This window comes from Echiichthys vipera (assembly GCF_963691815.1).
Source record: "Echiichthys vipera genome assembly, chromosome: 13".
Taxonomy (NCBI): domain Eukaryota; kingdom Metazoa; phylum Chordata; class Actinopteri; order Perciformes; family Trachinidae; genus Echiichthys; species Echiichthys vipera.
In genome coordinates this window covers 23,037,112-23,108,199 of record NC_139838.1, presented here as the reverse complement: position 1 = coordinate 23,108,199, position 71,088 = coordinate 23,037,112, and the positions used below count along the sequence as shown (strand labels likewise).

The following is a 71,088-nucleotide window of genomic DNA, read 5'->3' as shown; positions in this document are numbered from 1 at the left end:
ATTTCCTAGAAAACCTCAGCTGTTCGAACAAATAAAGACATAATAAAATAAATAAAAGGCAAAGTCACACAAAAAAAACTGTTACCCACAATGCAACACTGACGGGCAACGTCATATCTCCAGTCCTCTGCTGAAGGAGGATTTGTTGCAGTGTGATACTTCTCCAAACTGGTGACTGACTGCTTTTGTGATCTCAATCTCGGATCTAAGGGCATGGCAGTTGAGTGAGTGTGTGTGTGTGTGTGTGTGTGTGTGTGTGTGTGTGTGTGTGTGTGTGTGTGTGTGTGTGTGTGTGTGTGTGTGTTTTCTAGAGGTGTGTGTGGTATAGAGAGGCTACATCAGACAGATTTAACAAGTGTTCACTGTCTCTCCCCACCCTGCTCTCATCCCCCTGACATGTCGTCGCTGGCGGCAGAAAGAACCTTGCGTCCTCCTCCTTACACACACACACGCACACACACACACACACACACATTATATCCTATCTACCCCCCCTTTCCTTCTCCTTCAACAACATCCCCATTCAAGTGCATCAGCTCCAGGCGTCCTCCCTCCCTCCCTCCCTCCCCCTCCCCATCGTTCACTAGTAGCCTAAGCACATAAAAAATACATCAAACACAGCCGTCCGCCCAAGGCCTCGTCACACGCAAAATCATCTCTCCCTCCATCTCTCTCTCTCTCTCTCTCTCTCTGAAAAAGAAAAATCCAAGTTACAAAAGACAACTACAGAGGACACTGATGGAAGGAGAGATAGACTGAACTCAGAGGACTGAGGGTCGTCTGTGACGCCTCCTGGGGAAAGACAGATTATTGTAATGTTAACACTAACCACCTTCTCCCCCCTTTCACACACACAGGGACTAAAAAAGGAGCATGACTTACCTTGTGCATAATAAGACCTTGTTTGAATTGTACACAGCCTGCAGCGCCTTGACCCACTTCCCTCAGCTCAGCTCCACATCTGCTCCAACACCAGTCTCGGCTGTGACAGTGGCCGACGGCGGCCAGCAGCACCCACGGGCTACACTGTCAGATCCTCGGCGCTTAGATGCACAGAGACTGTAAAGAGAGGCCTGCTGGACCTCCAGCTCACAGCCAGCGCTCTTAAAAAATCATCCAAATCAGCCAAGACGTGCTAAATTGAACCACTAATCCAGCACAGGGTTTTTGCTTTGCACACTAATTATACACTTTTATTTTAGGCATAGATGTGAGCAGACACACACATACAGTGCATACGTCATGACAGAAGCTGCACACACCCCTTGGGTGCTACAGCTCATGTTTCTCTTCAATTATTCCACCCTCTGCCCTCTCTCCTCCTCATAATCTGAATAAGGCCAGATCCGTGTCCTCTAGATATTTAGAAGCCGGGCCTCGGTGCCAAAACATGTAACCTTCCTCCTCTTTCAAGTGAGGAGGGATTCAGGAGTTCGGGGGGGGATTGGCTACACTGCATTGACCTTGTAATTCCCTCTCGGGGTTAGACAAAGTTGTGAAATTCAGTTTGGAGAAGCGAGTGTGGTGCCGATGCAGAGAAAGAGACGAGTGAAGAAGAAGAAGAAAAAAAAGCAGAATTATGCCAAAAGCTGACTTTCCAACTTGCAGAGACATTATTTCTATTGCGTACTAATTAGAATCGATTTCTTGACCCTGCAAACGGACCCTTAGGATCTGGAATCAAGTCTTTGTCTCCATTAATTGCGTCGTAATGGCTCAGAAATAACAACGGCTCCACACCAAATCATATTAGTCCTTCGCCCAAAGCCTCTTAGCTCTTACAATCTCACAGACATCCAGAGATGTTTTGAGACGTTCGACTCTCAGACAAACAAAACTAATCTGAAGCGGAAAAACACTTTGACAAGAAGGTAAAAACCATAATCACTGCTTTAACACTAGGCTTAAGCCGGCCTGCCTGCAGGTACAGCAGCTCGCTGTAGACGGGGCCCACCATGGGGTTCATTCCAGACCCTCCTGGCGTTGGCCCCTAATGATGTGTAATGGGGCCTCCTGCGCCCGTTCCTAACCCCGGGACCTCCTCCTAATCACCGTGGCTACTAATGAGATGGAGAGACATGAAAGGGCTCGTTAGAAGACCCTCCCTTTAATGCCGGCCTATTATTAGCCACTTGCCAAATCATTAGTCTCTAAATTGCGATTATGGGAAGAAAAAGTGAAATGAAGAGTCAGAGGAGCCTCAAAGATTTACAGCAAAGACAGGTGAAGAGGAGCTCTCCTCTGTCAAAACCTCAATGTGACGTTAAGTCTGTGCAGGGAATGAAGATGAGAGGTCTGCAGAAGACTGTCCCACACATGCGAGAGGCTGGATGGACTGACAGTGTATTTGAAGAAACAAAATGGTTTCTTTTTAAATGCAATCTAAAGTCTCAATCCTAAGAAGCATCAAGCGACAGCCCAGAGGAGAGAAGAGGCTTTTTATTTGATGTTTTTTTTCATAAGAGCATTGAAAGAAGTTAACTTATCCGGCATTTTGGATGTTTTTATATAGCCAGTGAAAAAAAAACAACCTAAAATGCTAGATTGGGTAACGGTGAGTCCTTGCACCGTGTCAATGTCACATATTTTAACTCTGAATAAGAACAAAAGCAAAACCCACAACTTTAAAAACTAGTTTCACTTTGATAAAACGTCCGTTTTCCTGAAAATCTTCTTTGCTGCTCTAAGACAGCAGCCCACACAGCAAGTTTCAACAACATCCTCGTTACAATTTCAACGCTAATATGATCTTATGACAGAACTTGTTTTGGGAAACCCTGATAGATAGCCTAGTATATATGATATATATATATACATAGTATTTCATTCACATCTATTAGAAAATAGGAGAATGTTGAAACGATTTCCCAGGACTTTTTCCTCTCGTTTTCCATGACTGGAAGATTTATCGGCTGTTTTTCAGGACGCGTGGGAACCCTGACACACCAACACACAGTTGATTTTCTTCCTCGTTTCATCTTTGCAAGCTTGGGTTAAAAGAGATTATAGATCTGCATTTTTTTTATGGATTCAGTACTTTGGATACTATCAAACGTGGATATATTATTTTAAAACGTATTGAAGTATGAATACTTTTGACAACCTTAATCCAGAGAAGTTGGACATCGTACCTGTTGCACACCTGACACTGATGCAAGTGACGACTAAGACAATAAGAGAAATGTCTTAAAATACGCTTTTATTTACAATGTAAAACAAATACATTTAAATCATCATACGAAAACTCCCTAACCATAAAACCAAAATCAATCCTATTTACATTAAACACTTTAAAAAGTCAGAGTCAAGTAAGGTGTGACAGAAGAATGCTTCTGATAAGGATTTAAAAAAAAATCAGACACAAATGTTCAAAACATGAGATGCCTCAGTGATGTGCTTTAGTTTGCCTTTTAAAAGGGCAATATAAACATACAAACATATGTATTTGTGTTTCATACGCGACACAGGTGACATCTCCCAGCCGATACCATCATTCACCACCTCTTTCACTTCTCAAGTCTCACTGGCCGGTGAAGTACTGGACGTGGTCGGTAAATTCAGCCCCCTTATTGGTTTGCTTCCCAGCCCGCCGATGATTATTATTATTCAGTTAGTGTGCTGTGACCTCAGTGGTCCAGGAAGTTGAAGATGCTCCTCTGGGGACCTTGCGTATGTCCTGCAGGTACGTTCGCCCTGCAGACCCTCTTGGCTGCTGGGGTCACTGCTGCCGCCGGCCCCCTCTTCTTCATCATCTGCGCGGCAATCACACACAGATAAAAGACACAATACATGAGTCTGGGGTTCAATTGTAACAAATTAAAAAAGTAAAAAACAAATAGATACAGTTCATCATGAATCTTGTGAAAAAAATGCAAAGCAACACAAGATTCAAGACCTTTATTTGCCGTTTGTGCTCGCACACATAGGAACTCTTGTGCGGTTGTTCAGAGAGTCAAGTTAAAAAGACACAGAAATCTATAAACACATATACTTCTCTACAGATAAAAAGAAAGTGCCTAAAACAAAATATAAAGGAGGCGCTGTAAATTGCACAGGCCCAGGAGACACTATAATATAATATAATATGATATGATGCAGGTCAGGACATTTCTGTTTGTACTTGTTGGATAAAACGGGAGCGGTGGGCTCTGGCTCCACCTAGTGTTATAAAGCGAGAAGACGTCAGCACCAGTCAACACTCACATGACGATCACACTGAACTATCGCTTGCCAACATCTTTGAAAGATGATTTTGTTTTTGTGCTTATTCTTAGAACAGTGAGATCTTTCTAAAGAAACACAAGCAGACAGGAAAAAGGTCAGGGCAGTGAATCATTATTTTCATTCAAAACAGCTGGAAAATATAAAAGGATCAGCTTTATAGTGAAAATTGTCTATTTGATAAACAATGTAGATATTATGAATATGAACTTAAAACCTACTTTTTGAGACATGCATTTTTTTAAGAATGGTTTAAAGACATTTACATAGTTCACTTATTTAATTGTATTTACGTTTGAGCATTTAATCCTCTAGTTATTATATTACTTTACATTTATCCGTCTTACTTGTCCTGCCTGTTTAAAAATAAATTTGTTTCTAGTTTTTACTCAGTCTAGCTTTTTTATTCCATTATCGTGACTTTTAAATTAATTGTCATGTTTTTTATTCTCGCTTTGTCTTTTTATCTAGTTCTTTATTCTAGTTTTTAGGTCACTATGATTCACTATAACTCTTGTTAAAGCTTTTAAATCTATGTTTTACTTTTTCATCATTTTTGATTTGTATTCTACACCTGTTTGAAATACAAATTCATCTACACAAACAGTTGCGATGCGTGCCGCCATTGTTGTCTGAATCAAAACAGTCGCTTCTCTGCTACGTCACATTTATAAAAACCCCGCCCGGGGGTCCTGATTGGCTCGACCACCTGAAATCACTATTCTATGGAGCGATCCCTGATGGTTTAGTGGAGCTAGGCCGAGTCAAGGCGGAACGAAAATCATTTGGCGATAGTCAGGTTAAGTTAAATACGAGCACAACAATAATCTCACCATCAGTTTCCTGTGTTATAATACTTCATGCTACCTTATTCTTTTAGCTTTTGTACCCATTTATTTCGGTGTGTACACTGGAGCACTGTATATGGAGAGAATGGCAGTAAACTCTATGTCGACCTTTCAGTTCTAAGCCAACACCAAGACTTAGAGTATCAAAGGTATTTCCTATCTTCAGCTCAATGTATCTTGAGTTTTTGTTTCTCAGCGTGGGTGCAAAACGTGACTGAATGGATTTGTTGTTGATTGCTGCTTTGAGCAAATGGGACGTTATCAAGCTCTTTATGTCCTACCCCTGCACGACAGGTTTGTTCTGTGACGTCTCTTTCACTCACCTGTTTCTGGGGGGCGTCTGACGTTGACTTGTCCTTTTCAGGAGACAGAGTTTGAAAGAGGAATCCTCTGCTGTTTCTGGGCGCTAGAGGATTCCCCTCTGAGATGGAAGCCAGCTTCTGGAGGACGGCCCGAGGCTGACTCAGGAGCGACCCTCTCCTCACCTGGAAGACATCAGTTAACCATAACTCTCACATTAACCTCGTACAGATCACAGGGAATATATAAGAGATTACATCACACCTCCAATTCTGGACTGTTATTGGATCTTTTTCAGTGAGGTTTACATTTAGAAGAAGGAAGGTCCCTTTCAAAAGGCACTAACTCACTCGATCAGTGGCTCGTAGAGAGAAATAACCTCTAATTTGGCTGTTAGGAGAAGTACTCCAAAGGGCACATGAAACCAAGTCATTATCATACTGAAAAAAGTCTGAGAACAATGACATGTTCTTGGCATAAGAGCCGGAATAATGGTTTCAAGTCTTCACCAACAAGTGATGAAGTAATGTCATTTTTATAAAAAGTGCAAACTGCAATGACAAAAATGTTACATGAGAAAAACCTTCTGAACTTTAAAGCAAAAAGCACAAGCAGAGTTTTTTTTGTCTTAAACTGGAATCACTATAAAACTGATGTGATAACATGCTAAAATCCCCAAGAACCATTTAAGAAGATTCACAGATTTGAAACAACTAGTGACGTTGACAGTGGTGTACCTGAGAGGGTCTCTGGAAGGGGTTGAGAGCTGGCGTCTTCTTCTCTGGTTGTGGTGCCACGGTGGGCTCTGGTTTGAAAAGTTTGAATGTTAGATCGTAAAATAGTCTGAATAGAACATACAAAAACATTTTTTTAAATGAAATAACCACAACTCATTTATCTCATTGTTATATCTGTCCTGAAATGCTTTAATCTTGATACACAGGACTTTGCAACTCGGTTTGCTGGTACAAAAACTTAGACTTGCCCTTTAAAAAGGCTGATTCAAGCTCAGTGTTGGATGTGATTATGGACATGGACGCAGGCCTTCTGTCCTTCTGTGTGTTTTTGCAAGCTTTCTAAAAAGCTTACGGATGTGGGTGAAATGGAAAATCTGGAGGCCGTGTAGACAACAGTTCAAGGACACCCGACCACAGGACATGACAGAGACTTCTTTTAAATGGCAGAATCAAATGCTTGATGTTAACTTGATTACGCATTCATCAACACTCTGAAGACCTGTCTTGTGACTGTGTCGTCTATTTGGTTTGCTATTTCTTTGACTATTATTGGACACAAACATGTCATGGGGTTTTTTAAGGTCATGGGATTTTTCCTGTGAAGCCTTGTGTCAAACTGACCTTTTCTCTGCAGGGTCTTGGCAGTCAGTTTCTTGGCCAGCTTCATAAACTGACTGTCTTCCTCTCCAATCTTCTCGTCGTCTGCATCCAATTCTTCCCCTTTCTTGGCTTTCTGTTCAGACTGAGAGGAGAGACACAGAGAAAGGAATAAAGACCAAAACGACAACAACAACACCCCCTTGCAGCGGAGTGGGATGACTTGACCACATTTAGCATTTTTTTGTATGTTTACAGGAAAGACTGTATTGAATTTACAAAAAGTAGAGTTTTGAACCCAACACTACACATGTAATTTTATGAATGGCTTCTCACAATTATATCTGTATGTACTAAGTACTTGCAAACACAAATACTTAAACCCTACCTGTTCTCTGAGCCACTGTTCTCTCTCCAGTCTCTCTTTCCTCCTCTGGATCTCAGACGGGTCCATCTCATCACCGTCTTCCTCCTCCTGCTCCTCGCCCTCCGCTCTCGTCCCGTCCATGTTGAAACCATCATCTGAAGGAAGAAAGATACACGTTCAGACATATACTACTTGGGTTAAACAACTGCTGGTTTCTGGTCAACTACACGTCGTCACATCTGTCTATATGGGTTACATTAACTCACGTCTTTTTGGACTCTTTTCCGCGAACAGCATTTTTTCATTATAAATTGTTAATACTGTGAACCTTTGAACCTAGAATCTATTTTCGCACAATGTCACTTTGTGCTTTCCCTTTTCAAATGTTGCAGTTATTTTTATTCTATATTTATGACCAGATTCTGATTCTTCCATCTTAAATCTCATTAAACACCAGTGTATGGTACGAAAGGTATTGATTTCTTCATCCTGTAAACTCACCCATATTTTTCCAACGGAAGCGGCGAGCTCGTCCTGGGCCATCAGAGTGCAGGTCGCCGTCAGCGAGGTAACGTTCCTGGTAGAGCCTTAGACGACGCTTGTCATCATCCATTATTTGTTTCCTGTAGGAACATTTTCATCTCTCAGTTTAAACCCCGACATCTCTGCAAGATATTCCCATTACGATTGGAACAACCTCTTAAACCTGGGATATCTACTCACATGTGGATCTTGTTGACCTGGTCCTGCAGCTCTTCATCAGAGGGAAGGTCCTCAAGAATCTCATCTTCCTCATATTCACTCTCTCCGTCACCGTCCTCATCGTCGCTGCCCAAGTCACTTCCGGACAGCTCAGCCTCCGACTCCAGGTAGTCTGTTAAACGCCTGTGAACAGGATGCAAAGAAACTATGAGCACAATGTGCTGCAGTGTGGATTATCTGAAGAAAAGTACTATAATTCATTTTCCTATAAAGTCAAACACCAAAAAAAGAGCATAGAACGATACTTATTCACGCATATGGTGCCAGTTTTACTGTTTGATTTCATTCTACACTTAAATTTTCTTCTTCTTCTTCTTCGTAACCCGTTGTGATGCGAAGACTCCCTGCATCTCCTCCTCTTCTACGTCATGGTCCTCCTCTTCATCTCCATCCTCCTCCTCGTTTTCCTCTCCACCATCCTCATCATTGTCCTCCTATAAAACCACAATTCAGTCAGTTGCATCATAAAAAGGCATACATCCAGTATGCTATTTGTACTTAAAGTGTAACTTTTGTAGCAAAAATCATAACAGAGGCATGTTTAAACAATCTCACCTGTTCACTGTGACTTTCCACATCCGACAGAAGCCGGAACTCGCAGTTGTCGTCGTCGTCCTCCTCCTCCTCCTCCTCTTCCTCCACCTGCTTCTTTTTACTTTATACAGAGAAAACACTAGTATTTTAGTATGTTACATTGCCTTTAAAATTTCCAATTAATATTCCCTTAATCCTTTGTCAAAAAAGACAGAAATAAGACGGTTTTGTAGAAAAATAAAAATAATCGTTACAGATGATTAAGTGTTATGTGTAAATAACCTTCTGATGAATGATTTCAGGTATGAACTTTACCTGTCTTGTGCTGGAGAAGCCCTGTGCGCAGAACCTATAATTGGCAACAAAGGAGACAAATCTAAACATTGTGTAACTGGAAAGAAAACAGTTGAAAACACGGTCACCTAAAAATCTAATCTTTTCAAGACAATTGAAAACTGCTTCTACTTTTTGTAATGTCTGTCTTGTCAAGAAGTTTAACTACTAAGAAGTTGGTCATTCCAAGCACTTCTTCATCACATCAAATTAGATGTTATTGTGCTATTGACCAAAGTGACGTTTTGTGACAGCATTGGAAACAAATGTAACACACCGCACAGAAGGAGGATAGTAAACACTCCTTTACCTGGACTGGGAAATTTCCCTGAACACAGCCCCAGCAGCTGATCCATGGTGTCATCAGATTCTTCGCCCTGTCCTCTCTCTTTACTTTTGTCCGTTTCCATCCGTTCCTCTCCTGCCTGTGTTGGTGGAAACGCTCCAGAGCACAACCCGAGCATCTCGTCCTCCTGTGTTGCTCCAAGGCCTCCGGCCCTGCTCAAGCTGCTCTCCGCTGTTCCAAAAACCCCCGAGCACAGCCCCAACAGCTCCCCCATGTTGGCATCCATCGCATTTTCATCATGGCTGTCCAGGATCAACTGTCTTTTGTGGGAGCGAGGAGCGCCGGGCCGTGGCCCAACGTTAAGGAAGCCGTCCGCATCTAGTAACTGAGAGTGGGTGTCATCCTCCAGGGAGAAGCGGCCTTGAGAGTCTCCTCCCAGACCAGGGGCAGAAGCTGCTCCACCCAGAGGCCCCGAATCTGCATCAGCATACAAGTCTTGGGAGTCCTCAATAGGGAGGCAGAGAGACGGCTCGGAGAGTTTGCCTGAACTCTGTTGGAGAAAAACATTATATATAAATGCTGATATAATTTCAACTGCACATCTTCAAGCATCATGCGGCTGAATCAGGTCTTTGTAAAAGCGCACAGCTTCCAACCACTTTTGCACAGGCTCTTGTTTGTACTTGAATATACAGTGAGTCTTTGCATTTTTGACATGAATGTCTAAATTAAATTAAATCACGAACGTGTCTCATCAGTTTATCTGCACGTTTGGGAGAATTCGACCACCTGATGATGTTGTTGGCGCTCTGAGTATTAAACAAACTTTTCTCTCACCTTAGAGGCAGAGCCCAGATAGCTGGGCCCAAAGAGGCAGGGAGAAGGGGAGCGGAAAATGGAGGCGTTGGGGATGCTTCTTCCAGCGGAGCGCTGATAACTGACGGGCTGGTAGGACGTTATCATAGATCCTGCAAGCTCGAAGCTGCTGTTGTGGCTGTTGTCCTTCACCAGGGACAGAGAGTCGTCCTCTTCTTGAGACCAGAAGGATGAGAAAGAGTTTTTGTTTAATAGCTAATGATAACTATACAGGTCTGTTGTGAGAGTAAAAAAGTCTGGACAAAGTGACTTTCACTCAACTCACCCATCCTATTGCTGCTGCTGTCCTGTCCAGAAGGACCAGATCGTCGGACACCATCACTACAATTAAGTACAAATTAAGTTTTACTATTTAAATATACAATCAGAGTAAACATACAGTACATACAAATATGAAACTACAAGAATTATAAACAGAGCTGCAACAGTTAGTCGACTTGTAAAAAAATAACTGTCAACTATGATGAGGATTGATTCATCTTTAAAGTTGTTTTTTAAGGCAAAAATGGAAGAAAATGCTGTTTTCAGCCTCTCAAATATGGAGATTTCCTCCTTTTCTCTGATTAATAACATATTAAACTCAAAATATTTGGTCTTTGGACAAAACAAGACATCACCTTGAACTTTGAGAAACTGGAATGGACGTTTTTCACCATTTTCTGACAATTTATAGACCAAACTAATAGATTAGCCAAGTAAATAATCATCATATCATCATCATCAATCATGAAAATAATCACAAGCTGTAGCCCTAAATATGAATGACTTTTTAGTAGCTGACGTGAATATTCAGCTATTTTATGTATTTTACAAGCTGTTATTTTCTAAATGGGAAATTACTAAATAAGTGAGACTTGTTCATATTTTGTCAAGTAATTTATGGCTATTTTATCATTAATTTTTTTAAGGGCACATGCTCTAGTATCACTTACAAAATTATAATATTAAAACGATCAAGATACACTCAACCAGAAACCACACTTACCCGGTTCGAGAGCAGGAGTTCCCGGGGAACAGCATGAGTGTGCCATCTCTGTTTATTAGGTCAGGGTGTGGTGAGGGTCTGTTCAGGGCCACAGGATAAGTACTTCTGATCCTCTGAGCCACACTGCCTTCCTCATCTTCATGCTCCTTCTCCTCCTCCTCACCATCATCACCTCCCAGTAAGTCATCTACATTCTGGTAAAAGGGAAGATCAGGCTTGATGTTAGTATAAAAAAGGATAAAAGGCACAAACTTGTATAAAGCAATTCCTTCCAAAGCAGCAAGACACCTCTTACCTCTTCTTCCTCAGACTCATCGGTCATCTCTTCCTCCTCCTCTTCCTCCTCTCCGCAGTCTTCATTGTCAAGGCGATTCAGCTCAGCCCTGCGTACCCTCTCCTCCTGTCTCCTTTGGGCCATGGCGAGCTGCAGGCGCTGCTTCAGAGTCAGCAGCTTCTCTCCTATGAAAAGAGAGCAGACAGGAGGAGAGGCGTGTCAGGAAACAAACCAAACCTACAAGTCAAGATATGTGCAACTCTCTGGATGGAAAAAGCTTTTTTTCTCCTTTGTTTGCTGATGTTGCTAAAAGAGGTCAACAACCTGCTCTCCTGTCAAAATGAACTAATTTTCCAGTGTACAACACGTGTGTATCCATACCTGGTTTGGTTGCCACAGGCTCCTCAGCTCCCTCTCTCACAGTGACTGTGACTGACTCGCTGTGCAACTCCTCCTGGCCAGACGGGGCGCTGTCTTTGCGGACGATGTTAAGCTGCAAGGTTCGCTCTCCTTGAGGGCATACGGGTGCCTTGACGTGACGAAGGTAGCGCTTCTTCAGGGCCTCCACACCTAGTTGAAAAAGAGAGGTAAATATAAGATGTAATAGTGAAAAGGGTATATTCTGATCTAAGACACATTATTACTCTTAGGCTCTTCTAACTCGGCTAAAAAGAATCCTCTCTCACCAGGGTTGAGCTGTTGAGGCTCAAGCTCAACAAAGGCTCCGGCATCTGGACACAATTTCACGACAGGTGGAGGGTCCAATCCAAGCACCTTCAGTCTGGCCAATTTGTCCTTCTTGGGCTTGGTGAGTTGCGGTGCCGAAGGCTCTGCTACAGCCCCATCAGCGCTCCCACACTGAGCGACTGAAGGCTCCACCAAAGCCCCAGACACAGGGTCTTTTTGCAGGGCGTCAGAGTCAGACGGTGCTGCAGCCTGGCTTTGTTTTAAGGGAGCAGGAGAGGTCTCTTCTCCAGAGTCAGGTCTCACTGCTTCATCTGCTGTGGCTGACTCTTGCAGACTCTCAGAGAGGTAAAGCATCGGTCCAGATTCCTGGTTGGGATCTAGGCTCTCAGTTGCCTCTCTGGTCTGGCTGAGGCTCTCCTGCTGTGGGGACGAGGTGGCAGCAGGATGAGAAATGGGCTGAGTGGACGACAGCTCCAGAGAGGGGGAAGAGTCCTGCTCTGTGGAAGGCTGCAGAGGCTCACTTGATGGGTTGGTGGCAGGTGGTGGTGGAGGAGGAGGAGGAGGAGGAGGAGGAGGAGCTGACTCCAACAACATGGCTGAATACTTTGTAGATCTGAAGAGAATACAATTATTATTGATTTGTAAAATGATTATGGAAGCTTTTGCCCTGAAATGTGCGTGTTATCGGTGATATTTCTCTTTACTTTAACAACGCCATGGCAGGACCGTCTGGCCTGGCTCTCTTCCGAAAGAACTGGTCGATGGTCTTCGGCTCGGGGATGTGGTAGGGCAGGCCAATGGTAGACTCTACAGAGAAAGAAGAACATGTCAAAGATACAGACTTAGTAGAAGGGAATGGAAGACATAACACATTTCAAATTATGATTTTGAGCAATTATCAGAAATCAGTTAACACAATAGATAAAAGACAATAGAAGTGTTTCTTGTAAACTGACCTCTGACCAGCCTCTGAGACTCACTGTGGAGCTGCTTCATTGCCTCTTTGCTGGCACGTGCAGCTTTCCTCTCCTGAAAATGTTACACATGTTGAGAATGAATCCAGGTTTTGGTATAAATTTTACAGCATTTTGAATAATTTCAAGCGTTTTAGGCGCTGCATACCACACGCTGGGGTTTCTCTGGTGCATCTTCATCCTCCTCCTCCTCCTCCAGTAGAGGATCCTGTAGAAATATTTGCCACGGATTATACAAAAATGGTGTTGTGCCACACTTTTCACCATAACGTCATTGACAATTTCTGTTACAAGTACCAATCAGTTGAGCTGTGATAACAACAAAAAGCAAGGGCTTAAATTCCTGCGAGCATACAAAAGGTAACAAACTGTCATCTTTTTAGTACCTTAGGCTTTTTCATCTTTTGCTTGACAGCAGCTCGGATGGCATCTAAAGACTCTTCCTCCTCTTCTTCTTCATCGTTCAGACCGGTGTCAAACAGGTCTGTGTCGCCCAGCAGGCACCCACTGTCATTCAGACCCCGAGGGAAACTTGTGTTCTGGGGAAATGTGTTTGAAGTTGTCTTTAAATTACACAATATAATCAAGAATCAAACATATAATCAATTATTCTTATTCTATAATAATCACTTGATTCAGCTTCTGCTTGGTTTCACATTTAATTCCAGTTTCAAAATGTGGTACTTTGTGTAGATGAGCTACTTTATTTGTTAATTTGGGTTGTTTGAGAGAAAAGGCAAAGCTTCACTGACCTCATTCTTTTCCGAGAACCTCTCCTTCTTCTTCAGTTTTTCTACCGCTTTGCTACGCCTCTCCTTTTTCTCCCGATGCCTCTGGCTCTTCTCTCTCTTCTTCTTTTCCTTCATCGATTTAGCTTCCTTCCTCACATCCGTGTCTACACATTTCTCTTGCTCGGGCTCACTGTCCTCGCTGTCAATGGGAGCACGGCTTATTCTCTTGCTCTTCTTCGCCCCCCTCTCATTCTTCTCGTCTGCCTCTCTGGTCTCCATCTCCTCCCCGCTGGAAGCAGATAAGACCAGTGCTTCGGCCATGTGGACGCTGTTCTCCGCAGCCGCCTCCTCCTCCTCACTGTCACTGTCTCTGATGGCGTTACGATGAGGCTTTCTGTGAACTGTGATGTCTTCATCATCGTCAGAATCTGAAAACAAAGTCACAAATTAGAAAGAGTCAGACATATATATGCACTAAAACCCAGATAATTGTTCATTTTATGTAAAGTTGGTTCTGCTGTTGTGTTGTCTGGTGTGTTGTCAGTACTTAATGACTGATATCGCAGTCTCTCTGCCTTGGTGTTTTGGTTTTTAAAATGCACTCTATCTAATTTTAAGAATCACATTTATTTAAAGACTTATTATCTTTAATCTGTACGCCAGTCAAGTCCTTGAGCCACTTTTTCTTTGGCATGTAGCATTTCTTTTTTCACACCTTCAGAGAATTTGCACAGGCAGATTAATCTTTGGGTGAGTATTATGGATCGTGGGAAGCCACTAAATCAGAAGTTTCACTGTTCCACCTTTAAGAAGTGTGACCCACCAAATACTTAAATTATGTATAATGTAAATGTAACAAGCGTAATGTAATTCTACAGACATTAACATTTACAGCACCCTCATTTACACAGTCAATGTGGCTCCTGCCCCGTCTCTCTCAGGCTGGATTATCATCCATTGTTGTGTTACTTCACCTGGAAGCTCTTCTCTTTTGTCAGTTGTTGCTGTGACCATCTCCTCTGCAGGAGAGCCCATCCCGCTGTCTGAATCACTCCCCGTTGTTGTTTGGGACACAGCCAGGAACCCCTCAGTCTGGGTGCAAAAACACAAATTAGAAATCAACAATCACGAAGTGCATTTTCTAAATTATAGGGGAACTGTTTGACTGCCCTACAAAGCCTTAGTGCATTAACTAAGCAAATATTTAAGGTAAAAAAAAGCATTTAAAGTTGGTTTATTGTCCCAATAAACGAAGATTTGGCACACTGATGATGGATTATGGTTTACAACTAGTTTGCCATTTAATGATTATTATCCAAATCAATCATAAAATCCATACTTTCAGACCAAAATCTGTGCAGAAATCATATTAGTGATTTCGTAGTTACTGCACTTAGGCTTTGTAGGGAACTGTAGCTTGTCTGGGCTGGTGTCTGTTTACTGGGGTAAACACGAGGCTTCACATTCAATAAAACACAGCCTTATTAATAAGGGACAAACTTCCAAATCTAAGTGTCCAGGGTTACTTATTGTTCTCTGTGTACTGTAACCAAACGTCAATGAAATCAAAAGGCTACTTGGTATTAATTGCATCGTCAAAGCAGCTGTTAATAGCTGCCCAACGTCACTGCATAACCTTTTAGGATGAGGATCTAGGATAAATTATTGCATGCGTCGGTATTTGTCAACAAAAAAACAGGATAGTTTCGTTGCAAAGTTGCCTTAAGGCATGGAGGTCGTTTGTTTGACTTTAAGGAGTCAAATGGATGTTAAATAGCATTGGTGGCGCCTTGCAATAAACCAAACAATGAGCACGTACGTTAGCTGGCGACATTGCTTCCCTTTTAACGTTTGTAGTGTTGACTTAAACGTAGCTGATGCTGCATGAACAAACAAAGTAATAAAGTTAAGTACACGGACACACGTGAGAAACCCCCAAGAGCACAGTCTATATAGATAAACGATGTTTGGTGAGGAAAGTAAAATGCCGTACAGGCGACCAGGCCAAGAAGACAACCACCATCCCAGCTAAACCTAACCTAGCGAGCTAACCGGCTAACGCTAACTACATCTACAATTAACTCACTGTTTTTTATTCTAGAAAGCTTTTGGTCATGCCAGTCTTTTCTTAGTAACGTTACACTTGATAACACACGGGGTACATATTTGTCAGTCTCATATTTTGACATTTAATAGATGATATCCGAAATTATTTCCTCACCTGTTGCTGAGCAACGACCAGGCTCATTTTTGTCCGCCGGTTAGTTTTACGCTCTTTTTGTGAAATAAACCAGCGGGGACAACGCTTCGACGATTACCGGCAGCCTCAACAGACGTCGAAAAGCGTGACAAAGTCTATTTTTGACCTTTAAAGCACATTTAGAAAGCGTTTATCCGGGGTTTCTCTTCCTCCCGCCTGTTCCCGACTCACCGAATAGTAATTTTGATCTTTCGCGCGCCGTGACAGCTGGCCCGCAGTTTTTCGTCACGGAGGTGTCAATCTACCCCGTTCTCGCAATCCTATTGGTCGACTGAGGACGTTTGTATCCGCCCAGTTTGACGTCACCGCTCGAATGAGAGCTCATTTTAAACACCGGGAACACTCAGACGGGCGGGGTTAAGGGATTTCTCAAAGGTGTGTGGGGGTAAATGAAAACTTTATCCATCCCGAGGGACATTTTTGTACAGCAGTTGAAATATAAAGTGAAAACTCATGGAATGCAAATAAAACAAACATATGAACAATAAGAATAATCAGCAAGGTGCGTAAAACAAACGTACACAATGCCAGAAATGTAAACAAGGGTATGTGCACAGGCCAACATTTAACTCTTAAAAGAAATAACATGTTGTTTAGTGCATGATAAGAGTGATTTTCTCTCTCTGCTGTGTGGTTGCATTATAAACTATTCCTGTGTTGTCCTATATTAAATTCTTTTGAGAGATTTTTGTCTCTGTCCATGTGCATTCAAATATTAGAATACTGTATTTATATGGGCTCTACATTTACATGTTTGCCCCTCAACCATTTAGCACATTGTGCATGTTCAGGGTTTATCTGCATCTTGCATCAAAGTATATTGAAAGGATTGTTTCATATATATATAAATGGACACTCTAATTATTCTAGGGATGGGCAATAATGCAATAGTATTGGTAATCAAATGTAAGCAAAGCCGTGCTCTATATAGTGTTTAATCTAGGAAAATACATAATTAATTTGTTAACTTACATAAAAATGGTTTCCCTAGGCCTCATCTTAATCTGCAAAACTGTCATAGTATATTATTTACCTCCTAAATGTAGTGGAATAGTAGCAGAAAATAGAAATACCCAAGTACAAGCACTGCAAATTGTACAGTACAGTACTTGCCTACATTAATTGATATATACACATATATACAGTACAGCTTCTTCCCACAGGCTTCTTCCTCCCCTCCACCCCATCCCACTCAAAGAACTGAACTGAATGTGCAATAAACCCCTCACCCTCCACTTACTTTTGCAGCTTTTTATAGTCTACCTATAGGTTTTTAGAGTCTACCTATAAAAAAGGTCCTTGTTAACTTCCTGTCAGCAGATGTCATTCACATTCAGTGCATATCTATCTATCTATCTATCTATCTATCTATCCGTCTATCCATCTATCTATCTATTTATCTATCCGTCTATCTATCTATCTATCTATCTATCTATCTATCTATCTATCTATCTATATGTATGTCTATCTATGTATCTATCTATCTATTTATCTCTATGTCTATCTATCTAACTATCTATCTATCTATCTATCTATCTTTCTGTATGTCTGTCTGTCTGTCTGTCTATCTATCTATCTATCTATCTATCCTTCCCCCAGTCCACCCCCTATTGATCTGCCAGTGCAGTACAGCAAATTACGCATGCGCACAGCGCGCTCTAAGGCTTCTAACTGGCGCATGCGCACTTACAAATCCCCAGAAGCAGCAGCAGCGGCGGCTGTAGCTCGGGTCAGTTCAGTCAGTAGTCCTCCACGCATCTATCTATATTCCCTTTTCTTAAATTAGCCACTTTAAGCTTCGCGATACCGCCCCCAATTTCAGCGTCGGTACGGAGCCGCCAGGCCGGGACAGAGACGGAGAGAGAGGCCTCGGCCATGGAAGCGCTCGGACCCGGTAAGAAAATGTTAAGAAAATAAGAGGAGCGGAGCGAGCAGCAGTGAGCGAGCCCTGTGTGGGGCGCGTGTGCGCATATGCGTCGCATCACTGGGGGCCGCGGCTGCAGCGAGGCCTCGACGCTGTGACGGGAAAACAAACCCGAGGCCCATCCCGTGTGTGTGTGTGAGTGTGCGTGCGCGGGTGTGTGTGTATGCATATCTACGTGTGTGTGGCTGTATTTACGCACGTTTTGTGTTTGTACGAGTAGAGTTGGTGTTTAAAATCGGTATCCACTAATGTCTGCGCGGTTTTATTTATCCGAAGCACGCACCGCTCGTCGTGTCGGGGCTGGCATTGTGTGAGTGGGGATTTAACTAGGACCTTCCTTCCTTCCTTCCGCGTCGTGGTGTGTTTACGTTGTTTTGTTCACGGTGCATTTCTCTTTTAGCCACATTATACCACTTTATTCCTGCAACACGACCACGCCACGCCGTCGAAATGTGACTAAAACATTACACCTGTGTCAAATATTTCCTGCTAAACCATTTAAATTTGGGCCATCGCCATCAGGAACAGTGCGTCTCATCGGGCTGCCCTCTCCTGTCCAACGTGACAGCGACGGGTGGAAAACAAAATAAACGCCAATAAAACACGTTACGGGCGTTAAGTGTGTGTTTTGTGACTCGTAATTTAAGGCTTTTTATGCAAAGCTGTCACTGGTTTAGGCGGCATGCGACTGTAAAGAGCACAGCAAGGGAGGGATGGCGCTTTTATCGATCAGATCTGCAGGCCAGCTCCATATTATTCCCCTATATGATAACAAAGACACTTATTCTTGCAGCGATGCAGTGATCTAATGATGAAAGCGGAGACAAACCAGCCGTCCACCTGTGCACGCACCGATACACTGCAATTTATATTGGCAAAGTGTGTGTTTACCTATTTTTTTTCTACGTAGACAAACTGTTCCTCATTTTGTTTGTGAAAGGCGCCCTTACACACACACACACACACACACACACACACACACACACACACACACACACACACACACACACACACACACACACACACACACACACACACACACACACACACACACACACACACACACAGGAGGAACTGAGTGCAGCTTCCAGATATTTCTGTTGAACCTGCATGCTCACACTCATAGACGCAACGTGGTGACATTAAGGAAAACCTAAATGCATTATTTTAGGAGGAAGTGTGCTTAAATAAACGGCACGGTGCTGTGTTTATTGTACAATCATCCACAGGTGTGAGAGCTGCACGTAATCAGTGCAGCCCATCAAGTTCTTATCTATGATAACAGCAGCTGCTACAGTGCAGAATTCAAGTGGTACTTTCAGGATTTCCAACAGCCAGCCACTTTTTTTCAGGGAGGACTTTTTATTTAATACATGTTTACTTTACAAAGTGGAGTGTTTGCCATTATTTACTCCTTTTATAATAACATGAGCACTTCAATCTTACTGCTGTATCCGCATTTATAATTATACCAGTACGAGTGTCGCACCTTTTTGCACACTTACACTAGGATCCATCTTCATAAGAGTTAGGCTTTTTAGAGCGCCTGACTTATTCAACAATTGTATTAGTGATATATATACTTTGAGAAGATCACAGAGGTTACGTCAGAGTCGGAGATTTGATACAAGAATGACGCTGTGTTGCTTTTTAAAGCTGATAGACAAACCACCGATAATATCTGACACAACATAAATGCCACTTAAGTAATTAGTGTTCACATCACACGTTTTAATTAAAAAAAAAGTCCCTCTGGTTCGGTTGTATGTGAGTTCTTCAAGAACGTGCACTTTCTAGTTATTGTTTTTAGGCTGGGCAATAGGGACGGACCACATGGATCGGTCATTTCATATGTCTAACAATATATATCTGAATATGATCTCTGGCAGTTCAATACATTTATAATCTCAATGAAATAATCTCGTTATAAAGCCTGTTTTTTTCTGCGTGAATGTAACGCGTAACAAGTCTTTTCTAGCTCAGAATATCTCACATTACATTTTCTGAAAATTTCAAGTTAGTTCTTATCAATTTAGACGACGTAATTGGGTATCACGATATCTAGATGTCTGGTTTTATCCATACGATTCCATCGAAAGACAATAAATGATAATATCGACCCATTGCCCTACGGACGCCCCAAAGGTTGTGCGTAGTGATGTGGTGAAGGCGGTGTCTTCACAAGCAGCTTGTCTAATCTGTTTTTATTGTTAAGGTGCAACTGTTAAAGCGGCGTGCACACATGCATACAGATTTTTAACAGGAAAGACCTAAATAGAGGCGGAGAAGACGCCAATTCGCTGTGCGTGGCGTGAATCGGGGCAAAGACGATGTTGTAACCTGAGCGAGAAATTCACAATCATCCAGAAATATGACTCCGCTGCATGAACAAGCAAAGACGGGAGCAGAAAAGGCAAAAGAAAATAAATGACTATAATTCACAGTAAGAATTGGAGAATGTTTGATGATCATCTCAGCATGAGATGTTATTACACAGACTGGGTATGCGGTGTTATTTCAGCAGCTGTCCTGCCAGCCGAGGAAATGCATTCATTTGCCGTTTGTGGCCGATGAGCGCGCTGCAGAGGTGACATTTATGTAAATAACGGATATTGCTTTGCTGATCTGAACTCAGAAGTTAACATCAAAATCAGCGGCTCCCGAAGCAAAAGCAAAGATTTAAACCTCCTTACACTGAGAGATGGATTTTTCCTTCTTGTGAATGGTCTTTCTCAGTACCTCTTCCTCTTCCACAGTCCGGTGTAGTACCTTTTAATCCAGGTGATTTGTAGGTGTGGGCGTCAGCGCGCTAGCTCAGTGCCGTTAGTCCCTGACTCATCTTCAGGTCGAGCCATCATCCTCTTGTTGAGCTTAAGCCCAGCTGTCTCTGCGTGATCACACTACTGTGGTTACCAGGGACACACACTGCATCGCTGGCCTCCATAGTGAACAAGTAGTAACCCCTCTCTCATCAAGTGTGAGTACACCACACACGGATTTTAAACATTAGATCAGTAAAAAGGAAAAATTAGCATAGTTGGAAAGGCAGCCGATAATCTTTGCGCCGTGTTGTCTTGCTCCTTGAAGATGTTGGTGGTCAATTTGGATCCACGCTGAAAGATGCACTTAAGGAGCAGAAAGACTTGTTTGGCTCCGGTGCTGCTGTCATTTCTGTGCCAGGAAAAGCTAATTTAACTTCCTGTGTGACTCAAAGTGGCTGCAGCTCCGTCTCCCTTAAGAGAGGCATAAAATGAGGCAGGAAGCTTGCGTTTGCTTAACGAGATGTTTAAATCGAGGCCTGAATGCCACCTTTTTGACAAGTCTCCGTGGTCTCTTTGTGTCCTACTTTAGATGTTTGTGATACATTATTGTGAAGGAACAAAGGGATTCACATACCTGCTCAGATTAATAATTGCTCATAGCTGAAGCAATGTATTAAAAGGCATACTTTTTTTTTATCCAAATAAGATTGTGACAAAGAAATGAATCATTTAAGAGGTCTTTTAGATGGACATGCTGTTCTGCATATTTGTAGCTTTCTGATTACGTATTACTGGGTGCTTATGTGATGTTCCCTCTTCTTATTTAATATTAGAAGCTGTGGGGGAATTTGTTTTATGTCTACTTGCCCTTTCCATCTTCTCCCCCATGACAGTTTGGGGCACTAAAATATTCTCATGAATATGAATGTAAGCCAAGCTCTTTCCCCCCTTTCTTATTGTAGCAGTAGTTCCAGATACTGAAGTGACCTAACGTTAACCCCAAGCGTTACTCTAGTTCCTTATTTGGATACAACATGCCCATGCTTGTTTGTTTTTTTCTTCTTGATGTTTCGATGTCATTTTGATAGAGCGGAAACAGGGCTGGGTGATCTGGCCAAATCTTCTTACCCCATAGAGATAATTTCATACCTTGATAACGATAAAGCTCTGGCAGTTCAATAAATACACAATCTATACAAATTAACTACACGATGAAGCCTATTTGTGTATATTTTTATTAAGAACTTTAGTGCAATGCATAAACTCAATATATCACATGAGATTTTCAACTTTTTGATCTTTTATCGACTTAACAATTCACATTAAAACAGACTGGAGTTTGCCATATTAGATAAATCTAACTACCCATTGGCTCTCGGTCTGAAGCCTCTGGGGGCAACGTCCGTTTTTTTCCGCGGTTCCATGTCTGATGTAGCCAGGGGACATTCGGGCCAAGACTTCGACACCGGTCATTGTTTACAGTACCATTAGCAACCGGATACAGGTCCAGACAACATGTCCGCTAATCTCTATAAATGGATACCTGCATATGAATACAGATAAAAACCTAAATCGTCTTCGGGCGATAACCGATGGATTCCAACTTTGCATTTTGGCCAGTGCGTTCTGCCTCTTTTTACCTGCATGCAATAAATACCTGCTCAAACGTGATTGGTCAATACTACTTGAAATGAAGAAAACGGAAACCACAAAGTCTCTGAAGTGACAGAATTGATTGAATCCTGATTAAACACTGGCGAGAGATTTGTGCCTATCCCTTCTGCATGCAGATATGTTTGATTGTAAGAACAAGAGCAGCAGATTAATCAATAATAATCCTAAATTGCAGCCATACATTTTGTATCTTTTCCTCTTTTCTCTCAGCTGCATGTAGTTGTATATCTGTTCCTTTGAAGGCCCGAGACGGTGCTGAATGCAGAAGAAAAAGAAACTAATTTAGAGCTGAAACAACTGGTTTATTTATCTACCAGCTGATTAAATTATTAAAATTAATCATTTAAGTTATTAACAAGACAAACGCTTCACAGCTTCAGCTTCTCAATTGTGAGAATTTGTTGCTTTTCTTTGTCTTTTGTGATAGCAAACAGAATATATCTGGGATTTTGGACTGTTGAGTCAGACAAAGACATCAACTTGGGCATAACAACGTTTTAACTGGCATTTTATATACTGAACAATTAATCCACTAATGGAATAGAGACAATGTTTTAGAGATTAATCAATAGTTGCAGCCATAAACTGTATATTTAAAACCCTCATGGTAGGTGCTGTTGGCTGTGGTCAGTAGACGGGTTGTGGAGGAAGGATGAGTTCAGGCATTTCATGTTGAGACACACGCGCATATCTTAAGTGTAGTAGTGTGGCAGCTGAGGAGGCTATATATAGGTGCATCTCTGGTTTTGGTGAAAGTAAGAGGAAGACCTCAAACTCACCGCGCTGCTCACACCCAGAGTAAAACCCTTTCTGCAGAACCTGTACGTGCACCCAGGGACCCATCTACAATGTCATATGATTCAATACACAGGGTATCTGCAGGCCATAAAGTGTCGTAAGAGATTTGCGTAGGTGGTAATGTTAGTTTGTGTTACTGTTACTGCTTAATAAATGATTCTAGGCTGATCATCTCTACTGGCTTTTCATAATTTGGATGGTATTATTTAGACCAGAACTTTAATGATCATATAGTATATCTAATTAATTACCCAGTCTTCAGAAAATTTGGATAATGGATCAGTCATTTAACTTAACTTTAATATATATAAAGACAACAACCTCTAAGCTAGCCAACTACACGTGGATTGTGCAATAAGGCAGGCAGGCTTGGTTCTTTCAGTGAATGGATGTAGACGTATACAAATAATTTGTTATATCTTTTGTGGGGATTTCGTGCAAAAAAAAACAAACCCAAAACAGGTTCCCTCCTGGGCTGGCAACATTTTGCAAGGCACCGTTGTTGCATCTGAGGCTAAGCACCGCCCCAGACGATCGTGATTGGTTTAAACTATTGCAAACAAACTAGAGTTTTTCCCTCCTATAGTAGAATGATAATGGATGGATGGAGTAAGGTCTGGATATGTAAGATTAGTCTGACTCCTATATCTATGTTTTTTTAAAATGTTTTTCAGTATTTATGACATTTTATACGCCAGATATACAACTGAACCTGTCTGATTATAAGATAATCAGCCAAATTGTTGAAACAGGTCTTTAACTTCATTCTTTGAGGTAAAAAAAAGTGTGCAGAACACCGTGAGTACAGCAGTCCTGCAATAGCTTTGTAAAAGGTCAGACTTGAATGAAAGAGACTCAACAATATGATCATTTGTGGTCATAGTTTGCCATTGTGGTGTTACATTCAACTGGATTTTGTTCTGTTTTCTTAGTTCCTTTGTCCACCCCATGTACATCGTACATACAACCGAAGACAGGATGTTCTATAAATACATTTTCCTGCTTGTCAAGTTGTCCGTAGACCCCCAAAGTGGAAACATAATGGAATGCACTTGAATTACTATTGCAATGCACTTCAAAAGCTGTAGTGTGCCTGTGATACATGATGTCAATTCATACACACGGACAGAGCTCTTGATATACCTTTTGTTGCCATCAGTAACCAGGCCACTAGGACAAAATAGAGTGAATCATCAGATGGTTTTTAATCCAAGTCGTGACAAAGAAAAACCAACCAAAAGCTTCTTATTGGCGACTGTATAATAAGCATAGTAACTTACTCAGTAAAAAAGCTGAATGTGAATATAATCAAGCTAATGGTTTGTTCTGTATGATGGAGATGGAAGAGGAGGAGTGGGTCGTTGGGGACAGGGGAGGAGATTTGGGGCCCAGGCTAGATGAGGGCATGTTAGGAAGCGTGTTTTCAGGAAGCGATGGGGAGGGTCCCGATTGTCCGTGCTCTCGCGCTTCACTTGCTAACTGGAGCGTGTGGGTGCATGGAGTTCAGGAGGACCCCCGCAGTCCCTTAGCTGTCAGTTAACAAAAGCCTTAAGCATCCTCCTTCAATACCACCAACACAATTTTTAGAATTGATTGTATATATATTCTGCTCTCAATCTTTAACGTCTTCAACTAAATTCAGAGCCAAGATGCATCTGTTTCCTCTTTGAGCAGACACTCTTGTACAGAGTGATGCCTGGCAGACCAAAACAGTTCAAGTAAGATTTAGACACATAGAGAGCGGACATCACAATGTCACATTCATCTCACACATGGACATGGACAGAAGGAGGCACTTCACTTGTAGCTGGATGCAGCCTGGGCGTTCAAGATGTTGTGCGCCTCCATTGCTTGCAGCTTTTTATGCTGACTCGCGGGCACCACGCCTCTGTTAGATACGCGTGTATACCGTATGGGATGTGTATGTGAGTGAGATGCATGTGTGTGGCGTGTACTCTGTGTAACGGTAATCCCAGATTCTCTGCGTGGCACCCCTCCATATGGCCCTGCTTCTGTCTGTCTGAGAGGAGCTCGGTCTTTGTCTCGGAGTTAGGGGTGGGCGCCCTGTGTGTCTGGGTGGAGCTGGGGGCGTGCTGAAAGATAATTGGAGGTCATTGTTTTGCCGGTCCCTTGTTGACCCATGTAGGTCAGGGGCCAGAGTTACGGATCAATCAAACCGTGAATGTGCGCCTCTGGGTCTGCGAGGCCATTTCAGTGCATTCAAGCAGGTGTCGCTGATGAGATGGTTTGCAACAAGCTTGGCTTTACGCTGCTTACATTCATCTCTCAGATTTGACATTTAATGCGAAGATAAACGTACACACGCTCTCACTGTTGCCACCTTTGTTCAAGTATGCTTTATTTGAAGCTTGGCTCTTTTGTGGCGAGGAACTCATGCATTTCTCTCAAGAGTCTGGTAGGTTAACCCTTCAGTGACAGGAGGACATTGATGAATGCATGAGTTAAACATATAAAATTAAGAACATTACTGATGTTCTTGTCATCAGTGTCAATAAAAGCCTTTATCAACTCTTAAAATGGTGGTTATTTACATTCACTTTCTCTCTGCTCCCTCCAGGCCCGCCCGCCCCTCCCTCTCTGTTTCAGCCTCCGCGGCGTCCCGGCCTCGGCACGGTGGGGAAACCCATCAGGCTCCTTGCCAACCACTTCCAGGTGCAGATTCCCAAGATTGATGTCTATCACTATGATATCGACATCAAGCCTGAGAAACGGCCTCGGAGGGTCAACAGGTAAGTCCTGCGGGCAGGTTTGAGCAGAAAATGCAGATGGGGACAGAAATGTTTTGTTTTAGATATCGATCATTATGAGATGCTTATTTAATTGCTTCTGTAGCAATTATAATTACAGACTGCCACCGGAGAAACATGTCTCTTAGGGTTAAGAAGCTTTACATACTAATAAATGGGGAAATTAGGAAAAAATAAGCGTTTTGTTTCATTGCACTATCAAAATGTTAAGTTAAGCATCCTGTTGTCCCTGTCTTCTAGGGAAGTGGTCGACACCATGGTGCGGCACTTCAAGATGCAGATCTTTGGAGATCGACAGCCTGGCTACGACGGGAAGAGGAACATGTACACAGCACATCCACTGCCAATTGGTAGAGACAGGGTTGGTATTTGAAACACTTGAGCCTTGTGGCATCAGCATCTACCAATTTCTGTGTCTTTTAAAAAAAAGTTTGTAAACGTTTTTGTCACGTTGAAAAATCAATCAGCTCTAAAGGATTCATAAAGGGGGTAATTGTTTACATTTAAGAACCTTAACTCAGTGACTTGTTCATATTTAGGGTGTGACATGGCAGGCATGTAAATCCTTTAGTTGATTAGGTGTTCGTGGGTTTGTAAGTGGAAGTTTGCCAGCTGGATCGTTCTGGAAAGTCTGAAACAAGAACGTGAGACCAGTACTCATGTACTCCGACCTCTAATGGACGATAGAACCCAAGTTTCTTGGAGCCTAGTCAGGGTTTTTAATTAAAAATGCTCGGATTGCATTATAAAGAGAACCTAAGAGTATATATTTATGGTTGACAAAAAGGTCCGTGCTTTGAATTTCATCAGAAGTTTTCCTTTCAAAGCTTGGAAGGGAGTGTTGCCTGCAGCTCTCCGCTCTGTCGTCAGCCTTCATGCAGAAACCTATACGAGTACCAGTCCTTCATTCAAAACTTCCTTATCATGATTGTGATCCACATGCCGTTACTTAGCAGCACTTCAATGAGAATTATATCCCGTTTCCTTTTGTAAAACCCGTTGAAATGTCACACTGTGATTCAAGGCTTTAGCTACATAAACATGAGATTGAATTAGCCGCCGCTGTGAGCATTTGGCTACCTTAGCAGAAGGCTAAACTATTAGCAACATTTTCTCTGCATCTCTGAAGCGCTTTGCTGATATCGACACGTTCTATTGCGTTTATTGTGAGATTCTTTTTGTCCGTCCAGCTTGTTTTCTTTGTGTTGCTTTGCAGTGTAAGAAGATGTTGCCAAGGCTGGAATAGCAACTTTTTCTGTAGGATTTTCTGCCACTGAATCAGGCAATCACTGTGCATGCACATCTGCACCTGTAGAGCAGTCAATAGGAACGCTCTCTTTTTCTGAAATGACCTGTGATTGTCAAAGTCTCCCGTCATGGGTTACATTTTCTGAAGCCTGAGAACAGAGCTGAGAGGAGGTGCAGAAGTCTAGTTTTCTCTGAGAACGCTTGAATCACAATATGATAAAAAGTTGTTGTGGAATTTTTGCCCAAAGATGCAAAAAATAAGATGCAGACCCCAGCTTTTTATGTTCCTTAAATGTGAAATCATGTCTGCATTTGGCGAAGCTCCAGACATCTCCAGGGTCCATATGTGAAAACGGTTCGATTCAAGGATTCTTTCCCTGTTGCTCTTTATTTCAATCTACTTCTCTGTTTATTGCCTCTTATCTCTCCCTGTCACCTCTTCTTCAATCCATTTCCCTTCGCTTATCTTTGTCCTCTTCCCCTCCCTCCCATGTCTTCACCTTCAGGTGGATCTGGAGGTGACTCTGCCTGGTGAGGGGAAAGATCAGACGTTCAAGGTGTCTTTGCAGTGGGTGTCTGTGGTCAGTCTTCAGATGCTGCTGGAAGCGCTGTCGGGTCACCTTAACGAGGTCCCCGAAGACTCCGTTCAGGCTCTGGATGTTATCACACGGCACCTGCCTTCCATGAGGTACCAACACTCATCACCAATGCCTTTTCACACACACGCTGCATGTCTTTCCATCTGTTGACAGAATTATTGCTTCTTTTATTTCTGTATTATTTTAATTTCCTGCTGTCATGTGTCCTCCTGATCCAATCCATTTTACAATAACCTAAAGTTTTCACGCAGCACTGCAGTCCTGATATATTTGTGTCAGACGCACTTGTCAGATTTAATACCATTTTATGTAAATTTTCAAACCTTTTGCAAAAATAGTCTCTTAAATGGTCCTCCCGTGCTTTCACTGTCTTATCTGTTGAAAAAAAAATACATACCGAGTTCTCTTTATATTCTGTGTATGCGTCCATAAAAAAAGTTTCGACCCACAACAGACATTTGAATATTAATCTGTCTGACTATTAAAAACCTATGTTAACAGTTCATTAATTGAGGTGTTTTGAGTCTGTTGATTTATGTGGTCCATTGTTCCCTCTGTCTTTGCGCACGCAGGTATACTCCTGTTGGGCGTTCGTTTTTCTCCCCTCCGGAGGGCTATTATCATCCTCTGGGTGGAGGCAGGGAGGTGTGGTTTGGTTTCCATCAGTCGGTCCGTCCTGCCATGTGGAACATGATGCTCAACATCGACGGTGAGACCTGAGTGGAGCTGCTCGGCTTCAGCTGGGATTTTAAATGGCGATGAGTGCATTAATTTGAAAGCATTCTGTGTATCGAGCTGATATTTGATGCAGCGTTAACTGACTGACACAAAGTATATTAACATGTCTTAACGCTCAACCCAGCAAGATTTAATGTTTTTGTCTGCAGCCATTATTGAAATCAGATGGAAAACTTGATCTCCTCAAATAATGGTTACATATATTAGATTAATTTATTGATTGCCGCCGTTATAGAGTTGTCAAATCCCACCCTCACACTATAATATTATAAGCACGCAGTGTTATGTTGTCCTGATGAGCCTTTTAAACTCATATCTATTACTCAAATTACATTTCAGGGATTGTATTTCATTGTTTTTCCACCAACAATACATCCACTTGTTTTTGTTTTCTTTAAACGCAGGTTTGTTGTCGCCCGTTAAGTCAGTTGAAATTGTAAAACTCTGTATTTCACAAGACATTTTGACACTCAAACAAGTTCCTAAATCTGTTAAGAATGAAGGGGTAGTTGAGAGGTCAGCAAAAACGCCAACTGCCTTATTCTGTGAGCCTGTCTCACTGATATACTGTCACGTAAAGTACTATATAAACACAGGATCTGATTAGTGCTGCAACTAACAATTGTTTTTATTGACCATTAATCTGCTGATCTTTCCCTCTGTTAATCGATTGGTCTATAAAAGGTCAGAAAATGGTGGGAAAATGTTCCCTGCGCCCAAAATGACGTCTTCAGATGTCTTGTTTTGTCCTCAACTCAAAGATATATTCAGTTTACTGTTATAGAGAGGAACAAAACCATCAAATATTCACATGTAAGAATCAGAATTTTATAATTTTTCTTAAATATGCTCAAACTGATTAATCAACTATCAAAATAGTTGGCGATAAGTTTAATAGTTGACTCTATTCCTGATGTTTGTGGTGTTTGTTTAGTACAGGGGTAGGCAATTCCGGTCCTGGAGAGCCACTGTCCTGCATGTTTTAGGTTTCTCTCTGCTCTAACACACCTGATTCTAATGATTTGCTCATTATCAAGCAGCTGATGCTCGTCACAGTTTGATTATTGTTAGACTCAGGTGTGTTAGGGTAGGGAGAAACCTAAAACATGCAGGACAGTTGCCGTCCAGGACTGGAATTGCCCACCCCTGGTTTAGTAGATAGTATAGTTTGTATCCACTTGTTTGTACTTATATTGAGGAGACTAAGTCATTCTTGTGGGAATATGTTCAGCAGTAAATGTTGTTGTCTCCCCAATTATCCATTTGACCAGACTCTGCCTCTGATATTCTACAGTATCCCAGACTCCTCTGGCTTTGCTCGTAGTCATTGATTTATGGGACTGATTTGTTGAATAATTTTCACATCCGTTCTTCCCGTTCTCAGTGTCAGCCACAGCTTTCTACCGCGCTCAGCCTGTGATCGAGTTCATGTGCGAGGTGCTCGATATACAGAACATCAACGAACAGACCAAACCACTGACGGACTCGCAGCGCGTCAAATTCACCAAGGAAATACGAGGTGAGCACTCAATACCAGCACTCACGCAGTAAATAATCAATACGCTTTCTTTTACCAACGCTATATACGTAACTTCTGTGACTCACTGTTTCCACACAGAGATTGTAGATAGACGTGGGCATGCTGGGCACATGCATGTTTGTTTTTATGCTGTGTTTAAGAACTAAAAAACACTACTACCCACTCCTGACACATTATCATGCTGTATACCCACCACACATGCACACGGCTTAGTCTACACTGGTGCTTAACACCTGTTTCTAACCTCCACAAAGGATTCTGTTTCTCAAATCAGAAAATGTCTCCTTGAGATTCACACAAATATTTAAAGCGGATCTCATGAATAAAGCTTTTCTTCATGACGTACAGATTTATTTTTAATGCAAGAAATTGCTCCTATTCCGAGCAGCTACAGCACTTCTGTTACTGTAAATGCAAAAAGAGCCACTAAATAACCTTGCAGGAGGTAATTGGATTTTTGAATTGCATATTTTCTATGGCAGATGCCTGTAAGCTCTTTAAATTCTCCTCTTTAGTTCGGTTTTGAGCTGAGTTGTGACAAATGTGTTAAGGAAAACCGAGGAGAGCTGAAACACATGGTACAATAATGGCTGCCTTGTCAGCTTTTGTCTGGGAAAATGGTTCTGCCTCTGCGCGTGACTCTGTAACCGTTCTTTCTCCTATGTTTTTGAACAGGCTTGAAAGTTGAGGTCACACACTGTGGTCAAATGAAGAGGAAGTACCGTGTGTGCAATGTGACACGCCGACCTGCCAGCCATCAAACGTAAGTGCCTTTCCTACGCTCATCAGTTTGGTCACTTTCATGTGTTGGCAACGGCAACATTGTATGTCTACTGTAATGAACCAAGACTTATACAATCAGTGTCATATTTGGTCATATTTTCCTTTTTTGTGTGTTTTTGTTTTACATAGTCATGGGCTTCTGTGTGCTTCGCTCATATTTTCCATTTATTCACAGGTTCCCCTTACAACTTGAGAACGGACAAGCCATGGAGTGCACAGTAGCTCAGTATTTCAAGCAGAAGTACAATCTGCAGCTCAAATATCCACATTTACCCTGCCTGCAAGTAGGGCAAGAACAGAAGCACACCTACCTTCCCTTGGAGGTGAGGAAGAGACTTTTTCTTTGCTTAGATATTATTTTAGTTTAGGGTTTGACCATCATTCTCGGGCTGCCCCCTGTTAGTCGATTAGTCGACTAATCAGTTGTTTTGGTCTTAGTCGGTTAAGATTTCTTAAGTTGATTAGTCATTTTTAATGCTTTTTTATGTTGAATGATTATTAGGTCTGTAACATCGTAGCAGGCCAGCGCTGTATCAAGAAACTGACAGACAACCAGACATCCACCATGATCAAAGCTACAGCTCGCTCAGCCCCCGACAGACAGGAAGAGATCAGCAGACTGGTGAGTGCTGTTTCCCTGTTGGGTTTGGAGCAAGAAAAGCAACTGGAGCAGCTTCTCTAAAGACTTGGTAGTTTTCCACTCATAGGAACTCGGTCTGGTCTTAATGCTAAATAAGAGAAAAACTGACTAGACAAATCAGCGTTCAACTTCTTTGTTTCTTTCTCATTCTTTTCTGAGTTCTCCTGCGACCGTCCGTCCAACTCTTTTCTAAATGTTCTCCTCCTTCCTCAGGTCAAAAGTAACAGCATGGTCGGGGGCCCGGACCCGTACCTGAAGGAGTTTGGCATTGTGGTTCACAATGACATGACTGAAGTTACAGGGCGTGTCCTTCCAGCGCCCATGCTGCAGTATGGGGGCCGAGTGAGTACAGATACAGGACGGGACTGTGGCAGGGTGAGTACTGGGCTGCACTCTGGGAACACACTGGGTGGTGGTGGAGGGGGGCGTCAGAGTGAATGCTGGGACAATGGGTGGGAGATCCAGGTTTGCAGAGGTCACACGTGGATTCTGTTATTTATCCCGCTAATAGTACGTAATATCTCAAGATTACGATGTTGTACTGATACAATCTGCACCTTAAATGGAACAAATGTGCTCAGTTTTAGATCAACTTTGCTAAAACTCTGATTTACACCTCTGATCTGCTTCTTTGCCATAGCAACAGCAGCAGAGGCAGATGGGTATTGTAGTATTTAGAGTCCACCATGCCAAACAGATGGACAAAACATGATTTTTTTAAAAGAGGGAAGTTGTAGTTATTAAAACCATTGGCCATGACATTAAAACTATAGGACTAGAGTACAGAATAGGGAAAAACGACAGAACCAGCTGCTCCTTTGATTTTGCAGCTCTGTGTACAGTATATGAATTCAGGTGGTCCCGCTACAACATTCATCTTAAATATATGCAGACCTGTAAGACCTGGAGCTTGCCCTGTGTTATAATCCTGTGGTGCATCTCTGCAGTCTAAGAACATCTCTTTAAATTCCTTGCCCATCACTTTCAGCTTCTCCGTATTTAAATATTACTTGGCACTCAAGGTAGATAAGGGCTTAAGCCAGAATTATATAGAACGTGTTTGCTATTTCCGCGAGGGTCCACTCCGATCCCCCTGACGTAAATGGCATCCTGCCGTCATCCGCCCATGTTTATGAGGACAAGTCTGCCTTAAGCCCAAAAAGTGACCAAGCAGCGTGTAGACATACAGCAGCAAGCGCGCCTCAGGTTTTCGTTAGGATTGCATTCAGTAATGTCTGTAGGTAAAGGGAAGGTGACTAGGAGCAAGTCACTGCAGAGTTTCCCCCACTGAATCTCAAATCCGCATTCAACTTGTCAACAGAAGACATAACGCAAATGTACACCTTTGACTCCAACATTTACTGCTCGTTACGCGTAAGAGTCTGAGATACGAGGATTGTGTGTAAGGGAGGAAGAAATGGAGGACGATGACTCGTAGCCACCCAGCATTAAAGTAAAACCTGACTGAAAGCCTCTTTGACTTTATCCCCCTTATGAAAATGAAGCAGTTCATATAAATATTAAAGGTGTTGGAATATCACGCAGCGTTCAGAGGCAGCATTCAGTGATTGGGCTAAGATAAGAGGAAACTTTATGGATCCCTGTGGGGAAATTGGTTCAGTGTATTGGCCGGCTTTTTTTCCCCTTATACTCTCTGCTAAATCTTCAATTGTTCTTCAAAGATTGTTGCCTAAAAATGCTTTTTATGTTCCAGTGCCAAGATTAAATCCCACTGTTCTGCTGCCTGAATCATACATTGGTTAATTTGTCCAAGATCCTATCACAGCACTCATTCTGAAAGGCTTGGCCAATTGCCTGCTGGGAAATCTAGTCTAATCGGCTTCCAGTGAAATGTTCTTAAATGTTGACTGAAAGCTTATCCCATTTTTGTGATCACTTGGTATGAATTAAAAACACAGCTTTCTTCTTAAAATGGCATGCTGATGTTGGACATACAGTTGCTCCCAAGTATTCTCAGAAACAGAAATAAAGTGACCGCATGTACGTCATGTGAGACGGGAGCAGCAGTCTATTTGCTGTGTAACTTGTACTGTGATGGAAGTTTTTCTATTATTGACATCAGCCTGTAATCATTTATTAGGTAGTTTCCAATCCTGAAACTTTAATGAGGTTGAAGATTTATTTGAGACATTCTTGTAGTGGAGGAGCATCTTAACTTTTCTTGGCAGTTCACTGTGGCCTTTTTGTTTTGGAGAATAAAAGCTCTTAATGGCCTGGCAAATCTTGTTACCTTAATTGAAAGCCACTGCACTTTGAATTTGTATTCACAGCCACACTCTTAGTCGGAGCACTCACCTAATGATGTGTCTCTGGATAGACTACTCTTGTTCGCCGTTCATGTCAGGATATGAACGCTATAAAGCCAGGATATTTATGTGCAATGAAGAAATTAGCATTTGTCTCAGCTCAATAAGTAGACAGTGTATGTCCTGGGCAGATTTAGGGTGCTTTCACACCTAGAGTTCAATTTTGGGTTTAAGTTGCAGCATTGTTGCATTTTTATTTTTATTGATTTGGTTCGTTTTCACATACAGTGTCTGTTTGCCAGCTGGGTTGGTCTGATACATCAAAGTGTGGGTTGGGCTGTGGTACCTCTTGTATTGGCTCATCCAACCGGGGGGTTGACTAAGAAGGTAGGGACTCTCTCCGCAGAATAAAACCGTGGCCACGCCCAACCAGGGCGTGTGGGACATGAGGGGGAAGCAGTTCTACGCCGGCATCGAGATCAAGGTCTGGGCTGTGGCCTGCTTCGCTCCACAGAAACAGTGTCGAGAGGATCTGCTCAAGTGAGTCATGGTGTCAGCTGTGTGTTTGTCTTTATAATGAAGCTTGTCCCAGAAATGTGAAAGAAGGAGGTTTATGTCGAGGGACACAGGTTGATGCTAAGTGTTGGCCTGCAAAAATACTCTCCATAGTCTCAAGTTACAGCCTGCAGTGGAAATGTTCTCCCATTAACTTTTTTTAACATCCATTTCTTGCTGCTATGTTGCATTTTATTACATGTGGGTTTCTTGTACTGCTGATTTGTGATGAGCATTGAATGCTTTTCAATAGGAGCTTCACTGACCAGCTGCGAAAGATCTCCAAAGATGCTGGGATGCCCATTCAAGGCCAGCCATGTTTCTGTAAATACGCCCAGGGAGCCGACAGCGTGGAGCCCATGTTCAAACACCTCAAGATGTCTTACGTCGGTCTGCAGCTCATCGTGGTCATCCTGCCTGGAAAAACACCAGTCTATGGTGAGAAACTGAAATTCAGGATTTGACATTTTAGTCAAAAGCTTTTTAGGTACAAGAATGGATGGGCGAGGTTCACACATTTAATTTGATTCAACAGCAAATAAGCCAGTTTTTAAACATGTTTGGATGTTGATTGTGGTTCTCTCCATCTTTCATCTGCAGCTGAGGTGAAGCGGGTGGGTGACACTCTCCTCGGCATGGCGACCCAGTGTGTGCAGGTGAAGAACGTAGTGAAGACTTCTCCTCAGACTCTCTCCAACCTGTGCCTCAAGATCAACGCCAAGCTGGGAGGCATCAACAACGTCCTGGTGCCTCACCAGAGGTCAGTGTTGATTTTTTTTTTTAGTATTTTGTTTTTTGTTTTTTTTGCAGTCCAGATGGGAGACGGGAATATTTCTTGGCTTTGAATATTGTAGATTGTTGTAGTCCTCCGGTAATCATGTGGTAAAGAAAAATAAAATTTTACTGTTCTTGGTAATTATTTTATCTGGTGGTTACATTCTGAGAATCTTGAGGAATGAATATTTTGTCAGTATTTAATTTGTGTAATGATATTTAGATCTTTTTTCTCATATCTTCATAGTTGTGCAGTTCATGGTGTAGAAACAGACTAAGACATTAGATGTACAGGCCTGTGATTTAAAGTTTCTCTTCTTTCGTGGGTCCCTTTCTTGGCTCAGGCCCTCTGTGTTCCAGCAGCCTGTCATCTTCCTGGGTGCAGATGTCACACATCCTCCAGCAGGTGATGGAAAGAAGCCGTCCATCGCGGCGGTGGTGGGCAGCATGGACGGCCACCCCAGCCGATACTGCGCCACGGTGCGAGTTCAGACGTCTCGACAAGACATTTCCCAGGTAACAGCTGTGTTTGCGTGTGTGAGTGAAAGTGACATTTGAAATTTCAAGTTTGAGTGCATCACTTTGAAATGATCCAGTCTGGATCTAAAATGTTGACTAACAATTGATATCGCTGTTTTATTTGTTCAGATTCAAACCTTTTAAGTTTTTGTTAACAGTGCGCTACACCTCCTCCTCCTCCGTCTCATCAGGAGCAGCTTTTCAGTCAGGAGGTAATCCAAGATTTGACCAATATGGTCCGAGAGCTGCTCATTCAGTTCTACAAGTCTACACGCTTCAAGCCCACACGAATCATCTATTATCGTGGTGGTGTGTCTGAAGGACAAATGAAACAGGTGAGTGTTTGGCAGAGATTCCTGTTATTTTCATACTCACCTCCAGTTTTTTGTGCAAGTCCTTAGTGTGATCTTTTAGGCAGGAATAGCAGCTGTGTTTCATTATTAAGGCTGTCAAAACCTTTATTTAAAGTCACAGAAAAACACTACACCATAGTCATGTATCAAGATAACATGTTGCATAGGATAGCGTTCAAGCGTCTGTCTTTTTTTTGTATCTTCAGGTGGCGTGGCCAGAGCTGATAGCCATCAGGAAGGCCTGTATCAGTCTGGAGGAGGATTACAGGCCGGGCATTACCTACATCGTGGTTCAGAAACGTCACCACACTCGTCTCTTCTGCTCCGACAAAGCTGAGAGGGTTAGTAGAAATTTACTCTACAATGATGTGTGGTATTTAATGCCGACCTGTTGTACAACACTGTATTGTGTGAGCCTTAACTGTAATCCAACCGGTCACCCACTGCAGGTTGGGAAGAGCGGTAACGTCCCAGCAGGAACCACGGTGGACAGCACCATCACACACCCGTCCGAGTTCGACTTCTACCTGTGCAGCCACGCTGGGATTCAGGTGAGTAACACACACTCGCACACTTTCCGCAGGTTTTCTAAAGCTGTGTGATAAGTTTAAATGTTTATATTTTATAAGAACACTAATGCAACTGTGCATTGGGTCTATTTTGCAGTTTTGAAATGGATTTGGCACATTTACATAAAAACAATCTAAATTATGGTTACGACCCATTATTTCTGTGGAAATTGTCTAGCAATTTAGCTCTGTGGTTACCACGGTAATGATGCTTGATGACAGTAAACACCCTGATTTGGATGCTTCTTTTACCCAACAGATAGTTTGGCTGTTATTTAAGTTGATGCACTCCCCACTATCTGTCCCTGCAGTAAAAACACTTGTCCCCTGTACATTTAAAACATAAATCTAAAATGTCACTGCAGACAGACACTTGCACCGTTTTGTGCACAATACAGCATTTCTTCTTGCTCTTCAGATGGTCAGGAGAACTGCTCTGTCCTACAACCAGACCACACATTGCACGTGGGGCTCAGCTACGTGCCGGCTGTGGCATGTAGAGATTTGAGGTCTCACCTATTTTTATTGCGACACTCGCGCTGTTCTCAACAAAAAGAGGACAGTGAATGGTCTTTTGACAGTCATATTGACATCATACCAGCACTTTCACTACAGTTTCATTGTGTACGTGTGTAGAATATGTCAAAGGCATGAACAAAATTTAGATATTTAAATTGAAGTCAACAGTTTCTGTTTGGTTTATGTGGGCAGGATCTCAGCCCTCTGCAAACAATCTATTCATGTGGCTCAGCATCGAGCTTACTTATGGAGGAGCCTGTTGCTACACTTTTTAAATATAAAGACATTTCTGTATATGAATAGAAATGAAGAACAACAAACAGGCCTTAGGAAGACTTTGCAGTTTAACCAGTATAGAGTGTGCAGACCTTCACACCTGCTCACAAGCTTCACACAAGTGTTAACAGACAGAATATGTGTATTTAGCTGGTATCTTGTTCTTAAAGGGGTTAACTGAAACATTCAGTCTCGCACTGTATTGACATATAACATGTTATGTCCCATCTTCCCTCAGGGAACCAGTCGTCCGTCCCACTACCATGTCCTGTGGGATGACAACTGTTTCACTGCCGATGAACTGCAGCTCCTCACGTACCAGCTGTGCCACACTTATGTCCGCTGCACGCGCTCCGTCTCCATCCCAGCACCGGCATACTACGCCAGGCTAGTGGCTTTCCGAGCCCGCTACCACCTGGTGGACAAAGATCACGACAGGTGAGACAGCCCTGGATGTCTGTGGTTCCAGTTCAAGGAAGATAATTCATTAAGGGTGCTCATGCTTAGGGATTGTTTCTTTTATGTCCAACTGGACTCAAGGAGGATGATGATGATTAGATTTTGGAGGTCAAAGGTTGTTTGTGACATTTCACACAAATGTGTAACAGAATCAAATGATGAAGGGATGACATTTTTTAGATGCCAAAGGTCAATTTCACCGTGACAACATAATGTTTCATAATGATGGACAAAACTGTGCTGACTGTACAGCTATTCTGTGCTGCTGGGTTAAGATGTTTGTGAAGCATCAATGGTTTTCAAAAAAAATACACTTAATACCTTTTTTATTAAATTCCTTTAAAGTCTCCTTCATATATTCTAAACGTCTGGACAGTCTGGATGTAAATTGCAACTCTACAGTTTGGTTGAGGCATACAACCGCGGTGCGGTAATTTTAGTGTTATGTTTTCTCTGCAAAGCACTTTATAACATTTGTTTTTAAAAAGCCATCACATAAAAATGGTTTGCATAACGTGTAGAAGAGACGGGAGAGAAAGCGCTCTGTCCTCTGGAAACACAAGAGGTCAATTCAGAGACTGAATCACTAAACTACCAGAACACCGCTCATGACTGGTTTTCATCCCTGTACCCTCGAGCTCCTGCATGTTTGAGACTCAATATCAATGCTGACAGTCAAAGTAAACCCTGCCTTTCTCTGTCTTGCAGTGCTGAAGGAAGCCACGTGTCGGGCCAGAGTAACGGCCGGGACCCCCAGGCGTTGGCCAAGGCAGTTCAGATCCACTATGATACCCAGCACACCATGTACTTCGCCTGAGCTAGCGAGCATGTCAGCCAGTCCACCCGCGGATTCCCTTTCTTCTTCTGTCTTTTTATCTCTTATTTGCCAGTCTCTCTTTTCTTCTTCCACATCTCCCTCTCTCTCTCTCTCTTTGTAGTCTGTCTCTTTCACTTCACACTCACTTTACATTTTTCTGAATCTGCACCAAAGCGGCTCTTGGACGGGGGAATCTGCTGCGTCTCTGTGACCAGCAGGTTTTTATTTCAAGGAACAATCTCCAACCAGCGTTCCCAATCGAGCCGCCTCTCAAACCAGCAATCCAGCACTGTAACCCTACCCCGAGGGTTTCCAATGCACAAATGGACAAAAGAAAAAAAAAAACGAAAAAACAAAAACAAACCATACACACACATACTACAAGTTGAGCCATTATTTTGAGTTTGTTTTTGTTTTTTCTTCTTCGAATGTCTGCACTCTTGTGTTTGTAAGATACACTGAGCAAGGGAGTGGACTGGCACAGTGTGTGTCAGCGCAGCTCTTTAGCTCTGCCAGCTAAGCAGGACTCTTATCTACTTTTACCTCAAAGCCCCTTTGGGCAAAATCTGTCACAAGGTCTTGGATTTATTGGGTGGATGGGCGGGAACTCTACATGAAAAGAGGCGGAGGGGAGTCGACCTTTTAAGAATGATATATATATTTTTTTCCTTTTTATGAGCGTGTGTTTTAACTTTTTCTCCTTTATGATCTTTAACAAGCGAGGTGACCTGGGTGTCCATGCCCATTACTATTTTCCTCCCATCTTAGCGAAGATTACGCGAGTCTGTATGTGTGCGTATGAATGTGTTTATGTGTGTGTGTGTGTGTGCGTGCGTGTGTGCATCTCTGTATATACATGTACTGCTGTATGTATGGGAGTGTGTTTGTGTGTGCATGTGTGTTTCATGGCAGGCCACTGAATTGTAAAGGGAAATCAAGGAGTTATCTGCTGTAAATGCCTCACATTTGTTGTTTTTATATCCAAACATACAGTACATATAAGCATATATTTACATCTATAGAGCAACTTTGAGACATATGACTTCACCAGGCCTCGTAGTGGCTGGTGTGGGTATTTGTAGCAGTCCTGGGTCGCGTATTAATTGAAATGCTTTGAGTTACATTTTCAACGTGTGTGTGTCAGCGTGCTGCTAGTGCACAATGGGCGGGATTTGCACCTTTGAGAGCCAGCTGCTCTTTGTGCCTCGAAACATCACTCGTATCCCAGGAAAAGCAACTTAATCCATTTCAAGTAGTAAGTGAAGTCAGGTCTGACTGTGTAGCAGTGGTAACCGTGGTCTGGCCCGTGACTGGCTCAGCATTGGGACCTGTCGAATGGCTGAAGGCATTAAGCGCAGAGTATGGTCTTTATCAGCCTTGCTGTCTGTTTGAAAAGCAGGAACGTATTTTTCTTTGGACCTGATTATCTGAAAGATTATATGATGACACTGCTGGACGTTGCTTTTCTTTGATTTTAATTTTGTAGAAGTAGAACCAAGGGCCGGAAACCAACTTAGTTTTTTGAGGTCTCCTTTGCTAATATTGGCCAATTCATTGCACTGACCCGGGACGCTAGGCAAGCAACAGAGGGCACTCTCAATCTCTCTTACCTTTATGCATTTATACATACGAATCAACAAAGCAGATTTGTAAAAGTTTAATATAAGATGTTTTGTGGTTATCTTAAAAACGGTTGTTTAGAATTAGTAGTTTTACCATTGATGTTGTTGTTCTTATCGTTGTTGTCAATGTTGTTACTGTTGTGATGAAATTTTATTGTTGGCAGCAAAGCCAGTTATAGAGTTACTAGTGCGACTTCAGGAATAGACTTCAGTTGTTGAGCTGCAGGTTAGGGGGTAGAGCTTTGGGTTGGGACTTTTTTTTTGTAGCATTCTGGCTAACGTTGAGAAGAAGTAGGCCCCAGGATGGATGAATTCATGCTTCCTCTGTAGGTTCGGATGTGAGTGAAGTTTAGCTGCAACGTTGAGGTATTGTGTAGCACTCCGACTGTACATCACTCAGCTGGTGTCGGTTGGTTTTGATCAGATAGATGGAGACAATCAGGGATTGTAATCCGAGGGAACCTAGACTAAGCGATGTTTTTAAAAAAACAGTTTGCGTTGCATAGGCAATGAGTTGAATTTTTAGACTTTTTAAAAAATGGTTTATATTACTCTGTGTATTTGAAGTATACCCCCCTTTAAAGTCTCTGCTATTTGACGGTGTTTGTTTCATATTTTTATGCATTTTTAACACTGGATTAAATGAATTGACAATAAGCATAAGCACTGCCCTTGGACCCCCCTGAACAAACACTTGGAAAACTGTTAGGATGGAAACCGCAGTGTAATCAGTGAGGTGCTGTGTGACAGTTGATCGAGTGGTGCCCCCTGGTGTTGTATAAAGAGACTTTGGAGAAACAGTCGACGTGCACGCCTCATCAGGAGGGGACAGCTCAGTGAAAACCCTTTTGTAATAAACCACCCGTAAAGCAGCAGGTTTACTATGAATGAGTTTGAGCACCTGCCTGTTGGAGGCGTGGGCGTTGGCGTCGGCCCGGAGCGGAGAAGCAGGGAAGGAGGAGGGCTAGTGGAGGGGTTGAGAGGGTGTTGTCCAGGCATTGCATGCAATAAGTTTTACTCTTTTGTTTAAAGGGGGCAGATCGGTTTTTAAAACATGCACTAGTTTTACCAAGCCAAATGGGCTGTGATTAAATATTCATCTGGCATCTCGAATGAGCTTTGATGTTTTTAAATTGTTGACAATATTTGATCATTAAACTCCACTTCAGATAAAATGATCACTCCCTGTTTGTACCATGACATTGCAAAGCAATATTAAGCCAGTTCTAGTTTTCAAATGTTGAAAAACAAAGCTATAATTCTACTCATTGTGGTTGTTGGTCTCTCACTATTGTGTATGTGTACTTTTATTTTTTTATTTTTATTTTTGTTTATTTTATTTGCTTGTATCAATCAGTGGGAATGTGCATTTGGTGGAATAGTTGTATAGGCTCTAGACAATTTTCTTTAAAGTAACAAAATGTAGACTTTGCTCGCCTGCATGCCGGAGTATTGTCCTTTTGAAAAAAAAACAAAAAAAAGAAAGGAAAAAAAACTTTTTTTGAATCATATTTATTATGAGAAATAAAAAAATCTAAATGTTTTTTTTGGGGGGGGGTGGTAAATGTATATCAATTTAGCGGGACTGTTTTAGGCTAGCAATATTTGTCCAGTCTCTCTAAGATGCATTTTAAAGGTTCCTACACAAACGTCAGTAATTTGGGAGGTACAAGCTGTTGTGAGGCGAGGGGGCCGAGCTCTTTGCGTCGTGTTCAAATTCAAACGAGGTACTTTCTTCAAACGTGGACCCGTTAAAGACCGAACCCCTCTCCTCTGCCAGGTGACCGTAGCGAGCATCTATTTTGTCTCCTCGTTCCTGGTTTGTACCTGTGGCCACGCCTCTCGGTGGGGACTCTCCTGTCTCCACGGCAACTCTGCTGACCCCTCACAAATGCACTTCCTCTTTGTGAAGGGGTCCCTCCCCCCCACCCAACATGGCATCAAGGGAGCAGGATTACCTCTTTTTAACCTTTTTAAAAAAAGATCCCTAATTCTATCTGTGCCCCGATAGAGCATGAGTTATTTTTTAAATTCCTCTCACTTTGATATATTGTTATATCTTAACGGATTTGTAATTTGACATTGTGTATTGTGTATTTTCTTTTGTTTTCCTTTTTTGGTTCCTTCTTTTGGGGGTTTTGTTATAGCTCTGCTGTTTCTTTTTTTTGTTTTTTTTCTGCTAGTGGTCTCTGAAGCCGTGTGTGATCGTCTGATAGCAATAGAATCACAGAATTGGAACGTTTCGCTTCTGTGAATGGAACGTTCCGATTCTGTGAATGAACGGAACCCTTTCTGACTGGTTGTGAGCGGGCGGGGCATGTTCTAGCTCCGCCCCCTCCAGCAGATGGACCATTCACTCGCTGTTATTGCTATTTTGTGACATGTTTCTCTCTTTTTTTGTTTCTTTTTTTTTTTTTTAGCCTGCAGGGAATTCTTGTGTTTAATGTGCAAAGTAATAAATTGGTATTTTATGCCTATAACATAGCTGGTGTGTTCTCGTCACTGATGCCATGTTGTGATGTTGAAAACAGGCGTCTACAGCAGGTCCTTGTAGAGCTAGTTGACCACTTAACACCAAGGTCTCTATGTGCATGTATTTTGTCACTAGATGGCATTGTTTACCAAGGCTACTGAAAACAGCAACAACATTAATGATTGATCCGTTTCCTCATCTTGATGGTCACCTTAAAACGCTAACTGAGGCATGAAGATATCCGTGTTTTTTCCACGGTAACCAGTGTAGAACTGAACTTCTAAGCAATCATATTTATCTTTACGCAGACAGTTAATGGGCCTGAGGATCTATGGCTTTACTACACTGCACTGAAAGGTTTGTCATCTACTGTAGCTCAGCGCCAATTTATATAAAACCTTAGGAGTGCCATTAAAAAAACCTATATTTTCACATTTATTTTTTAATTTTTAAATACAAAGAAATTACCCTTTTTCTCTGTTTAAATGTTATAATTATATCCATCTAAATTCCTTATTTCCCTATTTTTGTTATTCCCTCTGACTCCATTAATCTAGATCTAGATGTAAAATGCTATAACAAAAAAAAGTAACGTAGCTGGTAACCAGTGTAGCAGATTGAACTGTAAACAGTGTATATTTGTTTGGCACCATTTAACAACCTGGTAGGTACACAGGCAAACAAAGAAAGGGATATGCTCTTTTGTGTTCCTTTTATTAGTAAATGATTATGACATTAGGGGTATTATCAGTAACCAAAGTCCACTGGAATCACATCAACGTAGGGCAAATATTCACAAATTACCCCCTCATACTTTTCTTTTTATTTGATCAGTACCAGCAGACCACACTGATATGTAGAAGTGTAAGAGGATGTGATATAAGAGAAGCTATGGTTCAAATAAGGTTAACAGACTGCACAAAAAATAATACACAACATAATTTAGTGTAAAATGGTGAAATAAAAGAGCAATAAACTAAAATGAGCATTTGATAGATTTAGATCTAAAAAAAGTATTTTATCTAACATGTTCACTACTATATGCTTAATATTAAAATTAGATTGAACATTTAAGTGTTGCTGTGGTTATCCTTTAGAGAAACAAAAACATATATAAAAGATGATATTCCACTTCCCCCTGTAACCATGGATACAGTGCTGTGGCTGTTGTGTCGGCAGCGCCTCCCCCCCTCCTGGTGCCTCAGGTAAAAGAGGTCATGCAGTCAGCTGATATGACTTCTCTGGAACGAGGGAATTCAAGGAATGTCCAATATTTGTTTTATTTAAAATGTCAATAAACGGGAGCACACCTGATTCACCTCTCATGTGGTGATATTACTCTTTATTATAGTTAATATGAGGCTGCATGGCATTAACTGTAGTGGAGTACACATCTGTTTATGCAGCCATCATTGGTATGTGTCACCTTCCTCCGCTTCTCGTTGTGTATCATCCCCTCTACTCTCCCATTTCCTGTGTCCTGGCTGGTTGTCATGACCACCGTTGCCATGGAGAGCGGAGGCTTCAGAAGAAAGGAAACCTGAACCACAGATCTTGATGCCATGATATTTAATTCATCGGCACAATGGCACTCCGAGGTCCAGTGTAACGCACATGGAGCGAGAGCGGTTGAAGGGACATTTGTGAATATGAAGACAAAGAGGTGCTGTCAGGTCCTTCTGTTACAGCCACGGTCTGTTTTTTTTTTCTCCTTCTCTGGCTGTTTATTTGACAATATATTGATAATTACCAGAATAAATCATCACATATACACCTCCCATCTTCAGTCTGTTCATGTTTCAGCCAACATTTTACAAAATTTTATTGAAATGACAATAAAACAATTGAGATTAAACCCCCAAAAAACCCAAACAATGCTGGGGTTAAGTGTCAGAATTCAGGGTTTTGTTATTTCCTTTGTTCGGATGACACAATCATACAAAAGAGTTTTTTTTGGGGGACTGTGTGTTTCTCCTGTGTTTTTTTTTTTAGCATTTAAACAATTGCAGCCCCCTTTTGTCTGCAGTTCTACCTTTCACTGCAGACAAAAAGGGCCAGTGAAAGCTAATTTTTTGTTTCAAATATATGAGTTTGTGCCGTACGAAGCAATACAAAGTGTGTAATCCTCGTTGTAAAGGCCTCCCCTATGTTGTCTTTGTGTTAACTGATCCACCTACGGACAGCGCTCCATCCTCGACCATCCCTCCCTCCCTCCTTTTGTTGTCTCACCCTCTTTTGCCCTCGCTCTCCCTCCTGTTTTTTTTCCCTGGGGTTCAGTGTTGCTCTTGCAGGTTTTACTGTCAACAGCGGTACTGAAGATGGGAGGCAAGTGAACAGATGCTCTACACGCCCAGAAGTCTCACTATACGGCCCTGATTTGTCATTTATATCCTTCTTTGGAACAGGGCTGACCCAGTTGGGCTACGTTGCCGCCGAAGGAAGCAGTTGGGGGCAGGGTGAAGCCGAGCAGCAGCTGAAGTGGCCTCGTCAAGGCTCGGACCCCGGCGGCGTTTATTGTCAGCGAGGAGACACTTCAACTGGCAACAGCAGCAGTGTCTGGTGACGAGTTCTGCTCGTTATTTTCCTCTGGAAACCTGTGATTTAAAAAACTAGAGACAGATTTTAAAATCCAGTCTCCTGCTGTGGATTCTTGGAAAAACCTGCTCAAATTAGTGGCTGGAATAACCTCTTCTGATTGACTCTTGAACAGCTGATCTCAACAGAATGACTGTTTCATTTATTCCATGAGACCCAAACATTGGATTTCTGTCAACAACGAGGTAAAAAAAGCGATGCTGATTTTTATTCTGTGCAATCAAGCATCTCCCTTTTCAACCATGCTGTGACAGGATACATGCATCAGAGCATCAGTGGCCTTGAATCTGAGTATCAGGTTATATCAGTCTGATCCACCTAGGTAAGGCTACACCACACCGGGAGTGCGACACTGAAACACACTGCAGCTCAACAATTGGCCTCGTGGATTTTACCCAGAGCTGAAGGCAGAGAAACACTTCCACGTAAAAAAAGGAGAGAAAAAAGGCCTGTCTGGGATCCATTTCATCCACAAGGCCTGTGCCGCAGAGCCTGATCGATCTTGCTACTGCACAGCTATTGGCTACTCAATAATGCATTGACTCGAACAGAGGAATGAAAAGCAGGAGAAAGTGCCTCTGACGCTTTGAAAAGGTGGATGACTGCAGAGAAAAGGCGAGTGATCACTTTTGGGAAACAGGGAATAGAGGACACGTGGAAGTGAAAACAGTGAGCAGATGTTGAAGAGGAAAAGAAAAAGAGAAGAAAATGGCTGCTGACAAAGTGGCATTGGGGCAAAGACCATAGGAAGCTTGTCCACGCACGGAAGGGGACAAATTACCCCAAGGAGGAGACCTTTGAAGACCATAAACAAGGATAAACAGACAAACTAAGAGGCAACTTTAGTAGACAAGGAGGCCCCTTTAATCCCCCATAAACTGGTTTAAAACGGTGGTGTCATCATGGCGAACACTGGCATGCAGCTAATCAGCTTCACCTGTGCAGTGACTGGCTGGATCATGGCGATCGCTGTCACGGCCTTGCCTCAGTGGAAGGTCTCGGCCTTCATCGGCAGCAACATCCTGACCTCGGAGATCAAGTGGGAAGGCATCTGGATGAACTGCATCTATCAGACCACTGGCCACATGCAGTGTAAAACATATGATTCCATGCTGGCCTTGCCCCCGGATATCCAGGCGGCCCGCGCCCTCATGTGTCTGGCCATCTTCATGGGCTGGCTCTCCTGTACCGTGTCCTGCTGCGGCATGAAGTGCACCACCTGCGCCGGGGACGACCGCCGGGCCAAGGCGGGCATCGCTCTTTCAGGCGGGGTTCTCTTCATTCTGACCGGCCTGTGCGTGCTGATTCCCGTTTCCTGGACTGCTAACACTGTCATCCAGGATTTCTACAACCCAAACGTGCCGCTGATGCACAAAAGAGAGCTGGGTCAGGCTATTTATCTGGGCTGGGCGTCTGCGGTTATTCTCATGATCAGTGGAGCTGTGTTAAGCAGCACCTGCCCTCTCATGGAGAGGAGTGGCAGGTACCGCAGGGGCTACATAGGCCGGAGCTTTGCTAATTCACCCGCTTCAGCACCAGATCCCCCAAAACCACATCTCATCACATCTAATAGTGTCCCGTTAAAGGAGTATGTATAGACAGAGGAGGAAGGAACAGCACCAGGTGGAGAGGGAGGAATTTAAAGAGCTGATGTTGTTAAAAACTCTACTTCTTTCCCAAACTAAGTCTGTGAAATTTAAACTATACATTTAAATATATATATATATTTATTCATATATTCGACCTATATTTTGTATATCTCTTTGTAATGTTAAATGTGTCTTCAGTACTTTCATGTATGTTTGACTTTTACTGCACTGTGATTTAAAGTAGTGCCTGAAGAAAGCCCATTGCCTATATTGTCAAATCAAAAAGTATGACTGTCATGATGGCTTTAATGGTGGCTTGTGTTGTGAAGATTGCAGTGATTTCTGAAGCAGTTGTTCTCTGAAAATGTCATTATCTCTCGATTAATCACAAGAAGCCCTGACTACATCGAACGTGTGAAATAAAACTAGTTTGTTCAAGCATGCTCCGCAGTTTGTTTTGCAACTGTCTATTCTTGTGTGTGCCTAAAATACATTTGATTTGGGCCATTTTGACCATAATAAACAACAATGTTGTCAATCAAATATAAAATGATGCCACAGGGTCCTTTTTGCGGAGAAAAAGTCAATTTAGTAATTTCCTTTTCATCTTATATTACCATATACCATCTGGTACACATGTCCCGTCATGAAAATGTTCAGGAAACTCAAATGACAAAATAAAAATCCAGTCTTTTTACTAACATCCACAGGAAATGTGTCCATGTAAACATGTATGTTGGCTCTTCTCTTCGAGCCTCTTTGTAGAAATGCAGTCCGATGTGAACACTGGTTCCACTTGTGTTGCTTTTACTCTCTTCATTGGGACTCGGTAAAGAAGGACACTTTGCAAAGTATATCTGAAAGAAGACAGAGAAGTCATTAGTTCACCTACAAATCTTTTGCACCTCCACTACTAACCCTAACAGCCAATGAAACAACAGACATTATAGATTTGGTTGGTCTCTGGGGAGTTTGTATTAAAACAAGTTATATAGACTGACATTAGATCAAATAAGTTCAGACATGTTTGCTTTTGTTTGAAGATTCAAAAAAGAATATTGCTTTTCAATTTCCTGTTGCTCCAACAAAGATATATTTACATGACTTAACATAGTTTGGCCTTTTATTTATGATAAATCAAAAATCTACAATGAAAAAAACCTGAAAACAAACAGGGTGACAAACTCAACATACGTTGTCAATACCCGATAAAGGCGAAAGTATTTTAGTGTGAACAAATACTGTTTTAAACTGTTAAAATCTCACAATATCATGTATGATTAGTTTGTTATTATCTGAAGAACATTACAACCTCCCAAAAAATTCAACAATTTTAAAAAGTGTTGCTGGAGTTTCGACCTCTTCAGACTTCTTTACTCTCCCCATGTAGCTTGGACGTAGGTGAAGTTGTGCCAGAAACCATCACTCTGCTTCTGCAACATTTAACAATTCAATATCATTTCACGCTGACATTTACCTGTGATGTGGTCTTCTGCACTAGGAGACTCCAAGGATCTCCATCTTTTGGGAACCGATTCTAAAAGTGAGAGATCATCCGCTCTCAGAGTCTGCAGCAGAGTCTTCCTCCTCAGAAATCTGAACACAAGTTGAGAAAAAACAAGAAGACCAAACACAAACACAATGCAAACATGAACTGAAAGGATACTGCTGTCGATAGTGACGCTCAGCATCCTGCAGCCACTCCAGCATGTCACAGGCTGACGGGGCGGTGGCCGAGCGCTCGGTCACAGCGAGCAGATCCAGACTGTCTGTGTTCTGCTCGTAAAGCTGGAAAACTGCAGAGACCTGGTTACTGATGGAATCTCTGACAGACTGTAGAGAAGACCTGACGGGAAGAGGGATGGATAGTTAAGGTACAAAGAGTCAAAATACTAAATCTGGGTTTAAACCCTTAAGTTACTGCTGATCATGATATGCCACTGCTCTTAGGGATTTCCCGGTCCACTGGTAGATACCACTTTTCACTAGCATATACCGATGACCTCTGTTTTATTATCACATGCCTGTGGAATGGGATATCAGGGGTTTTCCTGCATAGAGGAATTTTTGGTGCCCCCAAAAGAGGCTTAAGCCAGCGGCAAAGGAAAAACAGCAGAGCCAAAAGAATAGAGAATGAAAACATTTTTTAAAAATCCTCTCTGAATATATTTAATCTCAGTGATTTTAATGATAACTAGCATTTAATCTCAGTTCTACTGCCCATAGTTAGGCTGTGAAAGACTCTCCTGGTGGCTTTAAATGTAGTATTTAAGATAAGTTTTACAGCTTATGAATGCAGTGGCACGTGACAGCAAAAATCTGTTTATTAAAGTGACACCTGTCAGTAAAATATTGAGACATATTATTTGTGAGTGACGTAAGCCACTAAAATTACAGCAGCACTCCCATTATCAAGTGAGACATCAGTCACAACCGGTATGTACCACTAAAAAGAGTGGCATGCCATCACACGTTTCAATTTAAGGGTCACTTGGAATAGAGGGGGCAGAAGAGGCCGATAGCATACCTGCCCAGGGGCCCTCTAATAGGTTGGGCCGGCCCTGCATGGATGCTGATAAAATTAAGCAACCATATCAGCTAGATGCCAAACAAAGTGACATCTATGTGCATCATCACTACAGTCTAGTCTTCATTGGTGTTGCGTTACTTACATCTTCTCATTGAGTTTCCCCAGCACTGTATCCGTGGCTTGTAAGAGCTTGTAACGCAGCCGCTCCTCCAGGTCAGGGAAGTCTCTGAGTGGTGTGTTGGAGATTTGGACGTTGGAAAGCGCTCTCAACTGCTCCGCTAAGTTACCGAGAGACACCATCAGAGGGCTGCAGTCGGTCAGTACACTCTGCCATACTTTCTGATTGTTTTCAACACTCTGGAAGCTTTTCCTCAGCGCTTGATGAAGTGAAATTAGTGCAGGTTTGGACATTTCGGGTGTTAATTTTTGACATCAGTTGACTTTAAAATCAATACTGCGTGTGTGCAATAAACAGATCCTGTATTTAAATTATTTTAATCCGTTTCGGAGCAACTGAGTCATTTAATACGTTTTCTGTAACCCTTTAAAACGAGGCTGCTACTAAAATCACATTTCTGCCATGTTGCCTGAATCCATTTCCGCCATCTTGATGTAAACACTGACGTTCGTCGCTACGATTGGTCGAGAAACATTTTCCGTGACGCGCAGCACAACACGCGTTGTCATTGGCTGGCATTGCAACAGGCCCCGCCCCGCGCGAATTTTTGAAAAACGGCTTTGTGAGGAACAGAAGTGTCCGACCGACGAAGGAAAACAGCAGGTAAGTGATCGTTTATAAAGAAATATGTATCACCACGATACACATGTAAACACTTAGAGTTGGTTTTAAATGTTTGTACGTTTTAAATAAGCGGACATTAAAGAAAGTCAGCCAAACTGCGAGGAAAGCTGCTAACTAACGAGCAGTGACATTAGCTTAACTGTTGCTAACTTGCTAACAGTAGTTAGCTCGATACCCAGCTATCCGCATGTCGGCAGTTTAACTTTAAAATGCTCGATGTAGTTATATTCCAAAGCTACACTATTTTATCAGATGCTATTGCTGTCTCGTGTTGTCAAGGGTGGGTACAGTTTCTAAACGTTTCCGCTGCCTCTCCATGCAGACATGGCTCCCAGGAAAAGGACCACCAGACAACGGAAAAACAACCCCAAGACGGCCAAGCTGGAGGCTTTTCTGGAGGATTTCGACAGCGAGGGTGAATATATGTCATATTTAGTTTTCAACAGTAGTTTCTTTAGTATACACACGACATTTAGTTTGTTTTAATTTGACCACCAGGCAGGTTTTTATTCAATTTTGCACACAGGCAAACAAGGAAAACGTACTACAGTTGTATAGTGCATCAACACTTCTGCATTGAAGAGAAAAAGAAGAAAAAACCCAACATAAATCCCACTATCCCTCCCAAAAACCCATGTCAGAATATAATCAGAGTAAACAACTCTAATTAAATAACATATAACATCAGTAGATAATTATGGTAAAGTGAAACAAAACAGAGTAAAAAATATAGCTAATAGATAGATATTCAAGTAAAAGAGGGATAAAAAGAGGGGGGAGGATCTCTCTTTCCAATTATTACAGGAAGTGTCATCAGCATCATCAGGAATAACAGAAGGACTATTTCTAAATAGAGCCAGAACTGGGTCCCAGGTTTTTTGGAATGCTGTCAAAGACCCCCCTTTGAAAACTTAACTTCTCCAACTGTAGACATTGTAAAATGTCACGTAGTTGGTGGAGAAACATGTTTCCATTTAAGTAGAATGTTACGTCTCATGCGCAGGGTGGTGCTTTACATTAAGAGCAAAAAAACAAGACAACAACCATGAAGGACAGCGCTTAAAGCATTTAAGAGTAAAACAGAAGAACAAATAAAGTGACTGAAGTGACGAGCAATCAATTGTATAAGCAAATCATACAGTAAATAAAACACTGAAATATAATAAAAATTGCCGCAAAATGGTTTACAACATGTTGGGCGGCGTTAGAAACCAATGCAAGGTTAAAAAGAGGTTTTTAACCGTTTTTATATCGGCACCAGTCCCTGGTGATATATATTGTTATACATATACTAACACAATATCATTTAGTTATGAAATTCCATTATATCTGTGATAATTGCACAAAGGTATTATTGGATTCTTATAACTGATGCATCGTCACTCTAATGTTTGTCAACGTGGAGCCGATATTAAGTGCTTTATACTCTGCCCTGTAGAGTGAAACTCTTTTGTTTTCACAGTGAAGACCAGAGTTGGTCAACTGAAAGAGAAGATCAACCAGCTGCTGAAAGATGTCGATAACAGCTACAACATGGCGCTAATTAAGCTTCCCAAAGCTGTCCGGCAAATGGTCTGGTTGGAACATTTCAGTAAGTTGACACAAACACTCTCAGATTAGTCTAATAAAATCGATTTGTTTTACAAAATGTTGCAGTTGTCCCACAGATGCTTCTGCAGCATTTTGTGCTAGTTTTATAAAGTACATATCTGGTATTTTTGATTCATTAAACCTGTTATACATAGTTACTATTAAAACAGATGGCCTACAGTGATGTTGCGTAAAGTGTGTAAAAGGAGAAATTGGAGAAATGTTTCTTGTTTTATCTTTTTAATTGAATGAAAAGCATTTGCCCCTCTTTCTGTAGACGCTGAGAAACCGAAGACACCAGAAGTGGCTAATATAAACGTGAGCTGATTATCTTTCTCATTATCTCATATCATGTACCATGATTCAGTGTGCCAAAACTTTCAGGATCTCTTTGGCTTGTGCAGGCACACTCTTTGCTGTATTAAACATATAATTCAGTTCTTGATTCACGTCTGTCTCTTAACAGAGAGAAGAGGAAGCTGCTATTGTTGAAAGCGTTGTGGCTGAGGACCACGCAGTCCTTCTGAAATCGGTCAAGAAAAGTATGTTAAAACTGCTTTTTGTGTTTTCTTTTTAAGTATTGTTTTAATTTTTATTTATTTATTTATTAAGAATATGTTTTTGGCAGTTTTCTGAGCCTTTATTATATAGAACAGAAAGGAAATGGGGTGAGAGAGAGAGGGGGGGAGACATGTGGCGAAGGGCTGCAGGTCGGAGTCAAGCCTTGGGCCTCTTTACATGTTTTTTTAAGTATTTTTCATGAAACGTATCCCTCTCATACTTTTGATGGGACAGCCTGAATGAATTCTTTCAATCCAGTAAAGAATCTAAGGTTTGGAAAGTTATGAAAAGTTGGAGTGAATTTCATCCTATTTATTTCTTCTTCCACAGCGTCAAAGAAAAAAGGTGCAGCCCATTCAGACGATGAAAACACTCCGTCCACAAGAAGGAAGGTAATAGATGATTTTCATTAAAGCACAGATGAGTGTTTGAGGCCACAAATGTTTATAAAAATGCGATGCTATACAATATAATTTGTGTGCAGCCACGTTATTCTGTTTAACTGCTTGTTATTAATTCAGGGCAAAGCAACAAAGAAACCTCCCACTACATCAAAAAGAGCAAAGGCGCTGGCAGTCAGCAAGCAGAACGCCTCCATCAGACGGTAAGACCTTCTGTCTTTCTATTACCCCTTTCGTGAGTTCATTAGCTCAGTAATGTCATACTCACCCGTCTCCGTCTGGATTCAGATCGACCAGGAAGCCATTGGTCACCCCTGCCAGGAGTATGCTGGATTCTTCTTTGATGATGGGTCCCACTCCCCTTATTACCCCACGCTTCGATCCAAGGTAAGCAAACATTATAGGTACAGCTGCACTGTGCCAGTAATTCTGTCAAAATACTAGCGTCCCTGTTACTGCAGCAAAATGTCTCATTCCCTGTAAATCTTCTTCTTCTATTCTTCTTCTTCTATTCTTCTTCTTCTCCTAAATCAGGTGTCTCAAACTAATCCAGTAAAGATGGCTGCAGGTTTTCATTTCAACCGAGCAAGAACACACCTGATCCAACAAATCAAACTGTGTGAAGGCGATTCAGTTGGTTGAATAAGTCGAGTCAGGTGTGTTTTTCGCTTGGTTGGAATGAAAACCTGCAGCCACAGTGGCCCTTTATTGGATCAGTTTGAGACACACATGCTGGATCGATTTGCAGTGTAAATGGATCCAGTAATATTTTGTTATCTGCATGAATGAAATTCTGCAGAAGGGTAGTGGAGAAGGTGGTCATTGCACTTACACTTTTTAAGCGAGTCTAACTTGAACCTAAATTTAAGCAAGTGCATGGTTTATCCAGTTGTGTACTACTTCCTTCCATCTGTGTGAACCTTCACGTGCTAAGTCAGTACTAAACATTGATTTGGAAATTCCTGTACAGATATTGGTCATTACTGTTTTTCTGGTTGTGATTTTCATGAAAACAAATAAACCATTGCATCGAATCTCAGGGTGGTCTTTAAAGCATGTTGCTTTTGTAGATTTGATCTGCAAGATTTAGCACCTTTTTACAAGTTATACGTTATGTGTGCACCTGAGATGTGTTATCATAGCTATCGTGCTAATTGGAAATGCTGCTGTAATGGAACCACCAGTGCAATTTTTCCTCTAATGGATTTGAGACATTACACAGAGTAAGTGGTTCCTAATACTCACCACTTGAGCTTTATTTCTTCAGGCTTCCAAAGACACCCGCTGTGAGGATTCCCCGCCACAAAGAGAGGGTTTATAGTATTTCAGTCAATGGCTCTCCCATTTCAGGAGGAAATGAGGATATTGTCATCAACGTCCCCGTCGGCAATGGAGAGGTAAGTGCACAGTTAGCTCTGCTCAGACATCTGGATCTTAAAGGGCAATTTAAGTAATGCTTTATTTTAAGTTTAACCAGGGATTTAAGAATTAAGAACGCTTTTTAATCTGATTCTTATCATTTGAATAAAACCATTTAAAATGTAATTCCAAGTCCTCACTGCAAAATTTGACAATAATCTATGTTCTGCTGCCGTCTGTGTTAGGTCTGAATTTTCTTTAGATAAGACAGTTGTATTTTATTTATTCTATGACTTCTGAAAAGCTGGCTAATTTACCAACCAAATGTCTTCTTATGTGTTGATCCAGAGCATTCAGCTAATGGCCAGTCAGATGGACTCTGTGGACCTGTCTCTACTGGATGAAAACGCTCTCAGGAGCATTCGGCTGCTGCAGGTATGTTAGATTCAGCCTTGCTGTCATTGCGCAGGTTACAGGTACAGTGTCTGTGTTGGAGTCCAGGGTGGCCTGACAGCCAAAATACATGGGGCATGGACACGGGAGGCAGAGCAGGTTTTCATACCTGCTTCACTTCGTCTTTGTAGCGTGGGGTTGCTGCCAGAGTCGCTGTTTGCATATAGAGTTTTGCCAAGTCGTAATGTAGTTGGTTATGCGGGGTTTGGAAGTGTAGTATGCGTTGGACGGTACTGGATAGATTCATTTTAACTACAGGTTCATGGAAACACTTTGATTTTAATGTGAAATGTTAAAAAAACACAAGCTCGCACTGGTACCTCACATTGCCTCGTGTACAATGAAGTGTTTATTTCAATCATTTTTAAACATTGTGTACTTAAACTCATTGTACTCACGCAGTTCTGTGCAGCCTTGTAAAGATAGAGAGACTTCTTTGCAGCCTTTGTGGTCCGTGTAGCAGCTTGGATATACTGAACACCCTCTGCTGAGGCAAACATGTCGCACCGCATATGTGCCCTATGTATTTTGAGTGTGTGCATCTGTAGTACAGAGTCTGCTCCCCCTGGCTATAAGTCACTTCTGTAGCATTACTGTGGACCTGGGGCTGGCTTCACAAAGATAGACTTTGACTTCTGGCCTCAATCTAACTGCTGGTCAGACCTCTTAATTCATCTGAATGACATGGCTCTTAGTCCACAGTTAGCCTGGGAGCAGGGTGGCTAACTTAAGTTAACTTAGGCTTAAAATAATAAAATGTCCACTCAAATGAAACTAAAACATCTTTGTGAGACCGGCCCGTTTTGCTAAAAGATTGAGTGTAGCATTAGGTTTGAAATTCTTGCATATGCATTCATTCTCATCATTGTTTTTTGTTTTTCTCTTGACAGAATCGCCTTACAACCCTGTGTGGAATATCAGAGTAACCCAACCGTCTGCTGTCGACTTGTACATTACTTTTAAGAGATTTTATCCTTATTTCAAAGCTTTGTGTCCTCTGCTGTGGTATGGTGTACTATTCTTACTTATAGGTGAGATAAATGTAGGTTATTGTGTTTTTACCATGTGTTTTATTCACTTTCTTTGTAAGATATAGTCTTGCCTTTCACTTTTATGATTCATACATGCCTTTGTAAAGCTTTTGACCACAGCTCTAAATTTGTGTGATATGGTTTATTTAGAATTTTAATGTGTTGGTTGATAACCGTGTGGATGAGTAGCCTGATCACAAGAAATCCAGCTATGTCATGATTTAAAATTATGGCATAATTATGTATTTTGTATCTTTTGGACATCACATAGCGTCACCTAGCTGTACCTTTGCATGGGGACCAGAAGGTGGCAGCATTTCACTACAGATGTTTGCTTGTCTGGCTTTCACGGAGCAACTTCTGGTTGTTGTTACCTGTCCTCGGTATTAAAGCTGTGGTCTTAAGACCAAAAAAAGGAGAACCTGTTTCAACACTTATTTCTTTTGCTTGTAAGAAAAGAGAGAAGAAAAAAAAACAATCAATTTTGATATTCACTTTAAGAACCTTAAACACAGTAGGCTCACTATATTGCAGTTTTGGTGTTACAGCAAAACAATCAAAATCAGGGCTTACTTGTGCTGCTCTACACTGCTGAGCTGTGTTAAATTTATGATTACAAACGGGTTGATACATTAAAGTTGCTCCACAGTGACTGCTTTTGTTTGGTATTTTCCTCTATAGCTTAACAGGCTCTTACTTTTGCTTGTGTAAGAAGTTCCTCTTGTCCTTTCGCGACTTTGTTTACACAGAGGGACTTTAGTGGTCACGTGGTGTTGGCAGGAAGTGTCGGCCCGTCCTGCTGCTGGCACAGCAACCTGCACTCTGACCTTCAGGGACATCATAACGCTGCCAATTAGAAGCTTGTTAAGCTTCGTTAGGCTTGATGAGCTCGTTAGGGTTTCCACCTGGGATGGTGAACTGAGTCAGACTGGGCCTCACCTTGGGCCCAGACAGACAAGCATAACTCTTGCTGTTCCCGCCGGATCCTCATGCATCATATGCTACCAAGCCACAGCTCGGGAACTCTGTGCCCCCAGCTGAAACGGGGCCGAGTCCCTTCCATCTGTATCCATCTCAAGCGCTCTATCATCGGCTGTCCCTCACTGGGCAAAAGGTGTTGCATTGGTAAAAACTGCATTCCTCCAAACGACAGATGTTGTGGTCAGTGATGCGTGCAGTTCAGCTCCCTCGTTAGCGGAGCGCCGAGCCCTCGCGCACCTGCTCTACATATCATATAATTTTCCTACTTTTGCCTTTTTGAATGGATTGGATCCCCTCTCTTTTTCTTTTCTTTTTTTCATTCTCTCGGCCGGTGGAAAATTGCCATTTTGCACGGATGGCTTGGTTTTCAGTAAGCACGCAGGCAGTGGCGCAGTGACAGGTGCGGTATGGATGGGGCGGATTTTGAGGTCACAGAGCAACACTGCTCCATAAATCATCCTCTGAGATGTTCAGGATGAGGGACTGGAACCTGGGATAGTGGAAGGGAGACACATTAGAGGGCTGCTTCACACACTTTAAAGGAGCATGGTGTGTGATTTAGGGGCATCTATTGGCAAAAATGTAATATTTGTGATGTTTTGATTAGTGCATAATCACCTGAAACTAAGAATTGTTTTTGTTTCGTTGGCTTAGAATGAGCTCTTCCTATCTACAGAGTGCACGTCCTCTGTTACGGAGCCCGCCATGTTTCCACAGTAGCTCAGAATGGACAAACCAAACTGGCTTTCATTTAAGTTACATTTTATTCACAATGCCAAACCATAAGCTAGCTCAAGACACTTTACGTATAGAGCCAGTGTAGACCACTATGACTTATTTATGATTAACAGAGACCCAAAAATTCCTCCGTGAGCAAATGGCAACAATGGTGACGAAAACCTTCCCTTTAACAGGCAGGAACATCGTACAGACTGGCTCTTTGGTGGATAGCTGCCTGTCTTGATCGGTTTGGGGGTGGGTGGGTGGGGGCTTTAGTCCGGGCCTTTCGCATTTTTACGTAACCTGAAGGCCACCGTAGGTTCATGCTTGCGGAAGGAGTGGTTGTGAGGCGCTGTATTTAGTTGGTTGCAATCTGCTCCCTCATCACCAGACACTAGTCCTTTAAAGCATTTCAAAACAATGTGATTTAAAGCAACTCATTTTTGAAATATTGTTTAAGTAAAAAAGTCTTTAAAGCTGCACTAATACTATATTTATAGATAATTATTATATTTATATTTACCAATATGTTTTGTATGTCTGACCTCTATGATATCTCCCACTTGATTAACTACAGAAGTGTTAACAAACACTGGCAAAATGGCTGCAAAGCACCACAATTGGTGGTTATATTTAAACAAAATCCAATAAAGCAATTCATTTAGATCATTTAAAGAGCTTGATATTGTAAGTTTGTATTTTGCATCACTTAGTAATGAATTGCTTCTAATATGCAACACAAAGATAGCTAATGTGGGTTATTTATTGAGGATTTATGCATGAAAAGTCCCAAATGGGATTAAGAGGAGGTTTTTCTGTTCTTCCCATTGTGCTGACAGTGTGAACTGCAATATGGCAAAGTTGTGTTTACACACGGTTTGTGCTGCTGCTGGAAATCCCTAAAAAATAGAATTTAAATGTGGTGTTTAGTCCACTTACAAACATAAAACTTTGTTGTCTTCCTTTGATTTGTCACCTTTCTATAGAATGAAACATATCACAAACCATAATTTTGGTTGTCAATAGCACAACAGCATCTAATTTAAGGTGATAAGAAAGTGAAGAAGAAGAATTCCTTTATTAGTCCCGCAACAGGGAAATTTGATTTTTCACTTAATGGAGCGTTGTTAAAGACACAGTGTTTCCTTCAAGCCCGATTTAACCAGCGACCTAAGGATGCCAGGTACAAACGCTACAGTCCTCCGCTCTACCAACTGAGCTATCGAAGGGAGCGGGATTGACAACCATTTCACCACAAGTGTAAGCTGTAAGGTAAAAGAAAGACTTGAAAATGCACCCTGAAATGCTTGAAAACTGTTTAAATTAGACCTGGACTTTGCCTTGAAAATGTGTAGGAACCATTTTCTTTCCTGTCCTTTTGTCCCCTTATTTCACAATAAGCCCTACCACACCCTTTCATGCACTAACCTCACCCTCCCTCACAGTCTCTCTCATTTTATATTCCTGAAATCTGTTATCATTAACACACGTGTCTGACACATGATTGTGGCGTATTTCTCAACAAAGCTGTTCCCTCCCCAAACTGCTGGAGCCGTTGGTTAATTGAGCTCCCAGACCTGGGGAAACTGCCAAATCTTCTGCCAAGACGAATGAACCTGGCAGAGGCATGTTCTTCTAGCAAAATTAATTCTCTGGTGCGTCGAGGCCTCCTATAAATCCCATCCGTCAAGTGCCCCGCTAATCGATTTATTCATGTGCCCACACCTCCGTCTGCCACTGTCTCTCGTTCAATTCATACTGAGCCAGCCAGGGGTCGAGACTCACCTTTTTCTGAGGTGGTTTGTCAACACAAACCACAAAAACTGTCACTGGATGCTTTGTTCTGTCTGCTTTGGTGATGGAGAGTTGGGAGGACACAGGCTGATGGTAAAGTGAAGTGGCAGACGGGTGGAAGAGTTAAATGGGACTGAACGGCCCCCACATGATGCATTCCGGGCATGTGTTCGTCTGGTGGCCAGCAGGGTCCTGATGGCGTTTTGATGGGCAGCCCCTCTGTCGCTCGGGCACCCCTGACGATGGGCTGTGTAGCCTGGAACATCTGCTGCCAAAAAAAATCCTGTAGAAATTAGGCCCTGAAAATAACGTGCTACTCCGAAGAGAGGCGGGAGGTTAATACCATTTGCTGATTACACAGAGACAAACTTTTGCTTGAGAGGTCCCTTGGTGGCTTTTGAAGTCGGACATTTGTCTGAGAGACGTGGCAGCATTTGTTTAGTCTGGGAACCAAAAGAAGTCAGAGACATTAAACCTATTCTGTGATCCAAGAAAGTACTTTATGGGTCTTGATTTGTGTGATTGTCAGGTTTGGGCAGACGAGTGTATTCACAGGGAAACCAACCAACTAAAACGACTCTTGTTTATACTGAAAAGTGCCGGTGAAAACTCTACGATCTTTGCATGTGAATGACTGTAAGTGAGTGATGGTGTGGAAACTAAAGGAGTGGAAATGTTGTTAAAGGTGTTAAAGTGTAAGCAGTTAAGATTAGTTTAAGTGTAGTCTGACTCATCAGAGGTAGACTGTTGGGGTCTCCTCCCCTGCAGCTATCGCTCTATTTGCGTATTTTGCATGTGCACCGTCGCTGCATCGAGGGCTTAGTGACGCTCAAGACGTTTTTGACTGGTTTAAAGAAATACAAACAGAACGTTTTTCCCTCTATCCCATACTGAATCTTTGCAGCCAGACTGTGGAGATAAGTCTATCAATTTAAGACACTTAAGTGTAACTGGTTTATGTGAATGTGTTTAGGGCGAGACTTGCAGGAAGTTGAATTGAAGTTTGTAAGCACTGAAAGTTGCAGTAACAGCAAAGACTGAAAGCTGTTAAGATTCATTATATTTTATTTATGCTACCTTTAACTTTTCCACCCTATCTGTTTGATTTAATCTCAGGTTGAAACTGTATGGCTGCAGGCCGCCCTGGTTAATTTAAGGGGAGAGGGTAGTTTTATTATACTCCCACTTAGGATCTAACCAAAAGGATATTGTGTGTTTTGGGTTTAAAAAAAAGGGATAATGAGCATATTTTTGAATGTTATGAGAAATAAAAGGACTGAAAGCTGTATGGGTTGAAAGTAGCTGAAATTTCAAATGATGTCGAAGGAACTTAAGCAACTGTAGTGTTTGACTTGTAAAGAGCACTGACAGCAGTTGAATTGTCGGTTAAAGTGAGAGATGGAAACTGTCATTTGAGACGTCTGTAGTCCGCTCTGCGCAGTTTTTCAAGCTCACGAAACTCAGATCAAACTCTCAAAACTAGACGGTGCTCATCAAATACTGTGCGACTCCGTGTGCTGCTGTTACTGTATTGCTTATTTCTCGCATAAAATATTTTCAGGAACACATTTTAGAGTTGAGCTGTAATTTGAGAAGGTTTGTGACGGCAACCGCCGCCATTTAGTTGCTGTGATTAGTTGTGTCTTACCTTTCATGGCTCTGATTGGTTGTCGGTCTATCCAACTATGTCCAGAGTTGATAACACCCCTTGAAAATGAGTTGAGAGGGCATGTTTCAAAAACAAAACGTAGCTTTTCTAATACCTAGAAATATGCAAATATTTAATTGAAGAGTCAAGTTCTTTGGAGTCATCTGTGTCAAGTCCAAGCCAAGTCATGAGTACCAAGTCAAATCAAGTCGAGCCTTTTGTGAAGTCAGGCAACGCAAGTCTGACCTCAGTCAATTACATCACCTACGCTGCACCCCAGTGTCCATCCCCAATGGTAAACGGCTATAATCCTGCTCTTTATACATAATCAACATGACTACCCACTAATGTAATCCCTGTAATTAGTTTTTTTTAAAGTGTCTTTCTGATTTTGCAAATAAACTTAACTTCTGTTGTTATCCATTTCTTGTCTATGAGCAGTTTGAAGGGCACAAACTCATACTTCCCTAACGAGGCGAAACAAAGCCTGCATGCAGAGAGTTTTAACATGGAAAAGCACTAATAGTGGAGCCTGGGACATGAGCTTTGTGCTTGTCGTTCATTCCTATGCTGGACCTGTCCTGGGCAGGTTGAAAACAAGCTTTTCTTCTTATTTGGTTAGACGAATATGAGATGCAAATATCAGGAAGGGGCGACAGAGCAGGGATCAAATAAAATGAATTCTCATTCCATTCATTACCTCCATCAAAGGAAGAAAAGGAAAGTGACCATAAAATGAGCGGCGCAGCAACGGCCAGGATTGCCTTTGAGAAATAATTAAAGCCTCTTTGCAATGCTCCCCAGCCTCGGGGAAAAATCCCCATCTTCTGGATGGTTTACAATTGATGTTTGGTTTACTAGCCCCTCTGTATAAAGCAGACCTTCAATAAACTATATCACCCTATTTGTGAGAGTAATACAGCCCAGTGCGCTCCTCAATTAGGTATAAATGACACAGCAAATTGGAAAATTAGGAGGAGAGGGAAGGATAATTTGCTCCAAAACAGGCTAAAACCAATTTATTAGGAGACCAGGAAAGAGACAAAGGGTCCGTTTCTGTCCTCCAACAGAAAATCTGGCTTTAAGTTCAGATGCCTTACTGTGCACCTTCCCACAGGCTGGAGGCCGATCTTATCACTTAGTATGACTCATATGTGATAAATATGGGATAACATCCCCCAATTAAATATGAGCAGCAAACACTGTCTGTAGCATTCAGATAAAACATGATTCTGTATAAAACAAAACAAATAGAGATTGACACAGGACATGTCATGTGCTGCTGATGGGTGTATGGTCTGTATGTATGGATGGATGGACGCCCTTCAGCTGGATGACCTGGGCTGAGTTCACCACACTGGCGAGTCTCTGTTTCGCTGAAGCATCCTATTATTGCCTTGCTGACGGGACATCGCAGAAGGCTCAGTAAATTACCACATTAGTACAATATAAAGTATTCATAAGAAGCTAAGAGGTTAGGACTTAATGGAAGTTATTCAAAGTCAAAGTAATCTGTGCACAACAAAAAAGTAATATGTGAATAGCCTGCTCTGTCTGTCAGTAGGTCCGCCATTTTGGTCCAGATTGAAATAACATCCACTGGATTGTTATGACGTTTTGTGCAGGTATTCATGATCCCAGGAGGATGATTCTAATGACTCTGTGCATCTCCTCCAGTGCCGTCATGAGGTTTGTGCTCAGAGTGACACATTTTCACCATCTCGCCATTGGGTGGATTTGAATTTGTTACATATATTCAGGGTCCACAGAGGATACACTAAGATGACTGACTTCTGACTTTTCCCGTAGCACCACCAGCAGGTTAAACTGTTTGGTTAGAGTGAAATGTCTGGATAAGTACGGGATGGAGAGCCATGATATTTGGCACAGACCATAGATAATATATATAAAGATGAATGGCTTGATGGCTCCCAAAAGTAAATGTTGTGATTGGTTCTGGACAGTCTCTTCCTCTCCTTTTTAATCGTTGTTTTTGTCTCCCTCTGTCGGTGTTTTTCTGTATGTGCTTTTTTCTGTTTTCTGGTTTTAGTTTGTTTTTCTGGCAGGTGATCCTTGTTAACATTGATCACCTGCCACTCTGTATATTAATCCGGTACTGAGCCTCACTCAGTGCCGGATCATACCCTCTTCATACCCTGATGTCTCCCTGTGTACCTGTTCCTCTTGTGTCCATTCATCGTGTGAGTTTGTATCTAGTTCTTCGTGTTTTTACTTTGTGTTAGTGCACCTTTTTGTAAATTAGTTTTATTGAATTTGTTAATGCCGTCTCCTGAGTTCCGTGTCTGCATTTGGGTCCCCTCCGTGTATTCTCCGTCGTCAATCATGACAGTAAAGCCCACACGTCTCATTCCGCTCCCTCCATGGACCAAACTAAAAACTCACAGTACATGTCAAATAATGTTTTCCCAATGTGTTTCTATCATTTTAGGTCATTCTTATCACAGTGATGTTTGTTCAAGTGTTCTTTTTTTGATGCTATAAAAACAGGGTCATGATTGACAGCTGTGATTCACTCGTGATTGGTCGGGAGGGTGTATGGGTGGGGACTATGATACCGCCCGGTTACTACTGCACAGACTCCAAAATGACAAGATTGGCAGAGCCCATATCCATGAAATTTGGGGGTCACATTTAAATGCTAACCCTAAATTTGCACAAACTCCGACTTGCTGCCGACAACGTCCCTTTATGTGTGATTTCATCAGATGTGCTGACAACCCGTGTGCCTCACCTATACAACCCATATGTTGTGTGTGTTGTTCTTTATCACCCTCCAAAGACACCTGCTTTTTAAACTACCTGCTGTTATTTTAGTTAGTTAAAAAACAAAAACATCTGCCCTAAAAATGTCTTTTGTTTGCTCGCCAAATGCAGACGTGTTGTCGCGGCTGCTCTGGTCCAGGTGTTCACTTGTGATTCTGGGCACAAAACAATGCAGCTATGAGCTTAGCAGTGATTGTATTGGTGCCGATCACACACACACACACACCCACACACACACATACACACACGCACACACACACACACACACACACACACACACACACACACACATACACACACACACACACACAAAATGGCTCTTGGATCATGTAAGAACCCCTGTCTCTCTTGGATTCACGGCAGCAGACCGACATGATACAATAAGTTTGGGGATCAATTTGTCTTCATTTCCAGCCTCTGTTTTTATTAGATACAGTGGTGAGTGATGTGATTAGGAGGGTCTGCTTCATGAGCGGCTGCACAATGGGCCCTCCGCTTCCCCACTTCACATAAAACACAAACAAAATTTCAGCACAGGAAACAATAGCCTCTCTTTACAGAAGAGAATAGGATATAATGTTGGTAATTAATATTCCTTTCTATCATTTAAATGTGCAGTGAATACTTTGTGTTTTTGAATAGTCCGCGGAGGGTTTCTAGCACCAGTTAGATGAATGAAACAAATGTCATGTACCAAATCAGCCAGCATCTAATTCCCTGTAATCGAGAGTAGTGCATGCTTTTCGTAATGGCAGACATCAGAGAGCCTTTTCATTAAACGGTCACACTGCAGAGAAAAAAGATGAAAATAAAGACAAAGATGAGAAGAGAGATGTCTGATGACAGCTCTGCTGCTGGAGGAGTGGACCAGGCAACTTTGAAAACGCCATTTATAACCTTTGGAAAGTAGTTTTGCGGTACAAGTCATTGGTCAATAAATAAATCTCTCCCCATGAAAGAAGGAGATGTTTGACTTTTTAACTTTGGGTGTTTTCAGCTGAACACAGTACACTTATTGATTAAGTCTCTTCCTGCAAAACGGTCGTTGCTCTTACTAAGAGAAAGAGAGAGAAAACGCAACTCTGTGCACTTTAGAGGTTCAGTTTACATTACAACACTGATAAAAGAAAACAACATCCTGCTGGATCTAGTTAAAACATTAAGGCAACTTTGTGCATCAATTATTACTTAGATCAAGCAAGACTGGTCCTTACATAACCTTCTTCAATTTTTTGGAAATTGTGACATTGGTAAGTCAAATCAGCTTACTTTTAGCATTTTGTTGATTATGTGATCAACTTAGCCTGTCACTAAAAGCAACACTTAGTCATGTGTGATGCCGTTAATGTAAACATATTGATTATTGCATATTTAATACACTCACATTCATGCACTTGGTGCCACAAGTACTGTAATATAACAGGCCTGCACACACACACACACACACACACACACACACACACACACACACACACACACACACACACACACACACACACACACACACACACACACACACACACACACACACACACACACACACACACACACACACACACACACACACACACACACACACACACACACACACACGCACACACACACACACACACACACAGTGAGCGGAGGTGTAAATATAGAAAGTGCAGGCAGTGCGGTTAAACTAGCGACGTAGAAAGAGTCAAACCAGGGACAAGGTGTTCAAAGAATCTAGGGCTGCACACACACTGCATTGGTTCATCTAAAATGCAACAACGCCACGTGTCGTCCCTGTCAAATAAATAAATTAATAAGATAAATGACAGAGAATGTGCCCTTGAGGGGATCAAATGGGGGAAATATGGTTGTGTTAAAAGAACTCACATCAAAAACAAAAACGGTGCCATATGCTAAATACGCCCTTGAAAAAACAAACCTGACTCTGTCATGGTGTTAATTATTTTATATATTAAATATTGAATCACTCTTCTGTTTTCAAATAAGAATAAAAATACACTTCTAAAGTTTATTGCATGAAAAAAAAGCCCTTTGTTAAAGTCAGCGGTCATTCAGCACCACAGTGAAATAGACAGCTCCTCTGCTGAAGCTTGTTTTCACATTTCAGCACTTTGACCTTCAGAGTGCTATCCCTGGTTCTGACAGCTTTCACTTTGTTCTACTTTCCCAATACGTTAGCCTCACAAAACAACTAATTCAACTGTAAAATCCAACATATTGTTGGTCAAATATGTATACACCTTGTGTGTGTGTGTGTGTGTGTGTGTGTCATAACTAGTAACTAGCATGCACTGGGTCGTAGCTCCTTAATGCCACTGTTGGCAGCTGGCCCATCGCTCTCCTGATGTGTCTGCGGTCTCAGGGCAGAAATCCAGAGTGGAGGAGTGCGTGTAGAGCGAAGAGAGTAAAATGCTGACCTCGCTGTAAGCAGCACCGGGGTGCCGTTAACAGAAAACCCTGTTCCTCTGTCATGCATCACAGAGCTGTCGACCTGGAGACCCCCGTGTCTGTCAGATGGGTCACAAAAAACATGCATGGTGTTTTTCGAGAGCTCAGCCCTCAAGTCTCTCGTAGCAGGTGACCATTTTCCTCGCCTGTTTGCCTGGAGAAAAACAACAGTAAAGAGCACGTCATACTTGTTACAGTAAGGTGCTGAGCTGCAGATTTTATCCCCTCCTGCATAATCAGTACATCACATTAACAGCGATGGGTAGGGTGCATTAATTTGAGTATTTTCTTCTACGCGGCCTCTAAGAAGGACAGCCAAAGCTGATGGAACAGATTACAGCAATCCCAGTTGAGCGAATTAAACAAAGCGTTAAAAAACCTGCTTCGAGCCAATGTTTTAACATTTGCATGGCATTTGCAGTCATGCTTAGCTCTTGTTTGTGTCTTCAAATTATTTCCCCTCTCCCACATGTGCCTGCTGTTCTTTTACAAACAATACTGCTCCAAAAAAACATGTTTATTATTTGCATCATGATTGGTTTTCTTTTGACGTTGCAGCAGCAAGAGGGCAGATTCAGCGTTCCCCGGGCATGTCTGAGTGCGAGTCGTGCTTATGTGAAGTTTCACGGTGATCATAGCTACGCGGGGCTTATTCAAACCGACTGAGCGAGGCTGCAGTGTGGTTGCACCTGCCAAGAGCTCCAGTAATACAGCAGCTCAGCAGGTTTAACACAGATTATTGCTGGTATCCCGCTGAAAGACTCTTTCTCTATTTTTCCTTGTTCTCCTTTTACAAGAACCGACAGTTGACAGGGTCTGCTACGCGTAAAACAAGTTTTATATTCTCGCAGCAGAACCCAAACGGATGAAAACATGTAGGAAGAAAGTTATATGTGTTTTTCATTTCAATCTAGCTGGGTCCTGTATAACACTGATGGGATTTAAATTGACTGAGGAGAGTGTGGAGTCTTAGGTGTCTCCTGCTCTGGGACTGCTCTTCCTTTTGCCTCAGCTCTATAAATGAATACTATAATGGATCCGTTTTAAAGCGTATTGTGCATCTCTTCCTATTTTTATAGTGTCATCTAATAGAATACATGCAGTTTGGTTAAAACCTTAAGAATAAAGCGTCCTTTCAGTTCCTTGTTCCTGCTCTTTTAACAAAACAGAGGGGTGCAGCCATGTGCACTGTCATGTGGCTGTCTGCAAATATATCATCCAATAAAGAGCGACATCTCACTTCTCTGGCTGTCTGACCTTCTCTAAAACAGGTTGGGGTTTTTTATTGGGCAGCTGCTTTTTGCAGTAATTAAAGCTACAACTTACTACCTTGGTTGTTAGTCTTGCTTTTTTATTAATTCAAGACTGAAGATGAAATGATTGAGACGTTTTATTTCTCACATGCTCAAACCGTGAACTAAGCTTGTTGTTCAACATCACCTGTAAGAGTCCTGACAGCTTCGAGAGCACGTTGAAGTTGCTGGACGTCTTCACGGATCCATATTCCTCATATATGTTTGGAGTCTGTCTATCTAACATTATCATTCTGTTACTCCATGTCTTAAACTCACTGTTGTTTATTACATTTCTGTATGTTCTGGAAGAAGGATTTTTGAGCTTTTACTCACACAAACCGAGGGCCAAAGGATACAGGGTTGTTTGATTTTGGGCCATGTGAGTAAACAACAGACAAGGGTTTGAGTTAAAAAGGTGAAGGGCAGCTGAGAACGTCCATACTCTCAATTGTTTATTTATTTTGGCCTTTATTTGACAGGACAGGTAAAGATTAACAGGACAGTGGGGGGAGGGAGAAGGGAGAAAATGCAGCAATGGGCTGTGGGACGGAGTTGAACCCACGCCATGGCAGCGAAGAATCACCCTACGTACATGGGTCTCATGCTCTACCAGTTGAGCTTCCAGGGCACACCACACAACTGGGGATCAGTGGGTCGTCCTCCATTCGAGAGATTGGAGGTTCGATCCCCGGTCCACATGTCAAAGTGTCCTTGGGCAAGACACTGAACCCCGAATTGCTCCCAGTGCTGCGCATGGGTGTGTAAATTTGGTGTGAATGATTAGATTAGATGGTATGTAGATGTCCACTGCCATCAGTGTGAATGGATGAATGTGACAAACACTGTGAAAGCGCCTTGAGAAGACTAGAAAGGCTATATAAGTACAAGTCCATTTACCACTGCCACAAGTATTATGTCATTATCATAGTTGTTAATGTTATTGTGGTTTTTGCTGTGCATCTCTGGGTTTCTATCCCTCTCCAACCGGTCAAGGCAGATGGCTGCTCACAATAGAGCCTAGTCTATTCAACGTTCTGTAAATCCTTAACAAATCACAGTGTGGTCTTGACCTACTCTACATGGACGCTGTCCTGGATAACTGTTGTTGTGGATTTGAAACTGCAAATAAAATAAAATTGAATTGAATTGAACTGGGTTTCCTCAGCTTCTGTGCTTTTTTGAGCCAAACAAACAGACAACGGTTTGTTTTTTAATTGATCATTTTTCAAATGTTACAGTCCGTTATTGCATAGATGAACAACTTTCATGTGAACATATGGAAAGATGATTATAACATCTCTCATTTATGCATGAAAAACAATAAAAGACAACAACCCAAAATAAAATATATTCAATAGCACAATGAACGAGGAAACAGTATTACTGAAACAATGACACACACACACACACATATACTGTATATATATATAGATAGATAGATGGATATATATAGAGAGAGACAGAGAGAGAAAGAGAGAGACAGAGAAAGAGAGAGACAGAATGAGAGAGACAGAGAGAGAAAGAGAGAGACAGAAAGAGAGAGACAGAATGAGAGAGACAGAGAAAGAGAGAGACAGAATGAGAGAGACAGAGAAAGAGAGAGACAGAGAAAGAGAGAGACAGAGAAAGAGAGAGACAGAGAATGAGAGAGACAGAGAAAGAGAGAGACAGAGAAAGAGAGAGACAGAGAAAGAGAGAGACAGAGAAAGAGAGAGACAGAGAAAGAGAGAGACAGAGAATGAGAGAGACAGAGAAAGAGAGAGACAGAGAAAGAGAGAGACAGAGAATGAGAGAGACAGAGAAAGAGAGAGACAGAGAAAGAGAGAGACAGAAAAAGATCCTGGCATCTTTCTGACTGCAGTGAAAGAGACTGACTCCCAGCCTAAGATGTGGAGTTGCTCGGGGAAAAAAAGTAATAAAACCTCTGACGAGTTTGACTTTTCAGTGACTTTGCTCGTGAATGACAGGTCGTTCCACTTGCTGCATGAGAGAACTGCATCAGAAAAATGTGAACAAGTATAAAGGCCAAGTTTAGAAATAAATCACTGCCATATTATCACATAACTGCTAATAAGACACAAATAAAAAAGTAATTTCGGGGGGCGTTCATGTGTGCCGACAGAAATTATTTAAACCACTTGAGGACTTGATGTTGAAGAAAGGGAATTTTCTGAGAGCTGGTAAAGTATTTGTGTATTGATTTGAGGCTGAGCCCTGATGGCAGTTTTAATACTCAATCGATACGCGTCAGGGCTACTGTACATTAAGTGTCACATGGAGGTAATGAAAGGAAACAGTTTGCTGTCAGGTATGACCTTATTACCACGGTCCAGCTTAGATAGGTTAACACAGGGGTGCCAAACTCCGGCCCGTGGGCCAAATCTGGCCCGTGGTGAAATTATATTTGGCCCGCAAGATCATATCAAGGTTCTATGAGCATAAAGCACATCCACCGCTACTTTTCTGTTAACAAACACGAGCATAAATGCTATCAGTCTCTTTGGACAAACTTAATCCACCCTAACCCTAAAACGGCCAAAAGAAAGATGGAGAACAGGAGCTTTCAGCAGCGGTGGGAGGCAGATTATCTGTTTATGAAGGTAAAGAGCTGTTGGTCTCGTCTGCAGAGCCACCGTGGCTGTAACCAAAGAATAAAACATAAGAAACACCACGACAAGAACAAGGACCTGCACTGAAAAGGTTCAACAATACATACCTGGAGAGACGGGAAACATGCACATTTGCAATCTTATTTATTTTTCTGTAGATATTGAGTTTGGCCCGCACTTTGTCCCAGTTTTTAAATTTGGCTCACTGTGAATTGGAGCTTGACACCACTGGGTTAAGATGTCCGCAGGTTATGAGTTAAAGTGTAGTCTTTAACTGTAGCACAGCCTGCAGGGTTGTTAGTACACACCTTCATTTAATGCTGTGATAATACATAATTGTGATTTTTGATGATTTTTGGCTATAGAACAATAAAAACAAGCTATTTGCATATTTTTTTTTATCACCAGAAGAATAAAAACATCTTTCATATGCTATATTCCTTACCTTGCTCCTATCCTTATTTGCCTCCAATCCCCTGATATCTCGGTGGCTATATTACACAGCTGAGTCTATCTTTGAAGGAATCAAGGCAATAAAAGACTTTATTTACCCTTATCTGAAGCAGACCCCCCAAAAAACTGCACAGTATAATACAGACCGAGACACTTTCAGCAGGCAGCCCACAAAAGGTTCCTGGTCCTGTCTCCTAGCAGGATTTTCTTCTATTCGTTTATTAAAAAGTCTTATTTCTTGTCACTGTGCATTGTATGTTATTACGCACAGATTTCTTGGAGGGAATCATCTCCCATGAGTCTGTGCAACTAATGGAGGCTTCGAAGGCGCTGAGGAAAGAGGGAATGAAACTTCAGGTTGCTAAATCGGGTCTTGCCTTTGACCACTTAATAATGAAAAGCAATTACAGGCAGGCTTAGCAAGGGAGTTTGATTTTTTTCTTTTTATTTATCAAAGGGCCCAATCGCCCTTGATGTCTAATGCATGTTGTCAAGAATAGTTTTGAGCATTGCTTCTGTTTTGTAGTTTCACTGACTTCAGTTTTTATAGGTTTCCTGAAAACATCTTTGTGCAGCGATGGCATTTCTTCTGTTGATTTGTCATTTTACAGAGAAACAACATTAACGGCAGCAACATTAAGCTCACAGATAAGTTTGAATAGTCTGTTTTAATAAGAACATCTAATTTCAAATGTCTGTGAAAATAAACAGCATATAAATGTTGACATTAAAGTCACTATGTGTAGATTTTGTATATGAGTATAGACATAGATAACAAAGAATAAGCAGCTGTTTCCCTGTTTCATTGTGAATCATGTTGTTGTGTTAGCATGCTAGAATTTGATAATTAGACATAAATCAAAGTCAGGGGATCCCAAAAGTGAACTAGAGATTTGATTTCCTTTCTGAAAAATTACAGCTAGGCCACGCCGGGAATCATTTCTCAAAATTTCCCCAGCTTGAATCAGGTCTATTCAATTAAGGACATGATGCCAGACA

At 41.9% G+C, this 71,088-nt stretch overlaps 5 protein-coding genes across 8 annotated transcripts; 3 read left to right on the top strand and 2 right to left on the bottom strand.

Moving 5' to 3' along the window:
- Nucleotides 1–3,626: 3,626 nt before the first annotated feature.
- On the bottom strand, nt 3,627–15,760 carry clspn (claspin; the record flags this gene model as incomplete). Its single annotated transcript, XM_083925207.1, has 24 exons — nt 3,627–3,752; nt 5,393–5,554; nt 6,107–6,174; nt 6,728–6,848; nt 7,092–7,225; nt 7,572–7,693; nt 7,794–7,955; nt 8,130–8,266; nt 8,388–8,487; nt 8,682–8,715; nt 9,010–9,535; nt 9,823–10,013; nt 10,127–10,182; nt 10,847–11,040; nt 11,142–11,305; nt 11,502–11,690; nt 11,807–12,420; nt 12,512–12,614; nt 12,764–12,836; nt 12,930–12,989; nt 13,168–13,320; nt 13,534–13,940; nt 14,487–14,604; nt 15,734–15,760. The coding sequence occupies 24 exons, from the start codon at nt 15,758–15,760 to the stop codon at nt 3,627–3,629; spliced, it is 4,041 nt and encodes a 1,346-aa protein (XP_083781333.1).
- Nucleotides 15,761–17,480: 1,720 nt separating this feature from the next.
- Nucleotides 17,481–42,426, top strand: ago4 (argonaute RISC component 4). 4 transcript variants are annotated; one of them, XM_083925678.1, is made up of 19 exons: nt 17,481–17,666; nt 25,509–25,680; nt 25,939–26,059; nt 27,453–27,634; nt 28,118–28,254; nt 29,668–29,802; nt 30,499–30,586; nt 30,782–30,929; nt 31,109–31,228; nt 31,460–31,621; nt 33,920–34,053; nt 34,322–34,506; nt 34,669–34,828; nt 35,187–35,358; nt 35,553–35,696; nt 35,921–36,055; nt 36,164–36,265; nt 37,317–37,516; nt 38,246–42,426. In XM_083925678.1, exons 1-19 carry the CDS (start codon nt 17,648–17,650, stop codon nt 38,352–38,354), a joined length of 2,625 nt encoding a protein of 874 aa, XP_083781804.1. In that variant the 5' UTR covers nt 17,481–17,647; the 3' UTR covers nt 38,355–42,426. The 4 variants fall into 4 exon arrangements, with proteins under 4 accessions (XP_083781804.1, XP_083781802.1, XP_083781803.1 ...); XM_083925676.1 differs by having other exon boundaries at nt 35,520–35,696; XM_083925677.1 differs by having other exon boundaries at nt 33,905–34,053.
- Nucleotides 42,427–45,946: 3,520 nt separating this feature from the next.
- Nucleotides 45,947–46,642, top strand: cldn35 (claudin 35; the record flags this gene model as incomplete). Its single annotated transcript, XM_083925756.1, has 1 exon — nt 45,947–46,642. One exon carries the CDS (start codon nt 45,947–45,949, stop codon nt 46,640–46,642), a length of 696 nt encoding a protein of 231 aa, XP_083781882.1.
- A 569-nt stretch (nt 46,643–47,211) lies between these two features.
- On the bottom strand, nt 47,212–49,756 carry airim (AFG2 interacting ribosome maturation factor). Its single transcript, XM_083925156.1, has 4 exons — nt 49,306–49,756; nt 48,300–48,479; nt 48,111–48,229; nt 47,212–47,490 (listed from the first exon to the last, which is right to left on the bottom strand). The coding sequence occupies exons 1-4, from the start codon at nt 49,572–49,574 to the stop codon at nt 47,450–47,452; spliced, it is 609 nt and encodes a 202-aa protein (XP_083781282.1). The 5' UTR covers nt 49,575–49,756; the 3' UTR covers nt 47,212–47,449.
- A 533-nt stretch (nt 49,757–50,289) lies between these two features.
- Nucleotides 50,290–55,449, top strand: cdca8 (cell division cycle associated 8; the record flags this gene model as incomplete). The annotated part of the gene is made up of 10 exons (XM_083925101.1): nt 50,290–50,380; nt 51,428–51,556; nt 51,833–51,873; nt 52,022–52,097; nt 52,447–52,508; nt 52,638–52,720; nt 52,806–52,904; nt 53,785–53,914; nt 54,225–54,311; nt 55,220–55,449. 10 exons carry the CDS (start codon nt 50,290–50,292, stop codon nt 55,253–55,255), a joined length of 834 nt encoding a protein of 277 aa, XP_083781227.1. The 3' UTR covers nt 55,256–55,449.
- Nucleotides 55,450–71,088: the final 15,639 nt, after the last annotated feature.

What these genes read in the sequence shown, in the direction of transcription:
- ago4 (XM_083925675.1), top strand. An exon ending in CGGCACCTGCCTTCCATGAG is followed by an intron (nt 27,635 to 28,117) that starts GTACCAACACTC and finishes TTGCGCACGCAG; the next exon opens with GTATACTCCTGTTGGGCGTT. An exon ending in TGGAAAAACACCAGTCTATG is followed by an intron (nt 34,507 to 34,668) that starts GTGAGAAACTGA and finishes TTTCATCTGCAG; the next exon opens with CTGAGGTGAAGCGGGTGGGT.
- airim (XM_083925156.1), bottom strand. Translation starts at nt 49,574, where the DNA reads ATGTCCAAACCTGCACTAATTTCACTTCATCAAGCGCTGAGGAAAAGC. An exon ending in GGGAAACTCAATGAGAAGAT is followed by an intron (nt 48,480 to 49,305) that starts GTAAGTAACGCA and finishes TCTTCCCGTCAG; the next exon opens with GTCTTCTCTACAGTCTGTCA. An exon ending in TGCAGAAGACCACATCACAG is followed by an intron (nt 47,491 to 48,110) that starts GTAAATGTCAGC and finishes GTCTTCTTTCAG; the next exon opens with ATATACTTTGCAAAGTGTCC.